Source organism: Bufo bufo, chromosome 3, assembly GCF_905171765.1.
Source record: "Bufo bufo chromosome 3, aBufBuf1.1, whole genome shotgun sequence".
In the NCBI taxonomy this organism is placed as follows: Eukaryota; Metazoa; Chordata; class Amphibia; order Anura; family Bufonidae; genus Bufo; species Bufo bufo.
Genome location: NC_053391.1, coordinates 356,281,282 through 356,353,370, shown reverse-complemented (window position 1 = coordinate 356,353,370; position 72,089 = coordinate 356,281,282). Strand labels below are relative to the sequence as shown.

The window sequence follows — 72,089 nt, the reverse complement described above, 5'->3', positions numbered from 1 at the left end:
CGGAGGAAGAGGCCGAGGCAGCAGCAGAAGAGGGAGCAGGAGGGGCCTGAGCCCTTTCTTGGTTTTGAAGGTGCTTACTCCACTGCAGCCCATGTCTCGCATGTAGATGCCTGGTCATGCAGGTTTTGCTAAGGTTCAGAACGTTACTGCCTCGATTCAGGCTCTTATGGCACAGCGTGCAAACCACTCGGGTCTTGTCGTCAGCACATTGTGTGAAGAAATGCCATGCCAGGGAACTCCTTGAAGCTGCCTTTGGTGTGCTCGGTCCCTGGTGACGGTGGCCAGTAGCAGGCGAACTGTTTTGGCGACGGCTGCTCTGCTTTTGCACCCTGCTCCCGCTTTTGCTACGCTGTTGGCTCGGTCTCACCACTGCCTCTTCCTCCGAACTCTGAAAGTCAGTGGCACGACCTTCATTCCATGTGGGGTCTAGGACCTCATCGTCCCCTGCATCGTCTTCCACCCAGTCTTCCTTCCTGACCTCCTTTTTCGGTCTGCATACTGCAGAAAGACGCAGCAGTTGGCACCTGTGTTTCGTCATCATCAGAGACGTGCTGAGGTGGTATTCCCATGTCCTCATCAGGAAACATAAGTGGTTGTGCATCAGTACATTCTATGTCTTCCACCCCTGGGGAAGGGCTAGGTGGATGCCCTTGGGAAACCCTGCCAGCAGAGTCTTCAAACAGCATAAGAGACTGCTGCATGACTTGAGGCTCAGACAGGTTCCCCGATATGCACGGGGGTGATGTGACAGACTGATGGGCATTAGTTTCAGCCGCCACCTGTGCGCTTTCTGCAGAAGACTGGGTTGGAGATAATGTGAACGTGCTGGATCCACTGTCGGCCACCCAATTGACTAGCGCCTGTACTTGCTCAGGCCTTACCATCCTTAGAACGGCATTAGGCCCGACCAAATATCGCTGTAGATTATGGCGGCTACTGGGACCTGAGGTAGTAGGTTCAGTAGGACGTGTAACTGTGGCAGAACGGCCACGTCCTCTCCCTGCACCAGAGGCTCCACTAACACCACCACCACGACCATGACCGCGTCCCTCATTAGATGTTTGCCTCATAGTTAGCGTTCACTAAGCAAAGTAAAAAGTGGTTAAGTCTGTTAAAAATAATTAACCGCCAATAAAAACCCTGATGTAGGGTATTGCACTCAAATTATTATTTTTTTAAACTCTATATGACAGCAGTATTTGTGGCCTAAATTTCACAATAACTTATGCACGTCTAATCCCAGATGTGCAGTATATCAGAGTTTTTTTTTAACCCCAGTAAGCAAAAAGCCGTATTTGTGGCCTAAATGTGACACTCACTTATGCACGTCTAATCCCAGATGTGCACTATATCAGAGGGTTTTTTAACCCCAGTAAGCAAAAAGCTGTATTTCTGGCCTAAATGTGACACTCACTTATGCACCTATAATCCTAGATGTGCACTATATGAAACAGATGGGTTTTTTTCACCCCAGTATGCCCCAGTAAGCAAAAAGCCGTATTTGTGGCCTAAATTTCACAGTCACTTATGCATGTCTAATCCCAGATGTACACTATATCAGAGAGTTTTTTAACCCCAGTAAGCAAAAAGCTGTATTTGTGGCCAAAATTTCACAGTGACTTATGCACGTCTAATCCCAGATGTGCAGTATATCAGAGGGTTTTTTAACCCCAGTAAGCAAAAAGCTGTATTTCTGGCCTAAATGTGACACTCACTTATGCACCTCTAATCCTAGATGTGCACTATATGAAACAGATGGTTTTTTTTTCGCCCCAGTATGCCCCAGTATGAGAAAGCCGTATTTCTGGCCTAAATTTCACAGTCACTTATGCAGCTATAATCCTAGATGTGCACTATATGAAAAAAAGGTTTTTTTTAACCCCAGTGTCTCAAAGCAGTATTTCTGGGCTTGCAGACATGCAGATATCCTGAGCTGGTCCACTATTGTTGCATAAAATGGCTGCCGATTATGTATTGATATTGACTAACTGAAGGAAAAAAGTTTGTTTTCAGTAGTAGCAAAACACAGTTGCTGTAGATCGCTGAGTAAAGAAGCAGTTCTTCATAAGATTTCTCCCTGATCTCTCCTTCACAGCAGCTGCAGCCTATCCCTACACTAATCCGAGCAGAGTGACGGGCGGCGCTACGTGACTCCAGCTTAAATAGAGGCTGGGTCACATGCTGCAGTTGGCCAATCACAGCCATGCCAATAGTAGGCATGGCTGTGATGGCCTTTTGGGGCAAGTAGAATGACGCTTGTTGATTGGCTGCTTTGCAGCCAAGCGCCATAAAAATCGCCGAACACTGAACCCGAACTTTTACGTAAATGTTCAGGTTTGGGTCCGGGTGCCGAAAACCCTAAAGTTCGGTACGAACCTGAACTTTACAGTTCGAGTTCGCTCAACTCTAGTTGTCATAGCCTCAAAAGGGCAAACAAGGCCCAATTCAAAATTAGCATTCATGGTTTTGAAGATGGATGTTAAACAAGCTCATATTGGTTTGATGATCAAGTGTCCACATTCTTTTGGCCATACCATGTATATGTTTAGTTGCTGTATTGTACATACTGTACAACTTAAAAATCGCTTGGTTACAAAGCACTATTATTATGTGAGGAAATTATGTGATGCATTTTAGGCAATAGTCATAGTAAGGCTACTTTCACACTAGCGTTCAGAGAGGATCCGTCTGGTGTCTGCACAGACGGATCCTCTCCTATAATGCAGACGTTTGGATCCGTTCAGAACGGATCTGTCTGCATTATAGTTTAGAAAAAATTCTAAGTCTGAAAGTTGTTCAGACGGATCTGTCCAGACTTTACATTGAAAGTCAATGGGGGACGGATCCGTTTGAAAATTGAGCCATATTGTGTCAACTTCAAACGGATCCGTCCCATTGACTTACATTGTAAGTCTGGACGGATCCGTTTGCCTCCGCACGGCCAGGCGGACACCTGTCCGCCTGCTGAGCGGAGGCTGAACGCTGCCAGACTGATGAATTCTGAGCGGATCCGCATCCACTCAGAATGCATTGGGGCTAGACGGATGCGTTCGGGGCTGCTTGTGAGAGCCTTCAAACGGAGCTCACAAGCGGAGCCCCGACGCTAGTGTGAAAGTAGCCTTAGAGATGAACAAACTTCTTGAAATTCGTTTTATATTCGATTCATCAAATTTTTTTATTTTTTTTTATTCTTGGCCAAATATATTCTACATTAATAAAAAAAAATCTCCAATTGGCCTAAAATTTGTTTTTTGACACTTTGACTTCTCCTAGGACTCCTACCGTTTTTTTAATATCTTGTCATTTTTTTATATCTTGTCGGGTTTTTTTTAAAATAATTTTTGCTCTTTATCCCCTCCTCCCTTTTCAGCTCTTTAAGACAATGTCAGCAATAGCAAATAATTTCAGAGTGACCCTGGCATATATAGCAATGGATAAACGCATGGTTGACAGTGTTAACAAACAGTGTGTTTAACCACCTCAGCCCCCAGTGCTTAAACACCCTGAAAGACCAGGCCACTTTTTACACTTCTGACCTACACTACTTTCACCGTTTATTGCTCGGTCATGCAACTTACCACCCAAATGAATTTTACCTCCTTTTCTTCTCACTAATAGAGCTTTCATTTGGTGGTATTTCATTGCTGCTGACATTTTTACTTTTTTTGTTATTAATCGAAATTTAAAGATTTTTTTGCAATAAAATGACATTTTTCACTTTCAGTTGTAAAATTTTGCAAAAAAAACGAGATCCATATAGAAATTTTGCTCTAAATTTATAGTTCTACATGTCTTTGATAAAAAAAAAATGTTTGGGTAAAAAAAAAATGGTTTGGGTAAAAGTTATAGCGTTTACAAACTATGGTACAAAAATGTGAATTTCCGCTTTTTGAAGCCGCTCTGACTTTCTGAGCACCTGTCATGTTTCCTGAGGTTCTACAATGCCCAGACAGTACAAACACCCCACAAATGACCCCATTTCTGAAAGTACACACCCTAAGGTATTCGCTGATGGGCATAGTGAGTTCATAGAACTTTTTATTTTTTGTCACAAGTTAGCGGAAAATGATGATTTTTTTTTTTTTTTTTTCTTACAAAGTCTCATATTCCACTAACTTGTGACAAAAAATAAAAAGTTCTATGAACTCACTATGCCCATCAGCGAATACCTTGGGGTCTCTTCTTTCCAAAATGGGGTCACTTGTGGGGTAGTTATACTGCCCTGGCATTCTAGGGGCCCAAATGTGTGGTAAGGAGTTTGAAATCAAATTCAGTAAAAAATGACCTGTGAAATCCGAAAGGTGCTCTTTGGAATATGGGCCCCTTTGCCCACCTAGGCTGCAAAAAAGTGTCACACATCTGGTATCTCCGTACTCAGGAGAAGGTGGGGAATGTGTTTTGGGGTGTCATTTTATATATACCCATGCTGGGTGAGAGAAATATCTTGGCAAAAGACAACTTTTCCCATTTTTTTATACAAAGTTGTCATTTGACCAAGATATTTATCTCACCCAGCATGGGTATATGTAAAAAGACACCCCAAAACACATTCCTCAACTTCTCCTGAGTACGGGGATACCAGATGTGTGACGCTTTTTTGCAGCCTAGGTGGGCAAAGGGGCCCATATTCCAAAGAGCACCTTTCGGATTTCACTCCTCATTTTTTCCTGAATTTGATTTCAAACTCCTTACCACACATTTGGGCCCCTAGAATACCAGGGCAGTATAACTACCCCACAAGTGACCCCATTTTGGAAAGAAGACACCCCAAGGTATTCCGTGAGGGGCATGGCGAGTTCCTAGAATTTTTTATTTTTTGTCACAAGTTAGTGGAAAATGATGATTTTTTTATTTTTATTTTTTTTCATACAAAGTCTCATATTCCACAAACTTCTGACAAAAAATAAAAACTTCCATGAACTCACTATGCCCATCAGCGAATACCTTGGGGTCTCTTCTTTCCAAAATGGGGTCACTTGTGGGGTAGTTATACTGCCCTGGCATTCTAGGGGCCCAAATGTGTGGTAAGTAGGTAAATGACCTGTGAAATCCGAAAGGTGCTCTTTGGAATGTGGGCCCCTTTGCCCACCTAGGCTGCAAAAAAGTGTCACACATCTGGTATCTCCGTACTCAGGAGAAGTTGAGGAATGTGTTTTGGGGTGTCTTTTTACATATACCCATGCTGGGTGAGATAAATATCTTGGTCAAATGCCAACTTTGTATAAAAAAATGGGAAAAGTTGTCTTTTGCCAAGATATTTCTCTCACCCAGCATGGGTATATGTAAAATGACACCCCAAAACACATTCCCCAACTTCTCCCGATTATGGAGATACCAGATGTGTGACACTTTTTTGCAGCCTAGGTGGGCAAAGGGGCCCATATACAAAAGAGCACCTTTCGGATTTCACAGGTCATTTTTTACAGAATTTGATTTCAAACTCCTTACCACACATTTGGGCCCCTAGAATGCCAGGGCAGTATAACTACCCCACAAGTGACCCCATTTTGGAAAGAAGAGACCCCAAGGTATTCGCTGATGGGCATAGTGAGTTCATGGAACTTTTTATTTTTTGTCACAAGTTAGTGGAATATGAGACTTTGTATGAAAAAAAAAAAAAAAAAAAAATCATCATTTTCCACTAACTTTTGACAAAAAATAAAAAATTCTAGGAACTCGCCATGCCCCTCACGGAATACCTTGGGGTGTCTTCTTTCCAAAATGGGGTCACTTGTGGGGTAGTTATACTGCCCTGGCATTTTCCAGGGGCCCTAATGTGTGGTAAGTAGGTAAATGACCTGTGAAATCCTAAAGGTGCTCTTTGGAATATGGGCCCCTTTGCCCACCTAGGCTGCAAAAAAGTGTCACACATGTGGTATCGCCGTATTCAGGAGACGTTGGGGAATGTGTTTTGGGGTGTCATTTTACATATACCCATGCTGGGTGAGAGAAATATCTTGGCAAAAGACAACTTTTCCCATTTTTTTATACAAAGTTGGCATTTGACCAAGATATTTCTCTCACCCAGCATGGGTATATGTAAAATGACACCCCAAAACACATTCCCCAACTTCTCCTGAGTACGGCGATACCAGATGTGTGACACTTTTTTGCAGCCTAGATGCGCAAAGGTGCCCAAATTCCTTTTAGGAGGGCATTTTTAGACATTTGGATACCAGACTTCTTCTCACGCTTTGGGGCCCCTAGAATGCCAGGGCAGTATAAATACCCCACATGTGACCCCATTTTGGAAAGAAGACACCCCAAGGTATTCAATGAGGGGCATGGCGAGTTCATAGAAATTTTTTTTTTTTGGCACAAGTTAGCGGAAATTGATATTTTTTATTTTTTTCTCACAAAGTCTCCCGTTCCGCTAACTTGGGACAAAAATTTCAATCTTTCATGGACTCAATATGCCCCTCATGGAATACCTGGGGGTGTCTTCTTTCCGAAATGGGGTCACATGTGGGGTATTTATACTGCCCTGGCATTCTAGGGGCCCTAAAGCGTGAGAAGAAGTCTGGAATATAAATGTCTAAAAAATTTTACGCATTTGGATTCCGTGAGGGGTATGGGGAGTTCATGTGAGATTTTATTTTTTGACACAAGTTAGTGGAATATGAGACTTTGTAAGAAAAAAAAAAATAAATTCCGCTAACTTGGGCCAAAAAAATATCTGAATGGAGCCTTACAGAGGGGTGATCAATGACAGGGGGGGTGATCAATGACAGGGGGGTTGATCAATGACAGGGGGGTTGATCATCGACAGGGGGGTGATCAATGACAGGGGGGTGATCAGGGAGTCTATATGGGGTGATAACCACAGTCATTGATCACGCCCGTGTAAGGCTTCATTCAGACGTCCGGATGCGTTTTGCGGATCCGATCCATCTATCAGTGCATCCGTAAAAATCATGCGGACATCTGAATGGAGCTTTACAGGGGGGTAATCAATGACAGGGGGGTAATCAATGACAGGGGGGTGATCAGGGAGTCTATATGGGGTGATCACCACAGTCATTGATCATGCCCCTGTAAGGCTTCATTCAGACGTCCGGATGCGTTTTGCGGATCCGATCCATCTATCAGTGCATCCGTAAAAATCATGCGGACGTCTGAATGGAGCTTTACAGGGGGGTAATCAATGACAGGGGTGTAATCAATGACAGGGGGGTGATCAGGGAGTCTATATGGGGTGATCACCACAGTCATTGATCACGCCCCTGTAAGGCTTCATTCAGACGTCCGGATGCGTTTTGCGGATCCGATCCATCTATCAGTGCATCCGTAAAAATCATGCGGACGTCTGAATGGAGCTTTACAGGGGGGTAATCAATGACAGGGGGGTGATCAGGGAGTCTATATGGGGTGATCACCACAGTCATTGATCACGCCCCTGTAAGGCTTCATTCAGACGTCCGGATGCGTTTTGCGGATCCGATCCATCTATCAGTGCATCCGTAAAAATCATGCGGACGTCTGAATGGAGCTTTACAGGGGGGTAATCAATGACAGGGGGGTAATCAATGACAGGGGGGTGATCAGGGAGTCTATATGGGGTGATCACCACAGTCATTGATCATGCCCCTGTAAGGCTTCATTCAGACGTCCGGATGCGTTTTGCGGATCCGATCCATCTATCAGTGCATCCGTAAAAATCATGCGGACATCTGAATGGAGCTTTACAGGGGGGTAATCAATGACAGGGGGGTGATCACCACAGTCATTGATCATGCCCCTGTAAGGCTTCATTCAGACGACCGGATGCGTTTTGCGGATCCGATCCATGTATCAGTGCATCCGTAAAAATCATGCGGACATCTGAATGGAGCTTTACAGGGGGGTGATCAGGGAGTCTATATGGGGTGATCACCACAGTCATTGATCATGCCCCTGTAAGGCTTCATTCAGACGTCCGGATGCGTTTTGCGGATCCGATCCATCTATCAGTGGATCCGTAAAAATCATGCGGACGTCTGAATGGAGCTTTACAGGGGGGTAATCAATGACAGGGGGGTAATCAATGACAGGGGGGTGATCAGGGAGTCTATATGGGGTGATCACCACAGTCATTGATCACGCCCCTGTAAGGCTTCATTCAGACGTCCGGATGCGTTTTGCGGATCCGATCCATCTATCAGTGGATCCGTAAAAATCATGCGGACGTCTGAATGGAGCTTTACAGGGGGTTGATCAATGACAGGGGGGTAATCAATGACAGGGGGGTGATCAGGGAGTCTATATGGGGTGATCAGGGGTGATTAGGGGTGATCAGGGGCTAATAAGGGGTTAATAAGTGACGGGGGGGGGGTGTAGTGTAGTGTAGTGGTGCTTGGTGCTACTTTACTGAGCTACCTGTGTCCTCTGGTGGTCGATCCAAACAAAGGGGACCACCAGAGGACCAGGTAGCAGGTATATTAGACGCTGTTATCAAAACAGCGTCTAATATACCTGTTAGGGGTTAAAAAAAACACATCTCCAGCCTGCCAGCGAACGATCGCCGCTGGCAGGCTGGAGATCAACTCTCTTACCTTCCGTTCCTGTGAGCGCGCGCGCCTGTGTGCGCGCGTTCACAGGAAGTCTCGCGAGATGACGCGTATATGCGTGACTGTGCGCAGGGCTGCCACCTCCGGAACGCGATCCTGCGTTAGGCGGTCCGGAGGTGGTTAAAAACACTGCACTGTCACATTTTTTATGATTTTAATATTAGAAACCCTTAAAACACACACAATGTTATTGGGAAAAAACAATGGCTTCTTGGGACCAAGCGTCCAAAAATTATACCTCAACTGATGCAGATCCCTGCCGATGTTTTAATACACACAAAAGTTTATGTCAGAAGAAGCAGTGGCTTGTTCTGCACAACAGTCCATAAATGATGCATTAGTATTGTCACAATAAACAGTGGCTTGTTCTAAAGTAGAACAAGCCTAGAAAAATTATCCCTTTTATTTGCAAGCGGAAGCAGTACAGTGTGGATGTGGAAATGGAAAGGTGTGTAGGGGTAATAGTGGAATCAACATTGGTACTAGAAGTAGCAGCACAGTATGGAACAGACATGGCAACAAGTAGATGGCAGTGGCAGTCAGTGGCGGTTTTGACCACCACGCAAACAACACAATTGCGTGGGGCCCCTGGCAGGCGAGTCAGGGAAAGTCACATCTTGCCCAGGCAGCACCGTTCACTCTTATTGCCCTCTGACCACTAAGCCTGAAGCCTATGAGGCAGTACGATGAAACAGGCTGCCGCGATTACCGGAACCTCTTGTGTTAGGTCTTAGGCGACATGATGACATCTTCAAATCCACCTGTGTCTTGGCGTCATAACACCATCTGTACTGGGACACAGGTAACGCTTTGAAGTGAGGTAAGTACTTTTTTTTTTTTCTTCCACTACTGGGCAAAGTACAGAGGAAAGAGCATTATAAATAAAGTGGGAAATACTGGGGGGGCCATTATAATAAAATAGGTGCACTACTGGGGGGCATCATAAATACAGGGGGAACTGCTTGGGGACATTAAACATACTGGGGGCAATGCAGGGGGCATTATAATAATACAGGGGGCACTCCTGGGGGAAATTATAGTAATATAGGGGGCACTGGTAGGGGAAATTATACAGGGGGCAATACTGGGGCAGTACAGAGGGGAGAGTATTATAAATAAAGAGGGCACTTAATTATAATACAGGGGGCACTAAAAGGTGCAGTACAGAGTAGAGGAATTATAAATACAGGGTGCACTTCTTAGGGACGTTAAACATACTGGGCCACTACAGTGAAGCAATTACAAATATAAGGGGCAATAAATACTGATGGCACTATATATGGCATTAAACATATGAGGGGCAATACTGGGGTATTATAAATACTGGGGGCACTATAGGGGGTTTAATAACTGCATTATTACTACTGGGTGTACTGTGGGGGCATTATTATTGGGCACAATATGGAGGGCACTGCACTCTTGGAGACCATTATCACTACTGGGGGAACTGTAGGGAGCACTTTTATTAATTAAGTTTCTCTGGGAGATAATTTTTTGGGGGGAACTATCTGTATGGCATTGTTATTTTGTAAGTATTGTATTTGAGGGCATTTGGAACTACAGATGACACAATATTGGGAGTAGCAGCAGTATAATACCGTTGGGTCACCAGGAGGAGGATAATGGAAAAATGATACTAAAATGACAAAATTAATCTAAGTTGTCTGTGTGGTAAACACTGCAGACACAAGATGTGGCTGGAATACTTTGTTATGGCGGTCTGGTCTGAATGCAGAAGATGAGAAAAGAGTACATCTACATCAGAGGAGACGCTACTGCATGTAAGAGGTATGTAGTGCTGTATGTAATGTCCAATTCAAATATGCCTTTAGCAATAGGCCTGGGGATACAGAATATGATAGTAGGCAGGCAGACAGTAGTAGTGACATGATGGCAGCAGTGGCCATATGGTACAGAACATGATGGTAGGCAGGCAGACAACCGCTTGATGGGGCACCATCAACCATGGCATGTCTATTCATCGGGCTCAGGTGTGTAAAAATCCTCACAGAACCATGCCTGACAAAAAATATGTTTTCTACTCTAGTGGAAGACAACTTTGCCTGTTTGGGTGTGACCATGCCACCTTCCACGCTGAAAACTCTCTCAGAGATTGCACTGGAGGCTCACAAAGACAGTATAGAAAGAGCACTCTGGGCCGATTCTGGCCACTGTTCTAATCGCGCCTGCCAGTAGTTCATGGTGTCAGGAAACATGATATGTGCCAAAGAAAGCCCACAGTCTAGGTAAGAGTGAACCTGGTTGTTCAGGTGGTACTCCTCCTTTTGCTGATTTGCGTCAGCCTGGCGCAGCACATGAAAAACTGCTACATAATTTTCATGAGACTGAACTGGCTGCTGCTGCTGTGGCTTCTGCTGTTTGCGCTAGCGGAGACGGTGGCAGGTGGGTGAATTGGTGGGGGGTGGAGAGGATCCTCCTAGTCACACATTCAGGCAACGGCTCGCCAAAAGCTGTGGCAAGCTGTATACACAGTGTATCCTAGTAATAAAGAAATTTGGCCTCCCTTTTGGCAACAGGAAAACATTCCCCCATTTTGCTTTGATAACGATGACATTGTTCATGCTGCTGTTGTCCATACTAACAAATCTCTTGGCCTCTTAAAAGGGCCTGAGTATGCGTAGCTGATGAGCTGCCACTGCCTGACCTCAAAACAACACATGCTCCCTGCTGAGGTGGTGTAATACATAACAAAATCATTAACCACTTTATACTGCTCGTACAGATACTCTAGCATATGCAAGGTGGAATTCCAGTGAGTTGGAATGTGGCAGATCTGTGGAAAAGCAGTGCAATGGCAGACTATTCTGTCACTGCAAATCCAGAAGGGAGTATCTTGTCACATAAGGATCGGTGAAATGTGAAGACAAAAAATGTTGCACCACTAAATGTATCACATGTGCCATTCAGGAAGCATGTGTCATTTTACCCAAATGTAGCCATGATGCTCCTGCCATTGTCATTGACCACTTTGCCCAGTTAGTGTTGGTGATGAGAAAGATATTAGGATGTTTGCCACTTGAAAAGCTTTAACAACTGATCGGCTGTGTGGCTACTCTAGCCCAGGCTCATCAGCTCAAATATAGCAAGGCAGTGCTTAGCTTTACACAAATGCATAATAAGAGGCAGGGGGAGGGGGAACGACACTCTGCTCTGCTTCTGTTGGGGATGGGAGGATTTCCATGAAGGTGGACGTGGAGGAAGCGGATAAGCAACTGGTATGGGAACCAGACCAACACAAACAATTTTTTTGGAGGACCTGGCCTTGTTGCCGCTGCCATGAAAACAGTTGATCCAGTGAGCAGTGAAAGAAATGTACTGCCCCTGCAAGGAGTAGCCCACTTTCTCGGCCACGTACTACAAAAGGCAGGGATGGAGAAATAATGGCAGATAGGTATCTTCCAGTGAGGCTGAGTGCATGTCATAAGCCTCCTAAGTGCAGCAGAATCCACTAAGTGGTACGGCAGCGAATGCACCAATGCAGCAACTTGGCCAGATAGGAGTAAAGCTTGTGCACCAGAGGATTGCTGGGTGTGTAAATTGTCCACACATTCTGTTATCGATGGCTGATGACGGAGAGGAGTAGGAGGAGTAGTCTGCGCTGGAGAAGCAGTGACTGATGATGATGATGACAAGGACACTGTACTGCATACGAATGCAGCCTGGTTCCTGCAAAGGATACCGGTTGAAGGAGAACACTCTCAGATTTCTATTAGGATATATGGGACAAGGGATCATAAGATTCTAGATTCTAGCGCCCTAGAGGGGCTAAAAGTTATTGTTAAGAAAGTAAAAAATATATAAGCAGTAGAAAAATAGACATAACAGGTATCACAATGTCCAAAAATGTCTCAACTATTTAATTATAAAAATATTTTTCCTGTGCAGTAAACACTGTAATGGAAAAGAAATAAAAACATGCAATTTGCAATTTTTTGGTCACCTTATCCCCTCAAAAAAATTGAATAACAGTGATCAAAAAGTTGCATGACTGACAAAAATGACACCAATAAAACTACAGTCCGTCCCGCAAAAAGTCCTCTTACAGCATTGTGGACAAAAATATAAAAAAGTTATGGCTGTCAGAAAATGGTGATGCAAAGAAAATTTATATTTTTTTTTAAAGGTTTTTATATATTTTTTAAAGTTGTAAAAGCAAAATAAACGACAAGTTTGGTATCGCCATATTCGTATTGAGCTGTATAATAAGGATGTCATGTCATTTTTTGCGTAGTAAATGTCGTAATATCAAAACCCAAGAAACCTTGACTCAATTGTGGGGGGTTTTCAATTGAACCCCACAGAGAATTTTTCCCCTTTTACCAAAGACATGGTACATTAAATGGTGCCATTAAATTAAAAAAAAATAGTAATAATTTCTCAAAAAATAAAGTTTTTATTTTATTTTTTTGACCATGTTCATCTGAGGGGTTAGGTCATGGGGTATTTTTATAGAGCAGATTCTTATGGACGCAGCGATACCCAATATGTCTACTTTTTTATTTATTTGAGTTTTGCAAAATATAATTTTGGTGTCTCAAGTCTGAGAACCATAGTTTTTTTTCGATTGTCAGTGGCTAAATGGAATTAAAATTGGGGAAGGGGATTATAAATTTAGTACTCCATGGAAGTGTGGTACTCACTGAAGCAACCATCAATGCAGAGGCCCCGATGATCGGGGCACGTGTCACACTGAGTGGTGGTGTCCTTCCATATCCCCCTCCTGTGACACACTCTGCACTTTTTTTGGGACCGTCCCTTCTTTCCAGTATGGGGGACCACAACTGAAAAAGTGTTGGCCAGGGAAGATCCGGGTGCCTCCAGTTCCCTCAGGGCCTTGAGGACTGCCTCATAGAACTGGAGGAATTTCCCTGTGTTGCCAGCGCTATGGGACAGCACAAAAGAGTCGTACAAGGCAACCTGTACCAAATAGACCGCAACTTTTTTGTACCATGCCCGGGTTTTGCGCATGGCGTTATATGGCTTGAGAACTTAGAGAGATCAACTCCTCCTATATATCGATTATAGTTCACGATACAATCGGGCTTGAGGACCGTTGCCACGGTACCTCGCACAGGGACAGGGGTGATGCCATTACCGTGAATTGTGGACAGTACAAGGACATCCCTCTTGTCCTTATATCTGACCAGCAACAGGTTTCCACTGGTAAGGTCATGGGTCTCACCCCTAGGGATAGGTACCTGGAGGGGGTGGGTAGGGAGGCCGCATTGATTTTTCCGCACGGTCCCACAAGCGGACGTGGATCTGGCGGCGAGGGACTGGAACAAGGGGATAGTAGTAAAAAAGTTATCCACGTACAGGTGGTAACCCTTATCTAGCGGTGGGTGCATAAGGTCCCCCACACAAGTTTCCCACTAACACCCAGAGTGGGGGGACATTCTGGGAGTTCAATACGGGAATCTCGCCCCTCGTACACACAAAACTTGTAAGTGTACCCTGAGGTACTCTCACAAAGTTTGTACAGCTTCACGCCATACCTCATGGTTGATGAGAGACTCATCAACCGCAACCTCCCTTCCAGGTACATAGGCCTCCAAAAATTTGGCCCCGAAGTGATCGATGACCGGCCTGATTTTGTACAGGCGGTCATAGGCAGGATCACCTCAGGGGGACATGCTGCATTATCTGCATAATGCAGGCATTTTCGAATGGCTTCAAATAGGGTACGTGTCATGGCCGAACTGTAAAGTGGGGTCTGGTAGAGGACGTCCCCACTCCAGTAATGCCTGACACTGTTTTTTTTGACTAGGCCCATGTGCAGCATGAGGCCCCAAAACGTCTTCATCTCGGCTGCACTGACCGGAGTCCAGCCACCGGACCTAGCCAAAAAGGAGCCCGGGTGTTGAGAAATGAACTGTTGGGCATACAAGTTCGTTTGCTCCACCATCAGATTCACAAAGTGGTAACTGAAAAAAATACAAAAATAGTCATATTTAGTGAAGCACACTGTGGGAATCTGGATTCCTGCTTGGCCAACAAAATCAGGACTCACGGGCTCAAAATCCTCTGGGGTACACCATGCAAGTTCACCGGTAGGGGGCTCAGGTGGACATATCTGGTGGGCTGGAAAACTAGTACAAGCCCCAGAGCTGCTCATACTAGTGTGGGCCACAGGGTCCCTGGCATGGCAGTCTCGTTGCTCCGCCTGGCGGCGTCTCTGCCGCCTTGGGGGCTCATCATCATCACTAGACAAGAGGAAAGTGGGGTCATGCTCGTCCTCACTGGGGCTCGGAGGCAAGCAGGGTGTATGCCTCCTCGGCCGAGAACGTCCGGCGGGCCATAGGGGAGAGTGTGTGTGCGTGTGTGTGCATGCGTGGAAAACTTTATTCAGTGTGCGTGTGTGTGGGGGACGGGTGTTCACGTACTTTGCCCTACACTTAACAGAAAAAAAAATAATAACTTAAAAAATTGAAAGCCCCAAAAAGTGTAAAAAAAAAAAAAAAAAAAGATTCTAACTCGCTGATCAGCGGTACGAAGTTGATCAGCAGTGGGGTGGGCGATGCGCTAACAGTGACCGGATGCTAAGAGTGCCGGCCACAGTCAGCGCATGCAAAAACAAAAAAAAACACTTGCGCCCCAAAAAAATGTGTGTGTGGGGGCGGGGGGCAAGCTGCAGCACCCCTGGGGGGTCTAGGGTCACACAGCTGAGTGTTGTGGACCCCAGGCACCAGGGCTGGCCTTAGGTGTTCAGGCGCCCTGTGCAAGCTAATCTTAGTTGACACTGGGTATGATTAAGGGGGGCAGGGGACTGGGTAAAGGTGAAAGGGTATGATTAAGGGGGGCAGGGGACTGGCTATGGGTGACACTGGGTATTATTAAGGGGGCAGGGTCTAATTGAGGGGGCAGGAGACTGGGCAAAGGTGACACTGGGTGTGATTAAGAAGGGCAGTGTCACGAGGGTGTCAAGAGCCACGCCTGACTCCGTTATACCCGGGGTCAGGAAGTCGCAGCGGGTGGCTGCGCGCTCGATGTACAAAGACAGTGCTGTTTCGTAATGGTAGCTTTCTGGGTTTGCCTTGCAACCCTTTTGGCTCACTCAGGGATCTGTAGCTTCTCCTCCTCAGCTGTTTCTTGTCCAGCAATCCCAACCTCCTTATATTCCCATCTCCCACTTCTCTGGTTGCCAGATATAGAGCTTCCTGCCTGGACTTCTATACTGACCCACTGGAGCTGTGTAGTTGTGTTCCCTGGTTGTTGTTCCAGAACATTACCCTCCGGATCCCTGTCGGGCCTTGGTGGTCTGTTGTTGTCGCCCACCTGGGATTATATGTTTGTCTGTATTGTCTGTCCTCTCCTTGGTGTTTTCCTCTTAGTGTCAGTGGTGCGGACTAGTGATCCCACCGCCCCGTTCACTACTCAGGGCTCATCCTAGGGAAAGCCAGGGTTTAGGCACGTGATCGGTGTACGGGTGAGGAACCCGTCTAGGGACGTCAGGGCAGTCAGGTGCCAGTCGCAAGGTGAGTCAGGGTTCACCATCTTTCCCTCTCCCTTGGACAGGGCCTTCCCATTTCCCTCCCTTTGCGTGACGCCGGTCATTACATTATATCTGGCCCTTATTTTGTGTAGGTAAAAGAAAAAAAAAGAAAAGACTTTTTCTTTCTACCTACTTAGAATCCAGTATGGATCCAATTGCTGCTTTGTCAAAGCAATTTCAAGGCCTGTCTTTGGAGGTGGCAGGATTGAAGGCGTCAGTCCTCCAGCAACAGCAGCAATTGCAACAGACCGCAAGCCCAGTGGTTGCTACAGGTAACCAGGTTGTTGCAGAACCCAAGGTTGCTCTTCCTAACAGATTTTCTGGGGGAAGGGACAAATTTGGGACGTTCCGTGAGGCCTGTAAATTATATTTTAAACTGCGCCCTTACTCCTCTGGTAATGAAGAACAGCGGGTAGGGGTTGTTATTTCCCTGCTGCAGGGGGACCCGCAATCCTGGGCGTTCTCTTTACCCACTGATTCCCAGGCTCTCCGGTCAGTGGATGAATTTTTTGGGGCCTTGGGTCTCATATATGACGACCCTGACCGAGTTGCAAAATTACGGAGACTCCTACAGGGAGAGCGGCCAGTAGAGGAGTATTGCGCAGAGTTCCGTAGGTGGGCTACGGATACCCAGTGGAACGACCCGGCTCTCAGGAGTCAGTTCTGCTCCGGGTTATCCGAAAGGATTAAGGATGCGCTTGCGCTGTATGAGATATACCTAGATGATATTTTCATTTATTCGTCGGATCTGAAAATACATGAGGTGCATGTCAGACAGGTACTGCAGGTCCTACGGACGAATAAATTATATGCTAAAATTGAAAAGTGTGTTTTCGCCGTTCAGGAAATACAGTTCCTAGGGTATTTATTATCTGCTTCAGGTTTCCGTATGGATCCTGGGAAGGTCCAGGCAATTTTAGATTGGGATCTTCTTGAGAACCTCAAAGCACTGCAACGGTTCTTGGGCTTCGCAAATTTCTATAGAAAATTCATTAAAAATTATTCGGTGATTGTAAAACCCCTTACTGACATGACTAGGAAAGGGACAGATTTTTCTAAATGGTCTGACGCCGCTAAAATTGCTTTTTCCTCTCTAAAAGAGAGGTTTACCTCGGCATCTGTACTAATCCAACCTGATGTCTCCCAGCCTTTTATTGTTGAAGTAGATGATTCAGAGGTGGGAGTGGGGGCTGTGCTGTCTCAGGGTCCGTCTCCTGGCAAATTGCGTCCTTGTGCTTTCTTTTCTAAAAAACTATCTGCAGCAGAGAAGAACTATGATATTGGCAATAGGGAACTATTAGCTATTAAACTAGCGTTTGAAGAATGGCGTCACTTTTTAGAGGGGGCAATCCACCCCGTCACTGTGATTACGGACCACAAAAACCTTCTGAACCTCGAATCAGCTAAGCGTCTCACCCCTAGACAAGCTAGGTGGTCGCTATTTTTTTACCAGGTTTAACTTTGTTATTACCTATCGTCCTGGGGCAAAAAATACCAAGACAGATGCATTATCTCGTTGTTTCCCTGGAGGGGGTAATGTGAGTGATCCGGTACCCATTCTACAAAGAGGAGTGGTTGTCTCTGCGGTACACTCTGTTCTGGAGGGGAAGGTGTTAGAGGCCCAAGGGGACGCCCTGAGGGGCTCTTGCCCCTCAGAGAAATTGTTTGTACCGTTGAACCTGCGTCTCGAATTATTAAAGGAACATCATAATTCGGCACTTGCTGGGCACCCGGGTAGTAAAACAACCTTGGAGCTATTGTCTCGTCGTTTTTGGTGGCCAAGGTTGCGTCAGGATGTAATGGATTTTGTGTCTTCTTGTTCTACTTGTGCGCGCGCAAAAGTCTCTCATACACGTCCTGCAGGGTCTTTATTGCCACTTGTCATTCCCAATAGGCCATGGACACATCTGTCAATGGATTTTATCACTGACTTACCTTTGTCTGTGGGTAAAACAGTTATCTTGGTAGTAGTGGACAGGTTTAGCAAAATGGTACACTTCATTGCGTTACCCGCACTACCTAATGCTAAGACTCTTGCTCAGGTATTGATCAGTGAAATCGTGAAGCTTCACGGGGTCCCTTCCGATGTTGTTTCGGATCGGGGAACCCAGTTTATTTTTAAAATTTGGAAAGCTTTTTGTTCCCGTTTGGGGGTACACTTATCCTTTTCCTCAGCTTTCCATCCTCAGTCGAATGGACAGACTGAGCGTACCAACCAAAACCTTGAGACATATCTAAGATGTTTTGTGTCTGAAAACCAGGAGGTGTGGTCATCATATTTACCGTTAGCCGAGTTTGCCATAAATAATCGCCGTCAGGAATCTACTGGTAAGTCACCATTTCTTGGTGCATATGGTTTTCATCCCCAATTCTGTACTTTCAAAGAGGGACGGTCTTCTGGGGTTCCCGAAGAGGAACGGTTTTCATCATCTCTTTCATCGGTATGGCAGAAGGTGGAAGCTAACTTGAAAAATATGGGAGGTAAATATAAATGCATGGCTGATAAGAGACGGTCGCCAGGTCCGGACCTAGGAGTGAATGACTATGTGTGGTTGTCTACTAGGAATATTAAATTAAAGGTTCCCTCTTGGAAACTGGGTCCTAGGTTCATTGGCCCTTACAAAATAGTAGCCATCATTAACCCCCGTGGCTTTTCGCCTGGAGCTACCTCAGACTTTTAAAATCCATAACGTCTTCCATAAGTCGTTACTCAAGAAATATGTTCCACCTCTAGAACCATCACCGCTGCCACCCCCTCCTGTTGTTGTGGATGGTAATTTAGAGTTTCAAATATCCAAAATTGTTGATTCTCGTCGGGTCCGCCGCTCTCTTCAATATCTGGTGCATTGGAGGGGTTACGGTCCCAAGGAAAGAATGTGGGTTCCAGCGTCTGAGGTAAACGCCGACAGGTTAGTTCGGGCTTTTCATGCCTCTCATCCTGAGAGACCTAGTCCTGAGTGTCCGGAGGCCCCTCGTAGAGAGGGGGGTACTGTCACGAGGGTGTCAAGAGCCACGCCTGACTCCGTTATACCCGGGGTCAGGAAGTCGCAGCGGGTGGCTGCGCGCTCGATGTACAAAGACAGTGCTGTTTCGTAATGGTAGCTTTCTGGGTTTGCCTTGCAACCCTTTTGGCTCACTCAGGGATCCGTAGCTTCTCCTCCTCAGCTGTTTCTTGTCCAGCAATCCCAACCTCCTTATATTCCCATCTCCCACTTCTCTGGTTGCCAGATATAGAGCTTCCTGCCTGGACTTCTATACTGACCCACTGGAGCTGTGTAGTTGTGTTCCCTGGTTGTTGTTCCAGAACATTACCCTCCGGATCCCTGTTGGGCCTTGGTGGTCTGTTGTTGTCGCCCACCTGGGATTATATGTTTGTCTGTATTGTCTGTCCTCTCCTTGGTGTTTTCCTCTTGGTGTCAGTGGTGCGGACTAGTGATCCCACCGCCCCGTTCACTACTCAGGGCTCATCCTAGGGAAAGCCAGGGTTTAGGCACGTGATCGGCGTACGGGTGAGGAACCCGTCTAGGGACGTCAGGGCAGTCAGGTGCCAGTCGCAAGGTGAGTCAGGGGTCACCACCTTTCCCTCTCCCTTGGACAGGGCCTTCCCATTTCCCTCCCTTTGCGTGACGCCGGTCATTACAGGCAGGGGACTGTGTAAAGGTGACAGGGTATGATTAAGGGGGGCAGGGGACTGGGTAAGGATGACAGGGTATGATTAAGGGGGGCAGTGGACTGGCTCTGGGTGACACTGGGTATGATTAAGGGCCTTAATCATACCCAGTGTCACACCATAGCCAGTCCCCTGCCCCCCTTAATCATACCCTGTCACCTTTACCCAGTCCCCTGCCCTTCTTAATCATACCCAGTGTCACCCTTACCCAGTCCGCTGCCCCCCTTAATCATACCCAGTGACTGTCACGGTATCACCCACCTTATCCAGTCCTCTGCCCCTTAATCATAATCATACCCAGTGACTGTCACGGTGTCACCCACCTTATCCAGTCCTCTGCCTCCTTAATCATACCCAGTGTCTGTCACCCTTAGCCTTATCCAGTCCCCTGCCCCCAGGCCCCATTTAAAGAAAGATATTTGGTAAAAAAAAAAAAAAAGAGTACCGCACCATACCTGTTACATCCAGTGACATCTCATGTGATGTAGACTTTCCTCAGCATCTTCATTCGGAGATAGGACCGTCATGATAACTTCTTTCAGCCGCGTCTCATCTCTGTAGAGTTTCACAGAAAATTTTGGGGATTTCTCACTTTACTATCATCCTCAGATAACAGACCTCCCCTCCCCCGTAGTGCCCATAACTATAATGCCCTCTGTATAATTATAATATATACTGGCCCCTCTATATTATTATTATTATTATTATTATTATTATTATTTCCTCCTCTGTATTATTATTATTATTAATATTATAATGGCCCCCTCTGTAGTATTATAGTAATAATTATGCCCCCCTTCAGCCCCTCCAGCATACAGTCCCATGTAAGATACAACCTTCCCCCTGCCTTCAGCCCCTCTAGCATACAGTCCCATGTAAGACACATTACTTCCCTGCCTTCAGCTCCTCCAGCATACAGTCCCAAGTAAGGTACATCACTCTCCTGCCTTCAGCCCCTTCAGCATACAGTCCCAAGTAAGGTACATCACTCTCCTGCCTTCAGCCCCTCCAGCATACAGTCTCATGTAAAATACATCACTCCCCGCCTTCAGCCCTTCCAACATATAGTCCTATGTAAATAATATCACACTCCCTCTCTTTGCCGCCTGCCTTCAGCCCCTCCAGCATACAGTCCCATGTAAGATACATCACACCCCTGCCTTCCAGCCCATCTTGCACAGTCCCATGTAAAATGCATCACTCATCCTGCCTTCAGCCCCTCCAGCATACAGTCCTATGTAAAATACATCACTCCCCCTGCCTTCAGCCCCTCCAGCATACAGTCCAATGTAAAATATATCACTCCCCCTGCCTTCAGCTCCTCCAGCATACAGTCCCATGTAAGATACAACGCCCCTCCAGCATACAGTCCCATGTTAGACACATCACTTCCCTGCCTTAGCCCCTCTAGCATACAGCCCTTTGTAAAATAATATCACCCCCTTGCCTTCAGCCTCTCCAGCATACAGTCCCATGTAAATAATATCACCCCAACTACCCTCTCTTCAGACCCCTCTAACATACAGTCTCCAGTACAAAGATGATTCCTTCTCCCTTCAGCCCCTGCAAAAAGTCCCCCAAGTAAAAATAACAGTCACTATTCTCCTCCACATACTTACCTGCAGACTTTGCTCCTGCTCTGTAGAATCTCCTGCCCATCGTTAGGCCCCGCCCCCTGGATGACGAGACTCCGCCTCTTTCCCTGACATCATACCTCCTAGGATCAACTACATTCTAGACACTACGCTCGCTCTACTGCCTCATAGGCTTCAGGCGCTGAAGCCTATGAGGAAGAACGGAGGGGACTGGAGCCATAGGCTCCCATGATCCTCATTTTAGTATTTGCTGCCTGGCGCCCCCTGCAATTTTGCACCCAATCTCGGCTCAGGTCGGGCCGGCCGGCTGCTGTAGCCTGTAGAGACCGACTGCGAGCTGTGTCGGCCACCGGGCGCCCCTGTTGCCATGGCGCCCTGTGCGGCCGCACAGCTCGCACACCCCAAAGGCCGGCCCTGCCAGGCACCCGATCCGGTTGCTACACCACAATAAAAAAATATATATTTTTCTCCCTTAACTATCCCTCACTATCCCTGCCTAATCCCTACCTCCCTACCTCTCCCTCACTGTCCCTAATATGCTGTTTTGTGCCTGATGGCACAAAAAACTTACTCTGCAGGCTCTGCAGCTGGAGGCTCCTCTCTCTCCCCGCTCCACGGACGTGTATGAGCCGAGAGAGAATCTACGGCAATTCAAATCTGCCGCTCCACCCACCTGTCCAGCCAGCCAATCAGAAGCGATCCTGAGAGGTGCCGTGACCGCCACCTCTCAGGATCTAAGGACGGTGATTGGTGGTGTATTATCACACCACCGATCACCGTTCTATTCCGGGTTATCGTGTCACCAGAGACCCGAATAACCCGGCAACGCAGCAAACCACAGGTCTGAATTGACCTGCGGTTTGCTGCGATCGCCGACACGGGGGGGGTGGGGTCACAGGACCCCCCTGGGCATTGTACCAAGGTGCCTGCTGAATGATTTGAGCAGGCACCTTGTTCAGATCACCGTCCGCCGCACGGCGGTGATCGGAACTGCACAGGGCGTACCTGTACGCCCTGTGTCCTTAAGTACCAGGACATCAGGGCGTACGCCCTGTGTCCGTAAAAGGTTAAGTATGTATTTGAACAATAAATAAAGATCCATTTGTTGATAAGAACTAATATTTTGACTCAAACCAAAAAAAAAAAAAAAAAAGGATTTTAAGTTCTTAATCAGATGATACAGGCAATTAAAAACATGGGACAAATAAGTCCCTTGGTCGGTCCTCAAATGGTTAAAAGGGCAGTCACCGTTAAAGGGGCAGCCATTGTGAAAGTTATTTAATACAAAATTGCAATAAATAAATACCCGAGCAACGCCGGGTCATCAGCTAGTGTATATATATATATATATATATATATATAATATTAGTCTGGTTTATTTGTATGCCAATGCTTTTTGCCTAGGTTGCTGCATATTTTCCCTAAACATGTATTTATCTTAGGATAATGTAGTTAAAATGCTTGAAGGAAAGAATCTAATTCCTTAGTTTCTACTCCACCTTCAGGTATTTGACACACCCAGGCACTCTTTGTGTTCGAATTGTACACGGAGAGAAGACATGGCTGACAGCTTAAACTTTGAAGTCCGATCAAAAGCAGTAACTTTGGACTAAAGGCACATACTGGAGGATAGTTTTGGATCTTAGGTGGTCGTTTTTCTTTTACGGTGGTTTAGGCACATGAATATATTGACCTATGTTAAAGGTAAGCAGTTTTATGACTTTGAATAAGATGCAGTGATTCACTATAAAGGAACAAATACTGTGATCAGGATAGTATTGTGTACATACGATGTTCCTATATATACTCTTTATGTACTGAATCTGTTTTTTTAACCTTACAGAAAAACATTTTGTTATTGTTGGTAAACATGTGTAAAAGCATTAAGAGATGATTTTGTATCTTTCTTTATGTTCTACATAAACTGCTCAGTATTTTACAGGAATTTAATTTAACAAAGTTCAATGACACCAAACTATGATGAAAAGATAATGGACAGAGCGGATCTTTTTGGTAAACAGTCGCTACTGATATACATATTGTACATTCAGTTTTTGCTCTATATAATAGAGTTAAGAATGAATAATGCAGTACAGGACTAAGTTCATTTCTTGTCACTTCCATAGTCATAATTCACTTTCTTGTCACTATCATAGTCATAACTTCTTAAAGCCTTACCTAATACTCAAATTATTGGACATTAAAAGGAATCAGTCAACCTTTTCCATTGATTTAAAAGTATTTAGTTTTTTTTCATTTTCGTTTTTTACACCTTGCCTTTCCAGAGCCATAACTTTTATTTTTTTTGTTCACATAGCCGTATGAGGGCTTGGTTTTGGGGGGATAGGTTGTACTTTCTAATAGCATCATTTTATCTTGCATACGGTGTAGTGGGAAGCTGGACAAAATTCCAAATGGGGTGGAAATGGAAAATAAATTCATTTGTATCACAGTTTTATAGGTTTTGCTTTTACAGCGTTCCATATACAGTAAAACTGACCTGATCTCTTCATTCTCTAAGTTAGTACAATTGCAGTGATACCACATTAATATCGTTTTTCTTGTGTTTTAATACTGAAATAAAAATAAAAACATTAGTATAAAATTATTTCTTTCTTTGCATCACCATATTCTGACCACCATAACGTTTTACTGTTTCAGTCTATAGAGCTATGTGAGGGCTTAAGTTTTGTGGAGTTTTTAGTGATATGATTTTGGAGTGTGTATGCCTTTTTATGACTTTGTATTCCATTTTTGGGGGGTTTTGAAGCAACAAAAATGCGACAAATTGGCCTTTTTTTTTTTTTCACTGTTAAAAAGTTCACCATATGAGATAAATACATTTATATTTTAATAGTACTGATGTTTTGGGAAGCGGTGGTGCAGATGCTCTTTATTTTTATTTTTGTTATGGGGAAATGGAATTATTAGAATTTTAGATTTTTTTAGATTTTTAAAAACTTTTTTCCCCTCTTTTTACATTTATATTAAGTCTCCTTAGGGTACTTGAGCATGCGATCATTAGATTATTTGTCCCATAGATTGTAATGAATTACCAGTGCAGTCTATGGGACATTCAATACTTTCCTATGGACGCCTGCATCAGGCTGTGCTCCATTGGAACTATCACTGTCGTAGCCTCGGATTCTTAAGAGGGACTGAGGCTATCACAATGAATGAATGGCTCCACTGATCGCAACACAGGGTATCCATTTAGGCCCCAGGAGGGCATGTTCTCAGATGCTGTTGTCAAAATTTACCACGGCATCTGAGGGGTTAAACGTCTGATTGGTGTTATTGCCAATCACAGACATTTGCCCATGGTATCTGCTGTTAAAAACATGAGAAATCTGGTGGCTATGTTGCCCGCTGCTCTCTGGCGGGGCTCAATAGGAACTATTAGAGGGACCGAGGCTACCACAACAAATGAATGGCTTCCACGATCGCCACACATACGGCAGATATCAGGAAGGAGTTAAAAACAAAAGGAGAGACTTTTTCTTTGGCGCAAGTACACACTTGGAAAGTACTAGTTCTCCTTGCATAGATCCAATCAGTGTAGCAATTCTTAAGGTAATGGGGAAAATATGTAAATTAGCTCTCCTCCAGAAGGAAGAACACTGTCTTTCTAGTGTCATGTGTAGGTTGCTACCCTGTGAGTCAATGTCTGACCCATCTGAGACACCTTTCTACAGACATCACTGTTTCTGAGTTTTTGCTCGTCATCAGTGCAGAGTAGTTTTCTGGTTGGCTGGATGAGATGATGTTAATGCAGGCCTTTTAAAGTGTTATTTCTCCTTGCATAGATCCAGCTGACTAACACCATTACTACCTATAGGTGGCACTAGAGAGAGTTGTCTTCCTTTTGAGAAGAGCTAATTTGAATACAAACATGTCACATTTCCTGATGATCTATCTTCCCCTGAGAAATGTAAGGAATGAAGGAAATGCTATAACCATGTATAGCAAAATATAATAGCTTTCTGTATAGTATACACTTGTATCCCTTTCTATTTTGACACCTTTAACACATTAAATAATTATTGCAGCAAGTTACAACTAGTTTTTTAAATGATTGTTTTGCTGCAGTTGCTAATTTAATGTGCCAAGTGTTAAGCTAGAAATGGCTAAATCTCTATGTGACTAGTCTACATATATTTAAAAAAATAAAAACAGGTGGATGGTTTTTAATATATGGAAGTCACTCCATGTATTGTACTTTTTGTCCAGGTTCTTTAAGCTCATCATTTTTGGACTTTTATCACAGCAGGTAGTACCTGGTAGTACCTGGAAATGTTATGTTATGTATCTTATTGTTATGTAATGGTATGGTTGGTATGGGACAGGGCTAACAGCCAGGTTCCTCCTCTCTTGGTAGGAGTGGGCTAGTCCTGCTAGGAGGGGGGAGTTCTAGTCTAGCTATAGAGGAGGAAGGAAGCACTGCTAACTGCTCCTACTCCAAGGGTCTTAGGGGCCAGCTTTGTATGCAGTTTTTCTGTGAGAGCACTACACCAGAGAGTGTAAGAAATTCCAAGATACAGATACTTGAAAAGCTACAGTGTTTACAGTTAGCAGAGTGACCAGCAAGCCACAGCTTTACAAACCCTGCTGTAGGTGAGCCACTATGGATCAAACACCCATCACTTAGATAACATTCAGGCTAGACAACTCAAAGCCTGCATTTTACAGTGGACAACTATATCTACAAGTGCCAGAACACATCTGTTAGCCAGAAGCTCAAAAGGGAGATTCATCAGCAAGATAGCACATCAGAGGTCAGATTAACTGCCACTGTTTCAACCATCAAACCTCATCATCTGGAGATAGAAATTACTCTTTGTACAAACTACTGTTGGATGTACTACCAGTTATCCAGTTAAAGAGAGACTTTTATTCTTTTACTTCTGGCCTGAGTCTTTAAACCACCTTTCCACTGCACCAATCCCCAGGGAACAATGGCCTGAGAGTGTACACTATGACACTTCATCTTATCAGAGCCACTACCATTCTGATCCTCTGCACTGGCTCCTCAGGGGCTCGTTGCACATCTTCCTCTCATAGCAGCCGTAAACTGACAATGGATTACCTACATATTTTGGATGTCTTACCATTTTAGTTGACAGCTAGAAAGCAACTATGTTTTGTATCTAATTCTTAATAGCATAGGACTACTTAAATAAAAAATTTGGAGGTCATTTATAAGGCTGGCATTTTAGACGTCGGTCTTAATAAAGTCAATGCTCTGACAGTGGATCACCGAAGTTATGTAAAGGCGAAGGACTCTAAATAACTTTGGCGCATCCAATGCTGCTTCTAAATGTAAGCCAGCTTCCTAGCTGGTTTACATTTAGACCATTTTCTACGGCTAAACCAAGCGTCCCCTTCCCTGCCCACTTCACTCCCACTTTTTTAGACCTGGTGTGAGCGGAAAAAAGTTGCAGATTGCGGTGCAGCTAACCATTGTGATGCAATCTGCGCCTGAAAACGCCTAATATAATCATATTTCAGGTTAATAAATGAACCCCATTGTGTTTAAAAAATAACTTTTTTGATGGAAGTGTCCCTTTAAAAAAGAGGTATGCTTTGGTTTGATGATCTTGGAGGTAACAAGTAACCATGTTGTATACTATTTTCAGCTTTTGCTCAGTGCCCATTTAAAGGGGTTGTGCAGGATTTAAAAACCTGGCTGCTTTCTTCTAACATACCAAACATGTCCATAGGTACGATGCCACTGTTTATCCCCGTTCAAAGCAGCCACGTTTGGCTAATCCAGGACTATCCTTTTAGTTGTTGATTTATCCTTAAGGCGGATTTACACTGCCCAATTGTCAAGCAGATTTTCGAGGACAAATGTTCCTGTGAACGCTAGTTCCCAATAATCTTCCCGCCTAAAGGTGCTGTAGATCACCCAATGAACGAGCAAAATGCTCATTCATTGGGTGAAACTGTCATTAGTGCTGGCAAGTAAATTAGCATTTCTGGGCAGCAGATCATGTTGTCTAAACAGCACTTTGCTGCCCAGAAACAATGCAGCTGAATTAGGACGAACGATCGCAGTAGCCATCACTCGTCCTAATACTGTGGAGGTAATCACTGCATGTGTTTCACCTCCACTAATGAGCAGTCAATTGTCGGATTGTCGAGAAGGAACACAGGGAGCATTAGTCAGATTTTACACATTTTAATTAGCAGTTCAAGATCAAGAAAACTAATAAACCAATACTGCTTCCTCTATGATTAACATTGATAGCCACTCTTTTTAATAAGACAAATGTAGGTTATCACAGCCTTGCCACCTTCACAAGTATCTTTAAATATTACATCTAGTGATGAGCGAAGCAAGCTTCGGAAGTTACATCCGAAGTCGCTTTGTTCATAACTTCGGATTAATACTGTATGGAGATCTCTCTTTGAACAGTATTAGAATGTATGGGCTCTGATGAGCCAAAGTAAGTTATTCGTGAAGTTGCGCGTGACTTCGTTGAATAACTTCGGTAATTGATTTTTAAAGTGGAAAACCACTTTAAAACTTGAAACCGTACTTTATACTGCTTCACAACTTTATCCCTGACCTGTCTGGTTTGTTCCTTGGTTTTCATGATGCTGTTTGATCACTAATCTTCACTAACAATCCTATGAGGCCTTCACAGAACAGCAGTAGTTATACTGAGAATAGATTATGCACAAGTGGTCTCTATTTACTAATTAGGTGTCTTCTGAAGGCATTTCAGAAAAGTTCAACTTATTTTAAAAATGCCATCTTTTTATGCACTTATGCACATTTTTTACTATAAAACAGATCAGGTCAGGGTCGACATACAGTATGTTTTTTAACTAGCGTGACGTGTAAACTGACACTTATCCAGGATCTACCAGTTCCCCACCAATAACCTCTATGTGGAAGGCAACCCACAAAGTGCAGTTTTTTAATGAAAGCAAAGATTGGATTCATACTGTCCTAATGATCAAGACAGGTCCTCAGTACTCCCTAAAACCATTGCAGAGTAATTCCATAAGCCAAGCCCAAATGAGCCTTTTTCGGTGATTTCTAGCTATTTTCAAGACTTCTCTGCAACTTTGCTGTTACTGGCAAACATTATTCTTCCTTCTAGTACTTCTTTTTACAAATAATAACTAAAGGCTTTGAAAGCCAGACTAAGGGCTAGTCCAGACAAGTGATGTTCACATCTGGTTGCTGTCTAAGTGTAGAACAGATTGTATTCAGACTGAACACTGACCCATTATAGACAATGGCTAAGTTCTCATGTGTGGCCGATGATCCACGCAGAGAAAATTGCAGCATGCAAGATTTGCCCATTTTAGTGAATGTGTGCATTTTGGATCATTCATCAGAAAAAGCGCTTAGGCTACTTTCACATTCGCGTTTGATGCGGATCCGTCATGGATCTGCACAGACGGATCTGTTCAGATAATACAACCGTCTGCATCCGTTCAGAATGGATCCATTTGTATTATCTTTAACATAGCCAAGACGGATCCGTCTTGAACATCATTGAAAGTGAATGGAGGACGGATCCGTTTTCTATTGTGCCAGACTGTGTCATAGAAAATGAATCCGTCCCTATTGACTTACATTGTGTGTCAGAACGGAGCCGTTTGGCTCCGTTTCGTCAGACGGACACCAAAACGCTGCAAGCGGAATGGAGACGGAACGGAGGCAAACTGATGCATTTTGAGCGGATCCTTTTCCATTCAGAATGCATTAGGACAAAACTGATCCGTTTTGGACCGCTTGTGAGAGCCCTGAACGGATCTCACAAACGGAAAGCCAAAACGCCAGTGTGAAAGTAGCCTTAACCATGAGATGTTTTTTGGGCTACTTAGTCTCTCATCCTCAATCCTCCACCCCATGTCCAAAACATATCCCTTTCCCATGCTTCCTAATCCCATTATGTTAAAAACCAGTGTATGTTAACTATGTTAACTTGTCGAGGCAAGTAACAAAAAAAAAAAAGGGCCTGCCTTCTCTATCAGGAGCCCAGCTGTCTCCGACAATGGGCTTCTTGCAACTGCAGCTGCATGATCTGCATAAGCTCCTATCTCTGCAAGGATATTCAGAAACACCCTTGTAGAGAAAGCTGCAGATCACCCAGATGTGTATAGTGTGGGCAGCCTGCAGACAGTAGAAGGGCATCTGTCAACATGAAAAATGGGCTTGAACAACTGTAATGTATGAATAGCTGAAGAGATACAGATACCGGCAATGCAATTATTATTTCTGAACTTCCTTTCAAACACACCACCACCATCACATACAGCCTGTGCATTGTATGCTAATGCAATTCAGGTCACAGACTGTTTGCCTGATGACTGCAGGGGAGTGAATGTTACTTAATAGCTAATAATTAGATAATAACACAATAATTGACATAACATAAGCTGAAGTGAGAATCCCCTTAAAGAGGTTATCCCTCAAATTAAAAAAATGTAAATATCTGCTATTATGCATACTACGAGTTTCACTATAGCAATGTAAAAAAAATTGCTGCTCTTCATTGTAAGTTTCACCCTTTTTGGCTGTTTTTGCTCATCCCTTTGTAGCTATGGTCAGTTCATTTTCTCGTGACTGGCAGCAGCTTGTCTCATGTGACAATCAAGCACCTGCATCTCCCAGGACTGCACTGCAGTAAACTTAAAAGCTACAAACACCTTTGAAGGCAAATGATTGTATTTTACTTATTTTGTACTAAAAATCATTTTTTCAATTGGTCTTTAATAAAAAATATTGAACCATTCTATATAAAAGGTTAACTGTCTAGCTGGTTGAATCATACTTTTTATTTTCACTTGCAGAAAAATCATCCAGTGTAATACAGGCTTAAAGAGGCTCTGTCACCAGGTTCAAGCCTACCCTACCTAGCCTGGTAGGGATGATGACGCAGACAAAAACCATGCCTTTAATTCTCATGTAGTAGATCCAGTATGGCTGAAAAAGCAACTTTTAAAAATATGCAAATGAAGAATTTAAGCACTCCGAGGCGCGCTTATGCCTTCCGAGCACTGCTTCTGCAACGCCCCTGTTCCTTGCTAATGCCGGCCTTCTGCACCTAATCACGCCCCCATGTCCTTTGATTGACAGCGCCGTATGTACAAGATGCATTTCGGAACAGAAACGTTCCTTCCTCAGTGGTAACAAATGGTTACAAACACCATTTGTTACCACTGAAAAAGGAACGTTCCTGTTTTGAAATGTGTCTGGTACATACGGCCTGTGAGGAATACAAGTCGCACAGTAATAATTCAAAATAATCCACATGAGAAGATTTAAGGTGGTTTCGGCGTTCCTAACACTAGGGCTCGTGTGCGATAAGATCGACGAAGCCGGCATACAGAGGAGCCCACAGCCAACGCGAGCCAGCAATACGAACACAGCGCTGTGGGTCTCGTGAGTAATAAACCACCAATAACATAGAATGAGCATATGATAAGTGAGACATAGCGGGACATTCTAGGCATAGCCCATGAGATTATAAGTCCCAGTCCGAGCCCCAGGAGCGCTAGACTATTGTGAACAAATATCTACAGCAGGACATCTCACAATCTAATAGTATTATAAGTAGGAATGAGCGAACCCGAACTGTATAGTTCGGGTTCGTACCGAATTTTGGGGTGTCCGTGACACGGACCCGAACCCGAACATTTTCATGTTCGAGTTCGGTGTTCAACGCTTTCTTGGTGCTTTTTGAAAGGCTGCAAAGCAGCCAATCAACAAGCATCATACTACTTGCCCCAAGAGGCCATCACAGCCAAGCCGCATGTGACCCAGCCTCTATATAAGTTTGGGTCACGTAGCGCTGCACGTCACTCTGCTGATACAAGTGTAGGGAGAGGTTGCAGCTGCGACGTTAGGGCGAGATTAGGCAGATTAACTCCTCCAAAAGACTTCATTCAGTGATCGATCTACAGCTGTGGATCATTGAACTGCTGCTATTCAATTGCTCAGTGTTTTTAGGCTGTCCAGAGCGTTTTTCAGTCACTTTTTTCTCGAGTGATCGGTGGCCATTTTGTGGCTTGCTTAAGCGCCAGCACAAGCTGCCACCAAGTAAATTTAACCATCAATAGTGTGGTTATTTTTTGCTATATCCTACATCAGGGTCAAGCTTTTATCAAGTGCATTTAACCATCAATAGTGTGGTTATTTTTTGGCCATATACTACATCAGGGGCAAGCTGAGCCTGTCACCCAAGTGCATTTAACCATCAATAGTGTGGTTATTTTTTGCTATATCCTACATCAGGGTCAAGCTTTCATCAAGTGCATTTAACCATCAATAGTGTGGTTATTTTCTTGCCATATACTACATCAGGGGCAAGCTGAGCCTGTGTCACCCAAGTGCATTTAACCATCAATAGTGTAGTTATTTTTTGCTATATCCTACATCAGGGTCAAGCTTTCATCAAGTGCATTTAACCATCAATAGTGTGGTTATTTTTTGGCCATATACTACATCAGGGGCAAGCTGAGCCTGTGTCACCCAAGTGCATTTAACCATCAATAGTGTGGTTATTTTTTGGCCATATACTACATCAGGGGCAAGTTGAGCCTGTCACAAAGTGCATTTAACCATCAATAGTGTGGTTATTTTTTGGCCATATACTACATCAGGGGCAAGTTGAGCCTGTCACCCAGCGCCTAAAAAATAGGCCTCACATTTATATTAATCCAAATCTGTCATTACTGTTTTAGCTGGTCAAGTTATTTTTAGTGTCCGTCAAAGCACAGTTTTTGTTCTGGGTTGAAAAACAATTCCCAATTTAGCAATTCTCAAAATTAGTGGTTTCTGCTGTATCAGGCCTACTTTAAATCCATCCCTAAAAGGGTATATTAGATTCAAGGTGCTGATAGGGTAATTCTCAAGAACTTCACACACACGCTACAGTGCAGATCCAAGTCTAATTCTGTCCGTAAACGTATACCTGTCACCCAGCGCCTAAAAAATAGGCCTGACATTTATATTCATCCAAATCTGTCATTACTGTTTTAGCTGGTCAAGTTATTTTTAGTGTCCGTCAAAGCACAGTTTTTTTCTGGGTTGAAAAACAATTCCCAATTTTGCAATTCTCAAAATTAGTGGTTTCTGCTGTATCAGGCCTACTTTAAATCTATCCCTAAAAGGGTATATTAGATTCAAGGTGCTGATAGGGTAATTCTCAAGAACTTCACACACACGCTACAGTGCAGATCCAAGTCTAATTCTGTCCGTAAACGTATACCTGTCACCCAGCGCCTAAAAAATAGGCCTCACATTTATATTCATCCAAATCTGTCATTACTGTTTTAGCTGGTCAAGTTATTTAGTGTCTGTCAAAGCACAGTTTTTGTTCTGGGTTGAAAAACAATTCCCAATTTAGCAATTCTCAAAATTAGTGGTTTATGCTGTATCAGGCCTACTGTAAATCTATCCCTAAAAGGGTATATTAGATTCAAGGTGCTGATAGGGCAATTCTCAAGAACTTCACACACACGCTACAGTGCAGATCCAAGTCTAATTCTGTCCGTAAACGTATACCTGTCACCCAGCGCCTAAATAATAGGCCTCAAATTTGTATTCAGCTAAATCTGTCATTACTGGTGTGCCTGTATTAGTGTAATTCGGTACCTAAATAGATAGCCAGATAGTGTTAGGTGTCTGTAAAAAAAGGCCTGAATTTGAATTCAATACATTGGCCCGAATAATATTTTTCTTATTGTGGTGAACGGTAACAATGAGGAAAACATCTAGTAAGGGACGCGGACATGGTCGTGGTGGTGTTAGTGGACCCTCTGGTGCTGGGAGAGGACGTGGCCGTTCTGCCACAGCCACACGTCCTAGTGTACCAACTACCTCAGGTCCCAGTAGCCGCCAGAATTTACAGCCATATTTGGTGGGGCCCAATGCCGTTCTAAGGATGGTAAGGACTGAGCAGGTACAGGCATTAGTCAATTGGGTGGCCGACAGTGCATCCAGCACGTTCACATTATCTCCCACCCAGTCTTCTGCAGAAAGCGCACAGATGGCGCATGAAAACCAAGCCCATCAGTCTGTCACATCACCTCCATGCATATCAGGGAAACTGTCTGAGCCTCAAGTTATGCAGCAGTCTCTTATGCTGTTTGAAAACTCTGCTGGCAGGGTTTCCCAAGGGCATCCACCTAGCCCTTCCCCAGGGGTGGAAGAGATAGAATGCACTAACGCACAACCACTTATGTTTCCTGATGATGAGGACATGGGAATACCACCTCAGCACGTCTCTGATGATGACGAAACACAGGTGCCAACTGCTGCGTCTTTCTGCAGTGTGCAGACTGAACAGGAAGTCAGGGATCAAGACTGGGTGGAAGACGATGCAGGGGACGATGAGGTCCTAGACCCCACATGGAATGAAGGTCGTGCCACTGACTTTCACAGTTCGGAGGAAGAGGCAGTGGTGAGACCGAGCCAACAGCGTAGCAAAAGAGGGAGCAGTGGGCAAAATCAGAACACCCGCCGCCAAGAGACTCCGCCTGCTACTGAACGCCGCCATCTGGGACCGAGCACCCCAAAGGCAGCTTCAAGGAGTTCCCTGGCATGGCACTTCTTCAAACAATGTGCTGACAACAAGACCCGAGTGGTTTGCACGCTGTGCCATCAGAGCCTGAAGCGAGGCATTAACGTTCTGAACCTTAGCACAACCTGCATGACCAGGCACCTGCATGCAAAGCATGAACTGCAGTGGAGTAAACACCTTAAAAACAAGGAAGTCACTCAGGCTCCCCCTGCTACCTCTTCTGCTGCTGCCGCCTCGGCCTCTTCTGCTGCTGCCGCCGCCTCGGCCTCTTCCTCCGCCTCTGGAGGAACGTTGGCACCTGCCGCCCAGCAAACATGGGATGTACCACCAACACCACCACCTCCGTCACCAAGCATCTCAACCATGTCACACGGCAGCGTTCAGCTCTCCATCTCACAAACATTTGAGAGAAAGCGTAAATTCCCACCTAGCCACCCTCGATCTCTGGCCCTGAATGCCAGCATTTCTAAACTACTGGCCTATGAAATGCTGTCATTTAGGCTGGTGGACACAGACAGCTTCAAACAGCTCATGTCGCTTGCTGTCCCACAGTATGTTTTTCCCAGCCGGCACTACTTCTCCAAGAGAGCCGTGCCTTCCCTGCACAACCAAGTATCCGATAAAATCAAGTGTGCACTGCGCAACGCCATCTGTGGCAAGGTCCACCTAACCAGAGATACGTGGGCCAGTAAGCACGGCCAGGGACGCTATATCTCCCTAACTGCACACTGGGTAAATGTAGTGGCGGCTGGGCCCCAGGCGGAGAGCTCTTTGGCGCACGTCCTTCCGCCGCCAAGGATCGCAGGGCAACATTCTTTGCCTCCTGTCTCCTCCTCCTCCTACTCAGCTTCCTCCTCCTCTTCTTCCACCTGCTCATCCAGTCAGCCACACACCTTCACCACCAACTTCAGCACAGCCCGGGGTAAGCGTCAGCAGGCCGTTCTGAAACTCATATGTTGTGGCGGGGTATAGAACAACAGACCGACGAGTGGTTGCTGCCGGTGAGCCTCAAGCCTGGCCTGGTGGTGTGCGATAAAGGGCGAAATCTCGTTGCAGCTCTGGGACTAGCCGGTTTGACGCACATCCCTTGACTGGCGCATGTGCTGAATTTGGTGGTGCAGAAGTTCATTCACAACTACCCCGACATGTCAGAGCTGCTGCATAAAGTGCGGGCCGTCTGTTCGCGCTTCCGGCGTTCACATCATGCCGCTGCTCGCCTGTCTGCGCTACAGCGTAACTTCGGCCTTCCCGCTCACCGCTTCATATGCGACGTGCCCACCAGGTGGAACCCCACCTTGCACATGCTGGACAGACTGTGCGAGCAGCAGCAGGCCATAGTGGAGTTTCAGCTGCAGCACGCACGGGTCAGTCGCACTGCGGATCAGCCCCACTTTACCACCAATGACTGGGCCTCCATGCGAGACCTGTGTGCCCTGTTGCGCTGTTTCGAGTACTCCACCAACATGGCCAGTGGCGATGACGCCGTTATCAGCGTTACAATACCACTTCTATGTCTCCTTGAGAAAACACTTAGGGCGATGATGGAAGAGGAGGTGGCCCAGGAGGAGGAGGAGGAAGAGGGGTCATTTTTAGCACTTTCAGGCCAGTCTCTTCGAAGTGACTCAGAGGGAGGTTTTTTGCAACAGCAGAGGCCAGGTACAAATGTGGCCAGACAGGGCCCACTACTGGAGGACGAGGATGAGGAGGAGGTGGAGGAGGATGAGGATGAAGCAGGTTCACAGCGGGCTGGCACCAGACGCAGCTCGGGCCCATCACTGGTGCGTGGCTGGGGGGAAACGCAGGACGATGACGATACGCCTCTTACAGAGGACAGCTTGTCCTTACCTCTGGGCAGCCTGGCACATATGAGCGACTACATGCTGCAGTGCCTGCGCAACGACAGCAGAGTTGCCCACATTTTAACGTGTGCGGACTACTGGGTTGCCACCCTGCTGGATCCACGGTACAAAGACAATGTGCCCACCTTACTTCATGCACTGGAGCGTGATAGTAAGATGCGCGAGTACAAGCGCACGTTGGTAGACGCGCTACTGAGAGCATTCCCAAATGTCACAGGGGAACAAGTGGAAGCCCAAGGCGAAGGCAGAGGAGGAGCAAGAGGTCGCCAACGCAGCTGTGTCACGGCCAGCTCCTCTGAGGGCAGGGTTAGCATGGCAGAGATGTGGAAAAGTTTTGTCACCACGCCACAGCTAACTGCACCACCACCTGATATGGAATGTGTTAGCAGGAGGCAACATTTCAATAACATGGTGGAACAGTACCTGTGCACACCCCTCCACGTACTGACTGATGGTTCGGTCCCATTCAACTTCTGGGTCTCCAAATTGTCCACGTGGCCAGAACTAGCCTTTTATGCCTTGGAGGTGCTGGCCTGCCCGGCGGCCAGCGTTTTGTCTAAACGTGTATTCAGCACGGCAGGGGGCGTCATTACAGACAAACGCAGCCGCCAGTCTACAGCCAATGTGGACAAGCTGACGTTCATAAAAATGAACCAGGCATGGATCCCACAGGACCTGTCCATCCCTTGTGCAGATTAGACATTAACTACCTCCTCTTAACAATATATTATTGTACTCCAGGGCACTTCCTCATTCAATCCTATTTTTATTTTCATTTTACCATTATATTGCGGGGCAACCCAAAGTTGAATGAACCTCTCCTCTGTCTGGGTACCGGGGCCTAAAAATATCTGAATATAACTTGAGTTGGGCGGCACTCCTCTTGTGTCGTTTCGTACGGTGCTCAATGGTAATGGAGATCATACAATGAGAAGTAAACCACGGCACTCGTAATTGTAATTCAGAAAATTTGTATTTTCATATTTTCATTAGCAAAACTGGCCAACGTTTCGGTCCTAACACAGGACCTTGTTCACGGCCTTAGTTGTATGTAGCATGTAGCCTCTAGGATCCCAGAGGCTACATGCTACATACAACTAAGGCCGTGAACAAAGTCCTGTGTTAGGACCGAAACGTTGGCCAGTTTTGCTAATATTCCTGGATGCAAATGAAATGATAAATTATATGAAAAATGTAATGAAAAAATGAAAATATGAAAATACAAATTTTCTGAATTACAATTACGAGTGCCGTGGTTTACTTCTCATTGTAAAAATATCTGACAGTGGCCTGTTCTAGTGGTGGGTGACATGAAGCCTGATTCTCTGCTATGATATGAAGACTGATTCTCTGCTGACATGAAGCCTGAATCTCTGTTATGGGACCTCTCTCCTCTGCCTGGGTGCCTGGGCCTAAATATGTGACAATGGACTGTTCCAGTGGTGGGTGACGTGAAGCCTGATTCTCTGCTATGACATGAAGACTGATTCTCTGCTGACATGAAGCATGAATCTCTGTTATGGGACCTCTCTCCTCTGTCTGGGTGCCGGGGCCTAAAAATATCTGACAGTGGCCTGTTCCAGTGGTGGGTGACGTGAAGCCTGATTCTCTGCTATGACATGAAGACTGATTCTCTGCTGACATGAAGCCTGAATCTCTGCTATGGGACCTCTCTTCTCTGCCTGGGTTCCTGGGCCTAAATATGTGACAATGGACTGTTCCAGTGGTGGGTGACGTGAAGCCTGATTCTCTGCTATGACATGAAGACTGATTCTCTGCTGACATGAAGCCTGAATCTCTGTTATGGGACCTCTCTCCTCTGTCTGGGTGCCGGGGCCTAAAAATATCTGACCGTGGCCTGTTCCAGTGGTGGGTGACGTGAAGCCTGATTCTCTGCTATGACATGAAGACTGATTCTCTGCTGACATGAAGCCTGAATCTCTGTTATGGGACCTCTCTCCTCTGCCTGGGTGCCTGGGCCTAAATATGTGACAATGGACTGTTCCAGTGGTGGGTGACGTGAAGCCTGATTCTCTGCTATGACATGAAGACTGATTCTCTGCTGACATGAAGCCAGATTCTCTGTTACGGGACCTCTCTCCTCTGCCTGGGTGCCTGGGCCTAAATATCTGACAATGGAATGTTCCAGTGTTGGGTGACGTAAAGCCTGATTCTCTGCTATGACATGCAGACTGATTCTCTGCTGACATGAAGCCAGATTCTCTGTTACGGGACCTCTCTCCTCTGACTGGGTGCCTGGGCCTAAATATCTGACAATGGACTGTTCCAGTGTTGGGTGACGTAAAGCCTGATTCTCTGCTATGACATGAAGACTGATTCTCTGCTGACATGAAGCCTGAATCTCTGTTATGGGACCTCTCTCCTCTGTCTGGGTGCCGGGGCCTAAAAATATCTGACAGTGGCCTGTTCCAGTGTTGGGTGACGTAAAGCCTGAGTCTCTGCTATGACATGCAGACTGATTCTCTGCTGACATGAAGCCAGATTCTCTGTTACGGGACCTCTCTCCTCTGCCTGGGTGCCTGGGCCTAAATATCTGACAATGGACTGTTCCAGTGTTGGGTGACGTAAAGCCTGATTCTCTGCTATGACATGCAGACTGATTCTCTGCTGACATGAAGCCAGATTCTCTGTTACGGGACCTCTCTCCTCTGCCTGGGTGCCTGGGCCTAAATATCTGACAATGGACTGTTCCAGTGTTGGGTGACGTAAAGCCTGATTCTCTGCTATGACATGCAGACTGATTCTCTGCTGACATGAAGCCAGATTCTCTGTTACGGGACCTCTCTCCTCTGCCTGGGTGCCTGGGCCTAAATATCTGACAATGGACTGTTCCAGTGTTGGGTGACGTGAAGCCTGATTCTCTGCTATGACATGAAGACTGATTCTCTGCTGACATGAAGCCAGATTCTCTGTTACGGGACCTCTCTCCTCTGCCTGGGTGCCTGGGCCTAAATATATGACAATGGACTGTTACAGTGGTGGGTGACGTGAAGCCTGATTCTCTGCTATGACATGCAGACTGATTCTCTGCTGACATGTAGCCAGATTCTCTGTTACGGGACCTCTCTCCTCTGCCTGGGTGCCGGGGCCTAAATATATGACAATGGACTGTTACAGTGGTGGGTGACGTGAAGCCAGATTCTCTGCTATGGCATGAAGACTGATTCTCTACTGACGTGAAGCCAGATTCTCTGCTATGGGACCTCTCTCCAATTGATATTGGTTAATTTTTATTTATTTTATTTTAATTTTAATTCATTTCCCTATCCACATTTGTTTGCAGGGGATTTACCTACATGTTGCTGCCTTTTGCAGCCCTCTAGCTCTTTCCTGGGCTGTTTTACAACCTTTTTAGTGCCGAACAGTTCGGGTCCCCATTGACTTCAATGGGGTTCAGGTTCGGGACGAAGTTCGGGTCAGGTTCGGATCCTGAACCCGAACATTTCCGGGAAGTTCGGCCGAACTTCTCGAACCCGAACATCCAGGTGTTCGCTCAACTCTAATTATAAGCCCCAGCATAAGCGCAGGAGTGCTAGAATGTGGATATCAAGATAAGATACTATTAAGTGCGCATCAGACATATCGACATAAGAAACTATAAAGGGTCACAAAGCCATATTTTGAGGTTTTATGTTAGAGCTCCGCATTTTAATACCTAAAGGGACTGTGAATGTGTTTTGAATAATTTTATAATGGAGATATATTTTTTTTATGATTTTTAGAATAAATGTATATGTATTGATTTAGCAAAGTGTATGCAATTGGACTGTAAGCCGGCCATTGTTTCTCTTTTGTTTCATATATTTTAACATCAATTGGTAGTTGGTGGGCTGTACTCCAGTCCATAGACTAGAGAGCAGCTCAGATATATTGTGTAAAATTCAGATCCTGCTACTAGAGAATCTCAGCCCTGTACAGAATAAAGGGCTCTACATTTTTTAATAAAGAACAATTAAAAAATGCTTAGCTCAAAATGAGTACAATGCAATAATAATAATATAAAAAACTTCCCCCAAAGGTGTACATACAGAAGCCATTAAGCTTAATCCTTTTCCTGTCTTCATTCCTGGAATAAATAATAGTTCCTCATGCATGGCCCAAGCGATGCCACTAAAAAATTGCACTATGGTATTTAACGCCCCCTTCCAGTTTCATTCTCCTCTGTCTAGAGAGAGATGGCAATATATTTTTATGAAGTAGGGATAAATGAAAAGTGGGCCTCTTCACCATGTGATTATTATGCTGGCATTGAGAGAAAGAAGAGAGCAGGGAAGTTATTGGGCAGGTTGGTCCACTACTAAATGCAAAAGAAGGTGGATCAGAATTTCATCCACAGGAGAAACAGCAGGGGTGTTACCAGATCATCTAACCAAAAAACTTAGAGGCACATTTATTAAGACAGACGCAGGCCTCTCCATAACTTTGGCGCATCCGGCGCCAGTTCTAAATGTAAGACAGCTTCTCAGCGGTCTTTTATTTAGACCTTTTTCTACACCTAAAACAGGCATAGAAAATGGTAAATGAGACGAGCCTGTCGGCCTGTCGCTTTCGCCACCCCAGCCACTCCCACAATTTTAGAATTGCGTCTGAAATATGCCTAATTTAGGTGGATTTTAGCATAGTAAATGACCCCCTTAATATTTTTCATGGTATAACCCCTTTAAGAAATTTATCAAACCTAAATCTATGTGTATTAATGGCATTACCCTAATAGTCTGTAACTGTTACATTGTAATATTTGGACATTCGCACTTTGATCACCTAAGCTTGCTAGTAGAATAAGGCATGCGAAATTACATTAATAATTATTGTACTCTTGAGTTGATGCGATATAAAATTTTTGATTCGATTTCGATAACATAAAAAAGTATTGCGATATTCGATACCACGCAAAAAAATAAACCAAAAAAGCCACGTGCATTCCGCATTTTAAAAAATGGCGAATCGCACAGTTTTTATTTATTTTTTCTGTTCCAGCGTTCACTGCATCGATTTTTTATATTTTAACCTCTTAAGGACCTGGTACTTAAGGACACATGACGTACCGGTACGTCATGTGTTGTTCCGATCACTGCCGCCCGGCCGGCAGTGATCGGAACAAGGTGCCTGCTCAAATCATTGAGCAGGCACCTAGGCTAAATGCGCGGGGGGGTCCCATGACCCCCCCATGTCGGCGATCGCAACAAACCGCAGGTCAATTCAGACCTGCGGTTTGATGCGCTTTTTGCAGTTTCTGATCCCCGCGGTCTCTGACCGCGAGGATCAGAAACTTTATAATGTCCAAATTATATCTGTATCCCCCCCCCTGCACCCCTGAGTGATTTTGGCCCCGTGGGAGGTGCAGGGGGAGGGTTGCGGGCGGTGGGGGCGGTGCGGGAGGCGGGCGGTGCGGCAGGCGGGATCGCGATCCCCCGCCCGCCTCCCCTTGTATAATCGTTGGCTTCTAGTGGGTATACCAGGGTGCCAGCACATTGCTGGCACCCTGGTATAAACGGCTGACATCTGCGATGCGATGTCAGCCGTTTAACCCTTTCCATACAGCGGTCCTATGGAAAAAGTTAACAGTAAGAGGGAGCTCCCTCCCTCTCCCATCGGGGGGCTGCAGTGCCTTTGCAGCCCCCCCATGGAGAGGGAGAGAGCCCCCAGACAGCCCCCCGACAGATCCCCTCCTTACCCTTCCCCGTCTGCGAAGTTCTGAGCAGACGGGGAAGGTTCCCATGGCAACAGGACGCCTGCTCAGGCGTCCTGCTGTCCATGGTGCTGAACAGATCTGTGCTAAAAGCATAGATCTGTTCAGTGTAAGTAAAATACAGTACAGAACAATATATATTGTACTGTACTGTATTATACAGACATCAGACCCACTGGATCTTCAAGAACCAAGTGGGTCTGGGTAAAAAAAAAGTGAAAAAAAGTGAAAAAAAAGTAAAAATCAAAAAACACATTTATCACTGATTAAAAATGAAAAAAATAAAATTCCCTACACATGTTTGGTATCGCCGCGTCCGTAACGACCTGATCTATAAAACGGTCATGTTACTTTACCAGAACGGTGAACACCATAAAAATAAAAAATAAAAAACTATGATGAAATTGAAATTTTGCCCACCTTACTTCCCAAAAAAAGGTAATAAAAGTGATCAAAAAAGTCGCATGTACGCCAAAATTGTAACAATCAAGCCGTCATCTCATACCACAAAAATCATACCCTACCCAAGATAATCGCCCCAAAACTGAAAAAACTATGGCTCTTAGACTATGGAAACACTAAAACGTTTTTTTTTGTTTCAAAAATGAAATCCTTGTGTAAAACTTACATAAATTAAAAAAAAGTATACATATTAGGTATCACCGCGTCCGTATCGACCGGCTCTATAAAAATATCACATGATCTAACCCCTCAGATGACCACCGTAAAAAATTAAAAATAAAAACGGTGTAAAAAAAGCAATTTTTTGTCATCTTACGTCACAAAAAGTGTAATAGCAAGTGATCAAAAAGTCATATGCACCCCAAAATAGTGCCAATCAAACCGTCATCTCATCCCGCAAAAAATGAGACCCTACTTAAGATAATCGCCCAAAAACTGAAAAAACTATGGCTCTTAGACTATGGAGACACTAAAACATTTTCTTTGTTTTCAAAATGAAATTAAAAAAAAAAGCATACATATTAGGTATCGCTGCGTCCGTGACAACCTGCTCTATAAAATTACCACATGATCTAACCTGTCAGATGAATGTTGTAAATAACAAAAAAAAAAAAAACTGTGCCAAAAAAGCTATTTTTTGTTACCGGCCCTCACAAAAAGTGTAATATAGAGCAACCAAAAATCATATGTACCCTAAACTAGTACCAACAATACTGCCACCCTATCCCGTAGTTTCTACAATGGGGTCACTTTTTTGGAGTTTCTACTCTAGGGGTGCATCAGGGGGGCTTCAAATGGGACATGGTGTCAAAAAAAAACAGTCCAGCAAAATCTGCCTTCCAAAAACCGTATGGCATTCCTTTCCTTCTGCGCCCTGCCGTGTGCCCGTACAGCAGTTTACGACCACAAATGGGGTGTTACTGTAAACTACAGAATCAGGGCCATAAATAATAAGTTTTGTTTGGCTGTTAACCCTTGCTTTGTAACTGGAAAAAAAATATTAAAATGGAGAATCTGCCAAAAAAGTGAAATTTTGAAATTGTATCTCTATTTTCCATTAAATCTTGTGCAACACCTAAAGGGTTAACAATGTTTGTAAAATCAGTTTTGAATACCTTGAGGGGTGTAGTTTCTTAGATGGGGTCACTTTTATGGAGTTTCTTTTCTAGGGGTGCATCAGGGGGGCTTCAAATGGGACATGGTGTAAAAAAAAACAGTGCAGCAAAATCTGCCTTCCAAAAACCGTATGGCATTCCTTTCGTTCTGCGCCCTGCCGTGTGCCCGTACAGTAGTTTACGGCCACATATGGGGTGTTTCTGTAAACTACAAAATCAGGGCCATAAATAATGAGTTTTGTTTGGCTGTTAACCCTTGCTTTGTAACTGGAAAAAAAATATTAAAATGGAAAATCTGCCAAAAAAGTGAAATTTTGAAATTGTATCTCTATTTTCCATTAAATCTTGTGCAACACCTAAAGGGTTAACAACGTTTGTAAAATCAGTTTTGAATACCTTGAGGGGTGTAGTTTCTTAGATGGGGTCACTTTTATGTAGTTTCTTCTCTAGGGGTGCATCAGGGGGGCTTCAAATGGGACATGGTGTAAAAAAAAACAGTCCAGCAAAATCTGCCTTCCAAAAACCGTATGGCATTCCTTTCCTTCTGCGCCCTGCCGTGTGCCCGTACAGTAGTTTACGGCCACATATGGGGTGTTTCTGTAAACTACAGAATCAGGGCCATAAATAATGAGTTTTGTTTGGCTGTTAACCCTTGCTTTGTAACTGGAAAAAAAATATTAAAATGGAAAATCTGCCAAAAAAGTGAAATTTTGAAATTGTATCTCTATTTTCCATTAAATCTTGTGCAACACCTAAAGGGTTAAAAAAGTTTGTAAAATCAGTTTTAAATACCTTGAGGGGTGTAGTTTCTTAGATGGGGTCACTTTTATGGAGTTTCTACTCTAGGGGTGCATCAGGGGGGCTTCAAATGGGACATGGTGTAAATAAACCAGTCCAGCAAAATCTGTCTTCCAAAAACCAAACGGCGCACCTTTCAATCTACGCCCCGCTGTGTGGCCGTACAGTAGTTTACAGCCACATATTGGGTGTTTATGTAAACGGCAGAGTCAGGGCAATAAAGATACAGTCTTGTTTGGCTGTTAACCCTTGCTTTGTTAGTGGAAAAAATGGGTTAAAATGGAAAATTAGGCAAAAAAATGAAATTCTCAAATTTCATCCCCATTTGCCAATAACTCTTGTGCAACACCTAAAAGGTTAATGAAGTTTGTAAAATCAGTTTTGAATACCTTGAGGGGTGTAGTTTCTTAGATGGAGTCATTTTTGGGTGGTTTCTATTATGTAAGCCTCGCAAAGTGACTTGAGACCTGAACTGGTCCCTAAAAATTGAGTTTGTGTAAATTTCTGAAAAATTTCAAGATTTGCTTCTAAACTTCTAAGCCTTATAACATCCCCAAAAAATAAAATATCATTCCCAAAACAATTCAAACATGAAGTAGACATATGGGGAATGTAAAGTCATCACAATTTTTGGGGGTATTACTATGTATTACAGAAGTAGAGAAACTGAAACTTTGAAATTTGCAAATTTTTCCAAATTTTTGTTAAATTAGGTATTTTTTGGTGCAAAAAAAAATTTTTTTTTTACTTCATTTTACCAGTGTCATGAAGTACAATATGTGATGAAAAAACAATCTCAGAACGGCCTCGATAAGTCAAAGCGTTTTAAAGTTATCAACACTTAAAGGGACTCTGGTCAGATTTGCAAAAAATGGCCTGGTCCTAAGGTGTAAAAAGGCTGTGTCCTTAAGGGGTTAATAGTTTGGACTTCTCGGTCGTGGCGATATGTGATTATTTATTGTTTATATATTTTATATGTGAAATTGGGAAAGGGGGTGATTCACTGCCACCAATAAGAAGAGGAGGGGACCCTGTGGCCACTGCCACCAATGAGAAGGGGAGGGGACCCTGTGGCCACTGCCACCAATGATTTTATTATTGGGGGGGTCGCACTGTGCCACCAATGATTTTAATGGGGTGGGGGGGTTGAGGGGGGGAGGGCGCACTGCGCTACCAATGATTATTACCCCTTAATACAGGAGGCGGGTACTGGCAGCAGATCAGCGGCACCTGAGGGGTTAACTGCCACTGATAGGAGCTCCCTGCCAGCACCTTCATCCTGTATTATGTATTAAAGACCACCTTATATGGGTCCGGACTTTAAGTATTAGGCTACATAGAGCGGCGCCAGGTGATGTCCCAGCACTTCCTATTATTTCTGGGTGCAGCTCCGTTCGCCCGCCGTCCCATTATGGTCTCCTGCTCCATATGCTAATTACTATCGGAGCAATGGGGAGGAGACATCAGCTTCTATCCTGGGCGTTCCTTCTCCCTGTGCTGCGCTGCGATTGGACAGCGCTACAGCCAGGGAGAAGGAACGCTCATTAGAGAAGCTGATGTCTCCTCCCCATTGATCCAATAGTAATTAGCATATGGAACAGGAGACAGTAATGGGGCACGGCGGGCGAACAGAGCGGCGCCCAGGAATAATAGTAAGTGCTAGGACATCTCTGGGCGCCGCTCTGGACCCAGGAAAAGTCCTATCATTGGTGGCGCAGTGCGCCCACCCCTCCTCCTTCCCTCTCTCCGTTCATTGGTGGCAGCGGCAGCAGCAGCACAGGGGGAGGGAGAGACTGCTTCCTTCTCCCCTGTGCTGCTGAGGGAACATGAGCGCACTGACAGCAGCATGCTCATGTTCAGAGATACTAGACTGCGCAGCAGCGCAGCCCAGTATCGAATTTTTTTTAATCCCGGAATCATATCGATACCGGGACAAAAGTATCGATTGGGTATTGAAATTTTGATACTCGCAACAACCCTATTGTAGTCAAACTAATTTCTGGCACAAAATAATTCTCTTTCTCTCCTGTGTATAATAGTGTAGCTCTAATTATGTGTACTTTGTCTTAAATTCATTATATCTCCCCAGGACAAAGGATCCCATTTAAACTCTAGCATGCTTTCTACCTTTAACTATGCTTAGCACACTGTTTCAGCTCCCTGTCACCTCAGTAGGGTTGGCCAAACATAGTGCCTGTTCCATTTTTTTAATGGCAGCACACTCTACAGTGTCCTGCCATTGAACGTTTATACTCTAACATCACAAATTAAGACATAATTATATAAAGGGAAACTGTCACCCAATTTGAGGCTACTGAACCATCAGCCTGCCATTACACAGCTGGTGTTTAGACACGACGGTAGAGGAGAGGATAGGAGTGATAGTAGCAAGAGGTGGTCATAGTTAGTACTCACTATGATGCTTCCCTGGACCATGCAGAGATGGGAACGGAGCACTTTTCTTCCCCTTGAGGCACCTTAATCTTGGGGTTCTCCTGCCTGATGGTGGTTCGGAATGCCCTTGATGGTAATGAATTGCAAGATACAAGGCAGGGCCCCATGCAGCAGTTGAGGCAATGATAAGGCAGTTTTGCAGTAGAACAGTTCTTTATTGAACAATTAAAGGGAATTAAGAAAATGAAAAAAAGTAAATAAATATATTCCCAAATACCTTTCATTAGTTATAATGGCTTGTTTTGTCTGGGGAGCAATCATTAGGAGAAATAAAATGGCCACCGTACACACAAAACCTTTCCGAATCAGACAGCAGGACAAGTTACTTTACAACACTGAGCTAAAGAGCTGCCTCGTCCTTATCTCTACTCTGCTTGTCAGGGATTGTGATTCTGGATACAGATGATAAGATCTTCAGCTGAATCTCTGTAGGAATGGAGTTTATAAGGAAACATGAAGTACAGAGAGGTGGTGGGGATGTGGCTGTGTCCTGCTATGTGATTAGGACAGGTTTTGTGTGTACTAGTAGGATGGCGGCCATTTTATTTCCCCTAATGATTGCTCCCCAGGCAAAACAAGCCATTATAACTAATGAAAGATATTTGGGAATATGTTTATAATATGGTAATATTTAGGTATTTTTATTTTCTTAATTCCCAGAGAACCCCTTTAAGTTCAAACACATCAGTTAGTTATCAGCATGCGTAGACTGGCAGATATTACACAATGTGCATCTTTCACAGTTCTCAAAGGTTACAAGGCTGCAAAGGTAGCTAATAGACCAAGATGTTTATTTAAAGCAGTTCTTACACTGCATTATCTTGCTGACTTTGGCATGAGCATCCAGAAATAGGGGTACAACACTTCACTTGAGGCAACTAGGAGGCGAACTAAGTTCTGCAACTTTTGTACAGGTTGCCGTACTCAGTTATAATTTCCACAATGTCCTCAGCAGGATGTAGTATTCTACTTAAACCTGGCCAGGCTGTTTGTAATGTATGTCTAGGCACTGTAAGACTTAAATCTCCTGAACAAGTTTGCTGTCAGCTTATCTCCACAGAGCTTCTACACACACCTTCCTCCAAACACTGGAATGCCTTTCAAGCATATACCGTATTTTTCGCCACATAAGACACACTTTTTCCCCCCCAAGTGGTCTTATAGGGTGAATACTAATAAGCGCTCAGTACCGAAGGACCAGGAAGCAGTGAAGGCTCTGTACTCACCGCTTTCTGGTCCTCGGCTGTTGGCTGTGCAGTGGCTGCGTACAGCGTAAGGGTGCTCTGTGACATCACACTGTGCGCGCCAGTTCACAGCACAGCCGACGGAGGAGGAAGACAGAGCGCAGGCAGTGAGGAGCGGCCGCATCCAGGAGCAGGAGAGGTAAGTGGTTTATTTATTTTGTGATCTGAGGCTGGGGGCTGCTGAAACATGGTTGGGAGCTGCTGAAACATGGCTAGGGGCTACTGAAACATGGTTGGGGCTGCTGAAACATGGTTGGAGCTGATCAAACATGATTGTGGGCTGCTGAAACATGGCTGAATTGAATTGAATTTCATTTACTTTCTGTTGTGGGGATAAATGGGTTTGCTATAGTTCAATTTGGGACTCCAAATACCAGCTGAATAACAGCATGTTCATAGTTTAGTGGCGGAAACCAGATGATAGGTTCCCTTTAAATCTATGGTGAAAGGGGTTGCTTACTATAGAACTGGTACTATGGTTACAGTTGTAAGTCCCTATGGCTTCCTTGCTGACCAATAAATAGACAAGCTCTTTAATGGACTGATATTGTAATCATAATCTTGTGTGTGGTTCACAAATTATAATCTTGTGTGTGGTTCACAAAAGGTAGAATCAAACATCTTTCACCCAAAACAATATTGTGCCATTTGCCGATACAACCTAAGGCCTCTTGCACACGAATATATGGCTTTTTCAGTATTTTGTGGTTCGCAAAAAAAAACGGATCCGCAAGAAATACGGATGACGTCCGTGTGCATTCTGTTTTTTGCGGAACGGAACAGCTGGCCCCTGATAGAACAGTAATATCCGTGTCCGTTATGCGGACAATAATAGGACAGGTCCTATCTTTGAACGGAACAGAAAAACAGAAATACGGAAACGAAAGGAATACGGAGTACCTTCCGTTTTTTTTGCGGATCCATTGAAATGAATGGTTCCGTATACGGAGCGCAAAAAAATGAATATAGCAGACTCAGTTGTATACATGATAAGAGGGCTTCCCCAACCCCTCATACATGACAATATGGAATAGGTACATCATTCCATAATCATCTCATAGTTTAGGCAACAAAAAAATTGCATATAGAAAAATTTTAATTAATAAAATATCATTTATTTTTCAGTGGATGCAGAAGAGCAGAAATGAACTGGGGAGTGTATGAAGCTCTACTGACAGGTGTTAATAAATTCTCTACCGAATTTGGACGGGTGTGGCTGTCTATAGTCTTCATCTTTAGGATCCTTGTATACGCAGTAACAGCAAGTCGGGTTTGGGGAGATGACCAAAAAGATTTTGACTGCAACACTCGACAGCCTGGATGCAGCAATGTCTGCTATGACCAATATTTTCCTGTCTCACACATCCGTCTGTGGGCTTTGCAGCTTATCATGGTTACATGTCCTTCTCTTCTTGTTGTAATGCATGTGGCATACAGAGAAAGTCGAGAAAGAAAGCGTAAAGAAATGATGGGAGAGAACTGTGACAAGCTTTATCAAGACATTGGAAAAAAGAGAGGTGGGCTTTGGTGGACCTATCTTATAAGCCTACTGGTTAAAGCCGTGGTGGACTCTGTTTTCATTTATGTGTTTTATCGACTCTATGAAAATTTCTTTCTTCCTCGAATAGTAAAATGTACTCTTCCTCCATGCCCCAACACTGTGGACTGCTTCATATCTCGGCCATCTGAGAAAAATATATTCACCCTCTTCATGATAATTAGTTCTGCTGTATGTATTCTTCTGAACCTCATAGAAGCCGCATATCTTGTTGGAAAGAAGTGTAAAGAGACCATGCTGTCCAAAGGCCAGCCAACTAAATCTAAGAAAGACTCTGACTGCAGTGAAGCCAATGGGCGCAAACAAAGCAAATGTGAAAGGACAATTTTTATTTCAGAAGATATCTCAAGTACTAAAGCTGATCAAAATAGACACAATCATAATGCTGCATAGTGATGGAGGGGAACTAAAGTACTTACAGTCAAGTGTTTGCTATTGTCCATATTAAAATAGGTCAAAGTGTTTTTGCCAGGGCTAAGACATTATAACCACAAATGTATAATAATTCACAGCTCCCTGGGTGTAGATGAGGTAAGTGGGTTTGCAAACCAGATTACAATTAGTGATGAGCGGGAGGTGCCATATTCGATTTCGCGATATTTTGTGAATATTCGATTGAATATTCGTCTTATATTCGTCGAAATTGAATATTCGTCATTATTCTATTTATCACAAATAATATGCGATTTAATTATTTGCGTATTGCCATTTTCTTTTAACTGTATAAGGCAATTTTCCTATTGGTTGGCTATGGCTATGGCTAATATGTGTATTTTACAAATATTCGCTTTATTGCTATATATTCTTGTTTTAGAATATTACGAATATTCTAAAAAACAAAGTTATAGCATTATAGCGAATATTCGTAAAATACACATATAGACTGCAATTTAGCTAATATAGTGCTATAATATTTTTTTATAGTCAAATTTTTTTGTCTCTTCTGAAGTTCAGATTTGGAAAAAATTGACACTATTAAAAAAAATACTATAGCACTATATTAGCTAAATTGCAGTCTATATGTGTATTTCACGAATATTCGCTATATTCGTATAGCTATGTTTTTTAGAATATTCATCATATTTTAAAATTTTGAATATGACGAATATTCTAAAAAACTTAGTTACAGCAATATAGCGAATATTCGTTATTTAGAATATTCGTCTTTTTTTTTCCAATCTGTACGGTCGTTCACATACTCCTCCCCGACAAGCGTTCCCGTCACCATGGGAACGCCTGTGGGTTAGAATATACCATCGGATCTGAGTTTTCACTATTGCTGAACTGAAACAGTTCTGTAAAGAGGAATGGTCAAGATTTACTCCAGACCGTTGAGCACATCTTATCTGCAACTACAGGAAACGTTTGGTTGAAGTTATTGCTCCCAAAAGAGGTTCAACCAGTTATTAAATCCAAGGGTTCACATACTTTTTCCACCTGCACTGTGAATGTTTACATGGTGTGTTTAATAAAAACATGGTAACATTTCATTCTTTGTGTGCTATTAGTTTAAGCAGACTGTGATTGTCTATTGTTGTGACTTAGATGAAGATCAGATCACATTTTATGACCAATTTGTGCAGAAATCCATATTATTCCAAAGGGTTCACATACTTTTTCTTGCAACTGTATTTGTTTTTTAGAATATTCGTCATTTTATTTTCCATATGAAAACATGATTTCTTCCTGCTTAAAGAGGACCTTTCACTAGAATAAAAAATGTAAACTAAGCATACAGACATGGAGAGCGGCACCCAGGGATCTCCCTGCACTTACTATTATCCCTGGGCGCCACTTTGTTCTCCCGGTATAGGCTCTGGTAGCTTCATATGTTCGGTTCAACTGGGTGGAGCCTGCCGGCGTCTCCTTCTCCCAGGCTGTAGCGCTGGCCAATCGCAGCGCTCAGCTCATAGCCTGAGAGAAAAAAAAAACTATCAGGCTATGAGCTGAGCGCTGCGATTGGCCAGCGCTACAGCCTGGGAGAAGGAGACGCCGGCAGGCTCCACCCAGTTGAACCGAACATATGAAGCTACCGAAGCCTATACCGGGAGAACGGAGCGGCGTCCAGGGATAATAGGAAGTGCAGGGAGATCCCTGGGCGCCGCTCTCCATGTCTGTATGCTTAGTTTACATTTTTTTATTCTAGTGAAAGGTCCTCTTTAAGTTGTTTGTGGGCCAATGACTCATTGACCCACAAGAAAAAAGCAGGGAGGAATCATGTTTTCAGATGTTAAAAAATGACAAATATTCGATATAGGAATATATAGCACTATATTCGTAATATTCGCGAATTAGCGAAGTTGCGATATTCGCGATTAATATTCGCTATTCGAATATTCGCGCTCAACACTAATTACAATGTAGCTCAAGACTGCACACAAGTCAAGCTAGATTTCTGTAGTATTATTCAGAAGCTGCTTAGGCTAGATCCATAGACCTTCTTTAGAGCATCTTCACAAATTATGTAATTATGTGAATTACAAAGAGTACAAACAATAGGATATGTCTATGTATATCACATACAGGTACAAGCTACAAGTATCAAGATAACTTTTGAGTGTGAGGAGTCTTGATCAAGTGTACATTGTAATCTGGGATGGTAACCAACTTCTTGACCCTCTATTACAGCATATCCTATACTTATATATGCAGATGCACAAAGTCCAATCAGTTTACTTATTATTCTGGTGTAACAGACCACATGCATTGAATATCAACATAGGAGTATTAACATAGATAAAGCCTGTATAATATTTTATGAAATGTCTAATATCTTTTGTATCTAAGATATTGTTCCTGCATAACATGAAACGTTAGTACTACTGTCTTTTTATGTAAGTAATACACACAACAATTTTGCTATCATTTACTGAGGTCAAAAGAACAGTATGTTCTGTAACAGCACAGATAGCAACCCTATGTGCTATCTTTATTATGTTTGCTAAACATTTACTGGGATTTTTTTAAATGTTTCATACAATGTTTTTCTGGGTTTTTTTTCTGATCGTGGATTGGCAATACCAATAAACACTCCAAGTCTAAAGGTAAATATCCAGGTGGACTACATGTGCACAATTTACTAATGTTAAACCACTGTAAAACATAATTGAATGTATACCATAATAAAATATACATTATCATACCACCTTACCACTTCTGATAAAGCAAAAACAGCAAAATCAGTCAGGAGGGAACGGATGGTCCATTTTAATGTATTATTGACTTTTATGCGCTTTCAGTCCAATACATGTTATGGGCCTACTTTAAAGTAGGTAGGACTATTAAAATTTGTTGAATTTTATCCAAAAGTGCTGCGCAATGTGTCTCTCTTGTCTTTGATCAGTGAAGATTTCGGAGGAACCAAAGACTGGAGACCAAGTTAAACCTGGAGAGTTTGGAAAAGTAGAGGAGGAAGAAGTATTATGGTGCTGCTAGTGGGCACCTAACAATTCCCTTTGTGTTGTTTTCAGGGAATCACAAGGATGACCACCTGAAGAAAGCACTAGAAATGTATACTACCAGTGATACCATATAGACTAAGGGTACTTTCACACTAGTGTTAGAAAAATCCATCAGGCAGTTCCGTTGCCGGAACTGCCTGCCATTTGTTTCCGGATCCGGATGCGGATCTGTCTGACAAATGCGTTGCAATACCAGATCCGTCTCCCCAGTGTTGTCCGTAAAACGGATCCGGTATTTATCTTTTCACAGATTTAAAGGTCTGCACAGTCCAGGAAACCGGATCCAATTTTCCAGAACACTTGATACCGGATCCGGCATTAATACATTTCAATGGAAATTAATGCCGGATCCGGTTCTGGAATTTTCTCCGGCCAAATACCATAAAAGGGACTGAACTGAAGACATCCTGATGCATATTGAACGAATTACTTTCCATTCAGAATGCATTGGGATAACTTTAACGCTAGTGTGAAAGTACCTAAGGAGACTATTTGACATCCAAACTACTCCACATCCACACACATACCAAAGCAGTGGTGAGAACTTTTATAACTCTGTGTTTTTGTTATATGAGACATTGATTTTCTTTGCACATATCATTTTTCTTCCTGGACTATAGGGATCAGGTCTCCTGTGGTAGCTCATATTAGATTCAGATACTGCCCTTTACCTACGTTGTATCAAAGAAATATGTAACTATATCTCTCTTTAGACTGTGGAGAAGTAAATTGTGGGGGCATTACATATCCTATGAACCTGTGGGGCCAATATGTGAGGGATCACTTTCTATGCAGGGTAGGTAAGGGTTACAAAGTTTTCCGGGAGATGCAAGTGCTTGATTGTCTTATGTGAGCCCAACCACAGAAGGGAAAGAAAGTCCTTCAGGTTAGCATGTAAGTGAATAAAAAAAAAAGTTTTACATTCATCAGATAAGTACCCATTGCTGTTTCTCCTGTGACCAAAATTCTGCTCTACCTTCTCCTGCATTTAGTGATGTACTAAAATACTTAGTAGCTACCCTGCTCCTCTCTTCCTCTCAGCTTCAGTGTAGTGATCTCATAATGAAAAAAAAAACACTGAGGAAGAAACCGTCCTGGTTTCGAAATGCGTCTGGTAACTATTGCACCATAACAATATTTATATACAGTTGCAAGAAAAAGTATGTGAACCCTTTGGAATTATATGGATTTCTTCACAAATTGGTCATAAAATGTGATCTGATCTTCATCTAAGTCACAACAACAGACAATCACAGTCTGCTTAAACTAATAACACACAAAGAATTAAATGTTACCATGTTTTTATTGAACACACCATGTAAACATTCACAGTGCAAGTAGAAAAAGTATGTGAACCCTTGGATTTAATAACTGGTTGAACCTCCTTTGGCAGCAATAACTTCAACCAAACGTTTCCTGTAGTTGCAGATCAGACGTGCACAACGGTCAGGAGTAATTCTTGACCATTCCTCTTTACAGAACTGTTTCAGTTCAGCAATATTCTTGGGATGTCTGGTGTGAATCGCTTTCTTGATGTCATGCCACAGCATCTCAATCGGGTTGAGGTCAGGACTCTGACTGGGTCACTCCAGAAGGCGTATTTTCTTCTGTTTAAGCCATTCTGTTGTTGATTTACTTCTATGCTTTGCGTCGTTGTCCTGTTGCAACACCCATCTTCTGTTGAGCTTCATCTGGTGGACAGATGGCCTTAAGTTCTCCTGCAAAATGTCTTGATAAACTTGGGAATTCATTTTTCCTTCGATGATAGCAATCCGCCCAGGCCCTGACGCAGCAAAGCAGCCCCAAATCATGATGCCCCACCAACATACTTCACAGTTGGGATGAGGTTTTGATGTTGGTGTGCTGTGCCTCTTTTATTCCACACATAGTTTTGTGTGTTTCTTCCAAACAACTCAACTTTGATTTTATCTGTCCACAGAATATTTAGCCAGTACTGCTGGGGAACATCCAGGTGCTCTTGTGCAAACTGTAGACGTGCAGCAATGTTTTTTTGGACAGCAGTAGTTTCCTCTGTGGTATCCTCCCATAAAATCCATTCTTGTTTAGTGTTTTACTTATCATAGATTCGCTAACAGGGATGTTAGCATATGCCAGAGACTTTTGTAAGTCTTTAGCTGACACTCTAGGATTCTTCTTCACCTCATTGAGCAGTCTGCGCTGTGCTCTTGCAGTCATCTTTACAGGACGGCCACTCCTAGGGAGAGTAGCAGCAGTGCTGAACTTTCTCCATTTATAGACAATTTGTCTTACCGTGGACTGATGAAAAGCAAGGCTTTTGGAGATACTTTTATAACCCTTTCGAGCTTTATGCAAGTCAACCATTCTTAATCGTAGGTCTTCTGAGAGCTCTTTTGTGCGAGGCATCATTCACATCAGGCAATGCTTCTTGTGAAAAGCAAACCCAGAACTGATGTGTGTTTTTTATAGGGCAGGGCAGCTGTAACCAACACCTCCAAGCTCATCTCATTGATTGGACTCCAGTTGACTGACACCTTACTCCAATTAGCTCTTGCGGATTTCATTAGTCTAGGGGTTCACATACTTTTTCCACCTGCACTGTGAATGTTTACATGGTGTGTTCAATAAAAACATGGTAACATATAATTCTTTGTGAGTTATTAGTTTAAGTAGACTGTGATTGTCTATTGTTGTGACTGAGATGAAGATCAGATCACATTTTATGACCAATTTGTGCAGAAATCCATATCATTCCAAAGGGTTCACATACTTTTTCTTGCAACTGTATTTGAGCTGAAGAAACCCAGAATAAAGCCATCGTACTATTCCAAAACTGCCATCTGCAGCTACAGATTATATCCAGCATCTCCTTGTTCACAATCCCCATGCGCTGAAACAATGAAAGTGCAGGCACTAGCACGGGTCTTATCACAGACACCTGTGTGAGTGAATATTGGAATCCAAAAGCCGCATATACACGTATGTATGTTGCAAACAGCTGACACATCGAGTTTGCGGTAAGACACCAATATCTTTTTCACACTTAAGCTAGATAGATCATATTTGTACTAGGATATAAATCTGAAAAGCTGTTTGGAGAATTTTGGGGTATTATAGATACCAGGACTTTATACCTGTGCACAGAATAACGCTATGGAACATTGATTGTATTGAACAGTGCGAGAGCTCCGCACTGCAACAGGATAGAGGGATCGTGATTTCATGTGAATTTTTTTTTTTTACCCATATGTATTTGATGTTTTATTTTTATATGGCTATTGGTTTTTATAGTTTTATGAGTGGTATATGTATGCATTATAATAAATTGTGATATTTTATAAAGGGCCGGTCATTGAGTTTATATTTTTGAAATTATGTAATTATTTAATCTTTTTCTACTGGAATTATTTTGGGGTTCAGGCTTTTGAACTGACCCTCATATATGTTCTATGGGTGGGCCACCTTATTGATGTGCTTCCATGTTTGCTTTTAAAGTGTAAATGTGTCGGAACGCTCATTACCGATGATCTGTCGGTGTAAAGGTGCTTGTTAAATGGGTAATAAGGTCGTTTGTGTGGTCACCTGAAGTCATCTATCACGGTCGGCGTGACTATCACATACGTGACGCAGAGGGAGGGAACAAGGAAGGCCCTGCCCAAGTGAGAGGGAAGGTGGTGACCCCTGACTCACCTAGCGGCTGGCACCTGGCTGCCCTGACGTCCCTAGACGGGTTCCTCACCCGTACGCCGATCACGTGCCTAAAGCCCTGGCTTTCCCTAAGCTGAGCCCTAGATAGTGAACAGGGCGGTGGGAACACTAGTCCGCACCACTAGCTCTAAAGGAAAACACCAAGGGAAGGACAGACAATACAAACTCAACATATAATCCCAGGTGGGCGACAACAGGAGACAACAAGAAGCCCAACAGGGATCCGGAGGGTAGCACTCTGGAACGACAACCAGGATTCACAACTCCAGTGGGTCAGTATAGATGTCCAGGCAGGAAGCTCTATAACTGGCAACTAGAGAAGTGTGAGGGGAGAATATAAGGAGGTTGGGAGTGGCAGACAAGAAACAGCTGAGGAGGAGAAGCTACGGATCCCTGATTGAGACAAAAAGGATAGCAAGGCAAACACAGAAAACAATCACTAAGAAACAACGTGATCTTTAGATATAGAGCGCGCAGCCACCCGCTGCGACCTCCTGACCCCGGGTATAACGGAGTCAGACATGGCTCTTGATACCCTCGTGACATCATCATTTTCCAGCAGCCATCTAAGGAGCGCTCAGCTGCCAGCAAATAATAACTTTGTATGGGGATGAGCAATGGCATTAGCGATCACTCCTCCCCATACTATGGAGGAGATTGCTGCATGTAAATGTAGCTGTATCATCCACTAACGAGTCAGCAATTGTCAGGAAGACAATCGTCTGCTCAATTGAGCAATGTAAAAGGGCCTTAAGGTTTTAATTTATCATTTACACACAATATGCTTGTCGGATACCCCCATTTTCTTTTTGATGTTTTTAAAGGGGTTGTGCAAGGGTTTTATACTGATGACCTATCCTCAGGATAGGTAATCAATATCTGATCGGCTGGGGTCTGACACCTGGCACACTTGCTGATCAGCTGTTTTGTCCGATACCCACCAATCAAATATTGATTACTTATCCTGAGCATAGGTCATCAATATAAAACCCCTGCACAACCCCGTTAAATCTCTGTTTTGTAATGGTGGTAGTCTGTTCCTGCAGAGGACACTGCCGCACAGGTTTCCAGCATAAATGCTTACTTTCTGCCAGAAAAATATTGCTGCATGCTGAATCACCACCAACTAACCAAACTGCCTCCATATCCTTGCTGGTGCCAGAAGAGAATTGCACTAAAGTCTGCTATTACTGTTGGAGCTCTCAAGTTAAAAAGGAGTAAAAAGACTTTGTTACGTTCAATTCTGGCTTCATTCTTCACTGCTACACAACTTTCACTGCAACGGACCCTAGGGAGTGGGGGCCTTAGGTAGGACACAGTGACACAGCTACACTACATCAGTGCCACTACCACTCCCATCCTCTAAACCGGCTCCCGCTGGGGCTCGCCGCATATGCCTCTCACAAACAAATGGAAACATAGAGGGGGACATAGCAGTGCACCGCAACAGTAAGGACCACTTCACAGCCTGAGCAACACTGCTTTAAATGACACATTGCCATAACATGGGTTTAAAGCAGAAAGAACTGAATCAGATGATCATTCATGTTGCCATCCATAAAACATGGACGTATCTAAATGTCCGTATGGTGTCTGGGTGTGTCGGGTGTGTTTTTTTGGACCCATTTATTTACCGGTAAGTCTCAGATGGAAAACAGACAAGAATGGTACATGTTCCATTCCATGCAAAAAAAAAAAAAATGAAGCATGAGTTGGTCCATTTACTTTAATAGTTCTTTCACTATTTGGGTGTAGTCTGAAGAGCCTATAGACAGAAATAAATGCTGTCTGAGTCAGTCCTAACATGATGAATTGAGAAATCTCTTTGTGAATGCTCTCCTAGCACAGATATGTGACTCATGTCTACACAAAGGTGGGTTGCAGTTAATCCGGGTAAACATTTTTCAGCTTTAAGGGGTGGCAAGATTTTATGTATGACGACAATGCTTAGGAACATTTTGTTCTCATATAGGTACTTTAATTTACATGTTTTTTTCTATTAAATATACAGAACATTATTGGGCCTAGACAATACACATAGAGGAACAATACTCTTTTATTGAACTAGTAAATGCTGCACTATCACAGGCACTCAAACCTTTACCCATGCTCTATGTGCATTCTGGGAAACTAAAGCCACTAAATATATTTCTACAATCTCCTCACAGTTTTGCAAATGCTCTGTACAAAGATTAGGTCATGGCTATCACTATTATCTAATACATAATATAGATGATTCTAAGACCTTTGTACATACCAAAACAAAGAAAATCAGGGCATGTCACTATCAGCATTGCTTCATGGGGAGCCTATCTCCGTAATATAGTTATCGTCAAAGGCATAAAACCTTGATTAAAATATTATTTTTATTATACACTATCAGAAAATGAAAAAAGAACACATAGAGGGAGTTAAGATAAAAATATGGCAATGCTGGAGGATGTTACCTATAGTGGTCAGAGTTCCAAGATCCTTAATTTACATACAGATGGTCTATATACTTTTTTGTCTAGCATCATCCCTGTTTTTTGTCTGACAGCACTATTTTTTATCTTCTCCCTTACATGACTTTTGATTAGGGCCCCTTTCACACGGGCGAGTATTCCACGCGGGTGCAATGCGTCAGGTGAACGTATTGCACCCGCACTGAATCCTGACCCATTCATTTCAATGGGGCTGTGTACATGAGCGTTTTTTTTTTCACGCATCACTTGTGCGTTGCGTGAAAATCGCAGCATGTTCTATATTCTGCGCTTTTCACACAGCGCAGACCCCATAGAAATGAATAGAGCTGCATGAAAATGGCATTGCATCCGCAAGCAAGTGCGGATGCGGTGCGATTTTCATGCATGGTTGCTAAGGAGACGAGGGATGTATGATCCGGGACCCACTTTGTTATTTTCCATTATAACATGGTTATAATTTGATCGCGCAGCCGGGATCCTCTTCTTTGTTCTGCAAAAGGACCTTTGATGACGTAATCGCGCTCAGCACGTGGTGAGCGTGGTGACGTCAACACAGGTCCTGCTGAATGAAGATAGAAGGATCTTCGAATGTTGAAAATACCGGGAGCCACAGCGGGCGAACGGAGCAGCACTCAGGAATAATAGTAAGTGCACTTAGATCCCTGGGCGCCGCTTTATGTAGCCTGCTACTTAGTTCATATTCTTTGGACCCATGAAAGGTCCTCTTTAATTACATTCATTGGTGGCGCAGTGCGCCCCCCTCTTAGTATTAGTATCATTGGTGGTGCAGTGCGCCCTCCCAAAGACCTCCCGCCGCCCCCCCCCCCCCATTATTAGTATCATTGGTGGCGCAGTAGCCACAGGCCCCCCCCCCTCATTGTTATATGGTAGCCACAGGGTCCCCTCTATTCCATCGGTGGCAGTGGCAGATTACACTGCTGGGGCTCCGATCGGTTACCATGGCAGCCAGATCGCTACTGAAGCCCTGTCTGCCATGGTAATCTCCCTGCTGCTGTGTGTACTATGCACAGGGCAGCAAGGAGACCGTGATGTTCTAGTCTCCCTAATACAGCTCTATCGGGGTGAATAAGACAAGGGATGAAAAGATCCAGGTTATAGCCCTTAAGGGGGGAAATGGTTATTAAATAAAAAGTTTTAAAAAAAAGTTTAAAAAAAACACATAATCCTAAAAGTTTAAATCGCCCCCTTTCCCAATTTTACATAAAAAAATTTACAAGCAATAAAAAATAAACATATTACATATCGCCACATCCGAAAAAGTGTGAGCTATAAAAAAATATTTCCGCTCTGGTGAAGGCCGTAACTAAAATCAAAACCAAGCAATTCGCCATTTTTGGTCACCATGTCCCCCAAAAGATGTCACTGGATGTGAGAGGTATGTGGTGCTGTATTCTCCTATATGTAGTGCTGGCTCACTACTGTGACCTGCGTCTCATCTTCTCCGTCAAGTCCTTTTTTTAATTATATGCATTTTAAATTTTTTATCTGGCTCCTAAATTTTTTAGTTTAGGAGCCAATGGCTCCTGGTTATTTTTTTTTTAGTCTGGAGCACTGGATCTGTACAATGGACAGACACAAGAGAGGTACTATTTTAATGGGGGGCAAACGTTCTGCAATGCGATCTGAGCGGTCTAACATGCTCAGAATAGGTGACAGACTCCCTTTAATGTGACCCCTCAATACAGTATCTACGCTGCTGCAGAACTCAAAATAAAGGGTGCACCACCTTGTTTACATTATCATTGACCAAGCACCACTAGCATTTTATACTTTGTCAGTCTCAGCTCAGTCACCAGGTGCTCTTCTTCATGTTCCGCTAGTGTATATTTTAGCCAAAAACTGCTCTTAAACTGCAGAAATAATAAGATAATATGCAAGTGTCTAACAATATTTTAAAAAGTGACTAATCACTCACAATTTAGTCAGGGATTCTTTTATAGCAGAAACCCTATATGACCACAGACAACAAGGGCAGTTGGCTAATTTTAGGACTTCCATAGCAGTAAAAGGAAAGTAAGCTGTGCATGTGTGGCCACCACCCAATTCACTGCTAGGGGACTTCCAAAAATAGGCAACTGTTTTTAGAAGTGACATAGTGATGAATAGAGGGTGCAGTGTCTCCATTCACTGCAGGGCCCCATTCTTAAGATCCGTGCAGGTTGCAGAGGTAAGACCCACATCTATCAGACATTTAATGCATATCCTATCAATATGCTATAAATGTGCCAGGTGGGAACATACAGCAGACACCATTCAGAGTTTAACCCTTTAAATACCATGATCAATAGTGACCACAGTATTTAAAGAGTTTGACAGAGGCTTTGGTCTCCCATCAACAGTCAGCAACACGATTGCAGGGTGGCAATGCACTGTCATGGTAGAGGGATGTCTTATGAAGGCCCCCTTGTCTGCTATGTTTATACACCCATTAGACATAGCCTTAGACTTTTTTCACACGTCCATAATGGTGTCAGTGATAAGAAGATTAGTGCTTCATCAGTGAAAACATCCATGGGATGTTGGGTCCAAGTTTGGTCCATGTGTCCCCTTTTTCCCTCCTTGTGTGATCTGTATTCCACATGCACTTCTAGGCTGAAAAGGGATTTCCACAGCATCCCCTATCAATGGTCAGTGAAAAACACTGATAGAACATGGATGCCATCCTTGTTCTGACAGTGCCTTTTAGAGAGCCATAGACTTAAACCGATTAAATGGACCAGTCGTGAATACTTCCATTGTTTTTCTACTGGCCCACAGTCAGTGGAAAAATAAATATGAGGTATAAAAACATTAAAATCAATGGATACGTCCATTGGCCACTGATGTGTGAAAAAGCCCTTAGGCAGCTTGGCTAAATATATTTAATGCAGAAGTATTGCATTGTATTATACTAATTATCAAGCCCCATAGTGTTAAAGTCCCATAGTACAACTAACAAAAATTTTAAACAAATGAAATCAATAAATATTAAAAATTATTTACACAAAAGAATAAAGAAAACATAAATGACCTTTATTCGCATTAGGCTACATTCACACTGGCGTTTCTGGGTCCGCTTGCGAGATACGTTTCAGGGCTCTCACAAGCGGCCCAAAACGGATCAGTTAAGCCCCAATGCATTCTGAATGTATAAGGATCCATTCAGAATGCATCAATTTGGCTGCGTTTGGTCTCCGTTGCGCTTTTGAGGCGGACACTAAAACGCAACTTGCAGACACCTGACGATGCGGAGCCAAACTGATCCATCCTGACTTACAATGAAGGTCAATGTGGACGAATCCGTTTTCACTGACACAATAAAGTGCAATTGAAAACGGATCCATCCCCCATTGACTTTCATCTAAGAAAACGTCTTGACTTACATTGAATAATGCAAACGGATCCGTTATTAACAGATAATAGCGTTTGCATTATTCGTGCGGATCCGTCTGTGCATATACAAGACGGATCCGCACAAAACGCAAGTGTGAAAGTAGCCTTATGTGTAAAAAATACTAAAACTATACATATTTGGTATTGCTGCATCTGTTGCGACTTGTATTATAAAACGAATGCATTATTTATCACGGTAAACTCAACAGAAAAAAATACATACGTTTAACCAGTAAAAACTACAGCTTGCCCCCACAAAAAAACAAACCCTCACATAGCTGTGTCAACAAAAAAAGTATAAGAGTATATAAAAAGTATAAAAGTATATTACCCACAGAATAAAAGCAACATGTTTATGTATTTATGCCTAACAAATTTAAAACAGAAAATAATGGGTAAATTCTAGTGTTGATCGAGCACCAAAGAGGAGAAGACACCTCAGGAAGGTCAATGGGAGAACCCGAGCATTAAACCAGGCACCCCCTGCTCTGAAGAGGGGAGGGTGTCTGGTTCATAGGAAAAGGTCAGAAATTGATGGAAACACCACTGAAATGGTTCGGGAACAGCATGGGGAGGATATCTGGATGCATCTTGGACTCCCAAGTCGCTGCTAGGAACGATGTTGTCCGAGTAGTAGGCCAATTTTACAGACTGACAATAATACGCACAAAACCGAAGATAAAATAAATTTTTTAGGAAAAATTGTTAGGAAACATTCTTTCCTGTATATTTACTTGTACACTGCTCAAAAAAATAAAGGGAACACTTAAACAACACAATGTAACTCCAAGTCAATCACACTTCTGTGAAATCAAACTGTCTTAGGAAGCAACACTGAGTGACAATCAATTTCACATGCTGTTGTGCAAATGGGATAGACAACAGGTGGAAATTATAGGCAATTATCAAGACACCCCCAATAAAGGAGTGGTTCTGCAGGTGGTTACCACAGACCACTTCTCAGTTCCTATGCTTCCTGGCTGATGTTTTGGTCACTTTTGAATGCTGGCGGTGCTTTCACTCTAGTGGTAGCATGAGACGGAGTCTACAACCCACACAAGTGGCTCAGGTAGTGTAGCTTATCCAGGATGGCACATCAATGCGAGCTGTGGCAAGAAGGTTTGCTGTGTCTGTCAGCGTAGTGTCCAGAGCATGGAGGCGCTACCAGGAGACAGGCCAGTACATCAGGAGACGTGGAGGAGGCCGTAGGAGGGCAACAACCCAGCAGCAGGACCGCTACCTCCGCCTTTGTGCAAGGAGGAACAGGAGGAGCACTGCCAGAGCCCTGCAAAATGACATCCAGCAGGCCACAAATGTGCATGTGTCTGCTCAAACGGTCAGAAACAGACTCCATGAGGGTGATATGAGGGCCCGACGTCCACAGGTGGGGGTTGTGCTTACAGCCTAACACCGTGCAGGACGTTTGGCATTTGCCAGAGAACACCAAGATTGGCAAATTCGCCACTGGCGCCCTGTGCTCTTCACAAATGAAAGCAGGTTCACACTGAGCACATGTGACAGACGTGACAGAGTCTGGAGACGCCGTGGAGAACGTTCTGCTGCCTGCAACATCCTCCAGCATAACCAGTTTGGCATTGGGTCAGTAATGGTGTGGGGTGGCATTTATTTGGAGGGCCGCACAGCCCTCCATGTGCTCGCCAGAGGTAGCCTGACTGCCATTAGGTACCGAGATGAGATCCTCAGACCCTTTGTGAGACCATATGCTGGTGCGGTTGGCCCTGGGTTCCTCCTAATGCAAGACAATGCTAGACCTCATGTGGCTGGAGTGTGTCAGCAGTTCCTGCTAAACAAAGGCATTGATGCTATGGACTGGCCCGCCCGTTCCCCAGACCTGAATCCAATTGAGCACATCTGGGACATCATGTCTCACTCTACCCACCAACGTCACGTTGCACCACAGACTGTCCAGGAGTTGGCAGATGCTTTAGTCCAGGTCTGGGAGGAGATCCCTCAGGAGACCGTCCGCCACCTCATCAGGAGCATGCACAGGCGTTGTAGGGAGGTCATACAGGCACGTGGAGGCCACACACACTACTGAGCCTCATTTTGACTTGTTTTAAGGACATTACATCAAAGTTGGATCAGCCTGTAGTGTGTTTTTCCACTTTAATTTTGAGTGTGACTCCAAATCCAGACCTCCATGGGTTAAAAAATTTGATTTCCATTTTTTAATTTTTGTGTGATTTTGTTGTCAGCACATTCAACTATGTAAAGAACAAAGTATTTCAGAAGAATATTTAATTAATTCAGATCTAGGATGTGTTATTTTTATGTTCCCTTAATTTTTTTGAGCAGTGTATATAAGTGCAAGTGCTGCCCAAAATTACAAGGAAGAGGTACTTCGATACAACCTGTATATCACATAAAGGAGGGCCTCATTCACATTGTGGTACAATTGTTCAGGTAGTGGGACTCCTACACTAATAAAGCCAGGAGGGCCGGTGCAAGGATTTTTGCCGCCCTAGGCAAAGATCCATTTTGCCGCCCCCTCATGTCACTCACTCACTGACAGACACACACACACACACTGACAGACACGCACTCAGACACTCACTGAATAACGTACACATACACTCACTGACAGACAGACATACACTCACTGACAGACAGACATACACTCACTGACAGACAGACACACACTCAGACACTCACTGACAGACATACTCACTGACAGACACACACTGACAGACATACTCACTGACAGACACACATACACTCATTGACAGACAGACACACACTCACTCACTGACAGACACTCACTGACAGACATACACCTACCCACTGAAACACACATACGGAAACTCACTGACAGACACTCACTCACTGGCAGACAAACACACACAAATACTCAATGACAAACATACACATACTCACTGACAAACATACAGACACTTACTGACCGACAGACATCCACACTCACTGACATACACTCACTCACTGATATACACACACATATTTACAATGCTGGAGATGTGGCACTCCAGCGAGTCGTGCACTCCTGATTAGCCTGTCTGCCCCATAGGCTGATTTTAATTATTTTCAGTATAAAGCTGTGGCCTGCTCTCACTACATTCATTGGAAGCTGTCTAGCACCAGGAAGGGTATAGAGTGGGCTCAGCATGCATGTTGGTACCTGCATCCCTTGTAATGGAGGCCATTTTGGCACAAAAAACGGAAAAAGGCAGAGTGGATCCAACATGCATGTAGGTCCAACACTCCCTGAATTTTATGGCGGTCATTATGGCGCATAACAGGTAGTATTTAGTGTTAGGACCCGTGTAACAGAGATCGCCTTGACGTTTGGCATACGGGCTTAGATGGTTTTGTACAAAATGCATTGACCAAGCATCTCGCTTTTTAAGCGTAGTATTAGCACCACAATTTTTGTAAGCATTGTTGTACTTTGTCTGATTTGCAGAGTGCTGCCGCATTGTTTCCTTTTTTTCCTCTAGGTCTTTGCCATGGCGGCGTGCACCTGCGCACTGGGAGGTGCTGACTAACCCTCTTTTTTTGCTGATATACACACACAGACACTCAATGACAGACACACATACATTTACTGACAGAAAGACAGACATACATACACTCACTGACATAAATACACAGGCAGACACTCACTCAGTCAAACACTTATACACTCACCTCCCTGGGGTCCAGTGTGGTGCAGCTCCTCAGTCCTCCAGCGCGCCGTTTAGTATGCCGGGGCCGGAATGACGTCATATTCCGGCATCACAGAGGGCGCGCTAGGGAGGAGTGGGGATCTGCTAGAACAGCCTCCCTTGCCGCCCGCCTCCTCTCCTCCAGTAATTTACTGGCAGAGCAGGCACCTGCCATTAGGGTAAGCAGATGCCTGCTCTGCCATATTTAAGAAGGACCTCCACCTCCTGGCCCCCCTGTAACGGCGCTGGGGGCGGCTCAAGAGCCGCTCGCCCTGTTGCCCAGGGCTGCAGCCCCAGTCAGGGGGAGCCCACCAGGGCGCCCCCAGCAGGCCGGCGCCCTAGGCGAACGCCTAGTTCGTCTATATGGTTGCGCCGGCCCTGCATAAAGCCTATGCACTAAGTGAAAGGGCTTCCAAAAATGACAAGGAACCGGCACTCCAATACACCCTTTATTACACATAAAGGAGGGCATCATACACACCCTTGAAAAATTATGACTGGTGGCCTGCTGGTGACCCTCAAAATCATTAGGAGCAAGGGCCTGCTGGTGACCCTCTATAACATTAGGGGCGAGGGCCTGCTGCTGATCTGACCATCTAAAACATTAGGGGTGAGGGTCTGCTGCTGAGCTGACCATCTAAAACTTTAGGGACGAAGGCCTGCTGCTGATCTGACCATCTAAAACATTAGGGGTGAGGGTCTGCTGCTAAGCTGACCATCTAAAACATTAGGGGCGAAGGCCTGCTGCTGATCTGACCATCTAAAACATTATGGGCGAGTGCCTGCTGCTGATCTGACCATCTAAAACATTATGGGGGAGCGCCTGCTGCTGAGCTGACCATCAAAAACATTAGGGGCGAGGGCCTGTTGCCAAGCTGACCATCTAAAACATTATGGGCGAGGGCCTGATGCTGAGCTGACCATCTAAAACATTAGGGGTGAGGGTCTGCTGCGGAGCTGACTCTCTAAAACATTTGGGGCGGGTGATTGCTGCTGATCTGACCATGGAAAAAATTATGGGCAAGGGCCTGCTGCGGAGCTGACCATCGAAAAATATTATTGTTGAGGGTCTGTTGCTGAGCTGACTCTCTAAAACATTAGGGGCGAGGGCCTGCTGCTGAGCTGACCATCGAAAAAATTACGGTTGAGGGCCTGCTGCTAAGCTGACCGTCTAAAACATTAGGAGCAAGGGCAGCATGGGAATACAGTGTATTCAATACACCATAAAAGTCACATTTAAAGTGCCTTTATGTTCAGCCGCTTTCCTCTGGTGGAGTACAGAAGTCAGGGACAATCCAGGCCTTGGTCATTTTGATAAGAGTCAACCGGTTAGCATTTTCAGTTGACAGGCGGGTGCGCTTATCAGTTATAATGCCCCCAGCAGCACTAAATACCCGCTCTGACAAAACACTGGCGGCAGGGCAGGCCAGCACGTCCAAGGCGTAGGCGTAGAGCGCCAGTTCATGCCACGTGTCCAGCTTGGACACCCAGTAGTTGTAGGGCACAGAGGGATCATTGAGGATACAGACACGGTCTGCTATGTACTCCTTCACCATCTTCCCAAATTTTTCCCTCCTTGTGACAGTAGGCCGCGCATCAGAGTGAGGGTGCTGGCGGGGTATCATGGAACTGCCCCAGGCCTTGGAGAGTGTTGTCCTGCCTCTGTTGGAACTGCTGTGTGTTCCCCTCGTCTCCCCTCCTCGGTTTCCCAAGAATCTACGTACTCTGCCGCCAGCGTTATCTGCTGGAAATTTTGGGATCAATTTTTCCACAAAGACCTTCTGGTATTGCACCATTTTGCTAGTCCTCTCCACCACAGGAATGAGAGATGAGAAGTTCTCTTTGTAGCGGGGGTCGAGAAGGCTGAACAACCAGTAATCGGTGTTGGCCAAAATGTGTATAACGAGAGGGTCACGGGAAAGGCAGCATAACATAAAGTCCGCCATGTGTGCCCCAACAGACAAGACTTCGCTGTCCTCATCAGGAGGATGACTCTCAATCTCCTCATCCTCTTCCTCCTTTTCGGCCCATCCACGCTGAACAGATGGAATAAACCTGCTATGGGTACTACCCTCTGTAGCTGAGGCAACCGTCTCCTGCTCCTCCTCCTCCTCATCATTCAATTCGCGCCGAGAAGATGAACTGAGGGTGGTCTTGCTATCAGGAAAAAAATACAATTCAACAGCACTCTGCAAACCAAATAAAGTACAGTTGTGTTCAAAATTATTCAACCCCCAATGCTGTAAAGGGTTTTAGGGAATTTAGTGTACATTTGTAATTGTGTTCAGAATGAAATCTTACAAGGACTTTTTAAAGAACCAAATGCAACTAAAATGACATCAATTGTTTTTGTAATACAATATTAAATGTTTTTTTGTGATTTCTTCATGGACACAATTATTCAACCCCTTAAAGACTCCCACTCTTATGAACAGAGGTTCATTTAAGTGTTTTCGATCAGGTATTGAAAACACTTGTGGATGTCAAGGAGCAGCAATCAAGCATAATAAGCACCAATTAGGCAGATTTAAAATGACTGTGATAGCACCTTCTAGACATTTACTGGTGCGTTTACAAACATGGTGAAGTCAAGAGAATGGTCCAGGAAGACAAGAGAAGAGGTGATTTCTCTTCACAGGAAGGGCAATGGCTATAAGAAGATTGCAAAGATGTTAAACATACCAAGAGACACCATAGGAAGCATCATTCGCAAATTCAAGGCAAAGGGCACTGTTGAAGCGCTACCTGGTCGTGGCAGAAAGAAGATGCTGACTTCGACTGCTGTGCGCTACCTGAAGCGCAAAGTGGAGAAAAGTCCCCGTGTGACTGCTGAGGAACTAAAAAAAGATTTGTCAGATGTGGGTACTGAAGTTTCAGCTCAGACAATAAGGCACACACTGCGTAATGAAGGCCTCCATGCCAGAACTCCCAGGCGCACCCCCTTGCTGTCTCCAAAGAATAAGAAGAGTCGACTGCAGTATGCCAAAAGTCATGTGGACAAACCACAAAAGTTTTGGGATAGTGTTCTGTGGACTGATGAAACAAAATTAGAACTGTTTGGGACCATGGATCAACGCTATGTTTGGAGGAGGGATCCAAAGAACATGAAGAAAAGAACACCTTGCCTACTGTGAAGCATGGTGGGGGGGTCAATCATGCTTTGGGGCTGTTTTGCTTCTACAGGTACAGGGAAGCTTCAGCGTGTGCAAGGTACCATGAATTCTCTTCAGTACCAGGAGATATTGGATGAAAATGTGATGCAGTCCGTCACAAACCTAAAGGTTGGGAGACGTTGGACCTTTCAACAGGACAATGATCCCAAGCATACCTCCAAGTCCACTAGAGCATGGTTGCAGATTAAAGGCTGGAACATTTTGAAGTGGCCATCGCAGTCACCAGACTTAAATCCGATTGAGAACCTCTGGTGGGACTTAAAGAAAGCAGTTGCAGCGCGCAAGCCTAAGAATGTGACTGAACTGGAGGCTTTTGCCCATGAAGAATGGGCAAAGATACCCGTAGATCGCTGCAAGACACTTGTGTCAAGCTATGCTTCACGTTTAAAAGCTGTTATAACTGGAAAAGGATGTTGTACTAAGTACTAATATTGAATGTCACTTGGGGGTTGAATAAAACTGATAATGATGTGAGCACAGAAAAGACATTTGTGGTTATTTCATTATAAATGTTATGTTATATTTGTCTGACTTACAAGTGCCTCTTTGATTTAATTGTAAACAAGATGACTGAAATGATCAAAATCAATGTCAAACTGGCCAAAACACTCAATTTCAGTGGGGGTTGAATAATTTTTAACACAACTGTATGTCTGCCACACGTCAAGGCGATCTCTGTAAGATGGTAACCTAACACTAAATTCTACCTGTTATGTGCCATGACGGCTACCATAAAATTCAGGGAGTGTAGGTTCCACATGTATGCTGGGTCCACCTTAATTTATGTCATTTTTATCCGAGTGTGGGATCACTTGTTTGCAAAGACTCTACATGGTGGGAGGAAGGAGAATCAGGGCGAGGATTCTGTTGACCAGACTCTTGGCTACTGAGACTGGACTTTGTGGAAGACAGGGTGGTGCTCAACCGACTGAAAGCATTATCTGCTGCAATCCAACCGACCACCTGCTCGCACTGGTCTGACTTCGAGAGTGGTGTCCTGTGCCGCCCTGCAAACTGGGACATGAAGCTAGGTATTCTGGATGAGTGTATTTCTTGTGCTCTGCAAGCAGGCACAGTTTCACCGCACCCAGGGCCAAGGCCTCTGCGTGCACCATCAGCAGCATGGCCACTTCCCCGTCCCTTACTGCTCGCCTTCATCATATTTAATGGTATATATGCTTGCAAGTAGGGGTGGGCGATATGGCCTAAAATCTATATTGCGATATAATTTTAAGCATGTGCGATATGCAATATATATCATGATATATTCTATATTTCGGGGGGGTTAAACTTTAAACTAAACTATTAGCCTCCTTAGGGGCTAGAACCCTTGTCCTATTCACCCTAAAGGTCCATTCACACGTCCGTGTGTGTTTTGCGGATCCGCAAAACACGGACAGCGGCAATGTGCGTTCCGCACATCGCCGGTACTAATAGAATATGCCTATTCTTGTCCGCAATTGCAGACAAGAATAGGGCATGTTCTATTTTTTTCGGGAACGGAAATGCGGACCCGGAAGTGCGGGTCCGCATTTCCGGACCCGTGCCGCACATCGTGCTGCCACATAGAACAGAACAGAATTGCGGACGTGTAAATGGACCCTAATAGAGCATTATTAGAGTAAATAGGACTTCACACTCTCCCTGCTGCCCTGTGCATAGGGAGCTGACTATGGCAGCCAGGGCTTGAGTAGCGTCTTGGCTGCCATAGTAACCGATCGGAGCGGCGAGTACACTGCTGGTGCTCTGATCAGAAGCTGCCACCCTGGGGCCACTGCCACCAATCGTGTGGAGGGGGGGGGCCCCGCAATAATATAATATTTAGAAGAGGGGGAGTAGAGGGGAGTGGCTGTGGCCACTGCGCCACCAATGAATATAGTTAATATGCCTGAATACAAACGTAGCCTGCATGTGCTGGCCATATCCCATACCTGGCCTCTATTACTGCACGCCGGATCACATGCAGGCTACGTTTGTATTCAGGCATATTCACTATATTAATTGGTGGCGCAGTGGCACAGTCCCTCCCCTCCTCCTCCTCCTCTCTGTTCTCATTGGTGGCGCAGTGGCCACAGTCCCTCCTCCTCCTACTCTGTTCTCATTGGTGGCGGAGTGGCCACAGTCCCTCCCCTCCTCGTCCTAGTCTGTTCTCATTGGTGGTCAGCGGCAGCCGCACACAGTGGGGAGGGAGGGACTCCCTCCTTCTCCACTGTGCCGGCTCAGGAGAACATGGTGCGTGCCGAGAGCGGCGCATGCCATATTCTACCGCGATATGGCGATATAAACGAAATCTCTATCGTTGGCCAAATTTATATAGTTTATATTGCATATCGTCTATATCGCCCACCCCTACTTGCAAGTATGTCACACGAATAAGAATGCAGTATATAATCAATTAAGACCTATGGCCCACCCATGTATACTTGATATAGGGTGTACAGCCCCACAACAAAAAATGCATAGTGTTACTGATGTGGTATGCTTCCACTGTGGGCAGTACATCCAGAACAGTGATGGTCAGTTTGCAGTGTTTGCCAGCGAACACATGCGGGCTGCCATCTTTAGTAAGCTAGACTCACCTGTCCGGCGATGCACAGGTAAGCCCTTACCTGTGCCTGTGCCGGGAGTCGGTCTGAAATGAAATACAGTCACCGGGAGCAGGCAGTTCCGAGAACAGCCGCCGGGGGCCTTCATCGGGCTGTTCTCGGAACTTCCTGCTCCCGGAGACCGCATTTCATTTCAGACCGGCTCGCGCACAGGTAAAGACTTACCTGTGCCTCGCCGGACTTGTCAGTTAAGATGGCAGATCGCATGTGTTCGCGGGCGAACACTGCGAACTGGCCATCACTGCTCCTAACACCCCACTACATGGATACGTATGCACCCAATACCTGTTTTTCATTTTTGTGCTTTTCTTCCAGTTTGTGCTTCAGAATCTCCTGTGTGAAGCCTAGAATGTATTGGCTTCTTTGAGGCTGTTTACATTCTTCAGTTTCCTGTTTAGTTCTTCCCTAACTTTATTGCTACACAAGCCTGGCTGCACTGCACAGTGATGAGTCTCACAGGCTATCCATACACCCCACACTGCTCTGCCTGCAGCAGCTACTCCTCCAACTCCTGTGTCCATCTTTCTGCACACATGTGGTAGGCAATTAAGA

At 44.3% G+C, this 72,089-nt stretch overlaps 1 protein-coding gene across 1 annotated transcript; it reads left to right on the top strand.

Annotated features, from left to right (window-relative positions):
* The first annotated feature begins 22,805 nt into the window (after window positions 1-22,805).
* Window positions 22,806-49,745, top strand: LOC120995371 (gap junction beta-5 protein-like). Its single transcript, XM_040424521.1, has 2 exons — window positions 22,806-23,028; window positions 48,640-49,745. Exon 2 carries the CDS (start codon window positions 48,659-48,661, stop codon window positions 49,463-49,465), a length of 807 nt encoding a protein of 268 aa, XP_040280455.1. The 5' UTR covers window positions 22,806-23,028; window positions 48,640-48,658; the 3' UTR covers window positions 49,466-49,745.
* The last annotated feature ends 22,344 nt before the right edge of the window (window positions 49,746-72,089 follow it).

What these genes read in the sequence shown, in the direction of transcription:
- LOC120995371 (XM_040424521.1), top strand. Translation starts at nt 48,659, where the DNA reads ATGAACTGGGGAGTGTATGAAGCTCTACTGACAGGTGTTAATAAATTC.